Source organism: Andrographis paniculata, unplaced genomic scaffold (genome assembly GCF_009805555.1).
Source record: "Andrographis paniculata isolate CXL003 unplaced genomic scaffold, ASM980555v1 Contig5END, whole genome shotgun sequence".
NCBI classification, from domain to species: Eukaryota; Viridiplantae; Streptophyta; class Magnoliopsida; order Lamiales; family Acanthaceae; genus Andrographis; species Andrographis paniculata.
In genome coordinates, this window is record NW_026137595.1 from 4,431,855 (window position 1) to 4,503,943 (window position 72,089).

Genomic DNA, 72,089 nt, shown 5'->3' on the forward strand with positions numbered 1-72,089 from the left:
GAAGGAAAGGGCAATTTACTATCTCAGTAAAACCCTTACAGGGCCAGAACTGAATTACACTATGCCAGAAAAAATGTGTTATTCATTGGTTTTCGCTTGTACTAAACTCGAGCATTATTTGCTGCCCAGAAGAATTGAGGTCATATCAAAGGTGGATCTCATCAAATTGATTTTACAGAGACCTACTATGAAGGGCAGACTCATGAAGTGGGCCATCAAATTGGCTCCTTTTGATCTCCAACATTCCCCTTTGAAGGCAATCAAGGGACAAACAGTGGCCGACTTCTTGGCAGAATTCTCACAAGTCGGATACTCCTTTTGTGATAGTGTCCGACCACTCAGTTGTTCGTCATATCTGAATAATCTACAGGTCGGATGTGTGCCTTATATAAGTACCAGAACATGGTTGATGTTCTTTGATGGTTCCTCCTCTGGAAACAAATCAGGAGCAGGGGTCTTTTTGCAAGGACCCGATGGTCAAAAGATCAACTTACAACTACGATTGGAAGCCATGACTCATAATTCGGCAGAATATGAAGCTTTAATTTTGGGTTTGGAGGCTTTAATAGCTAGGAAGGTTCAGTCTGTAATCATAAGAGGAGATTCTCAATTAGTAATCAACCAGGTAAACAATCAATATGTTTGCAATTACCCTCATCTTCGCAGATACAGGGACATTGTGGGTCGGTTGCTGACAAAAATCTCAGAAGTAATAATTGCGTTCATTCCAAGGAAAGAAAACCAACGTGCTGATGAGTTGGCTCAAAGGGCCTGTAAAGGAATTCTGGAGGATATGTGTTCGGAGGTCAAGTCGGACATAGAAGGAAAGACAAACCAAATATGTGATCGAATGGTCGGACAAGAGACTGTCGGACAGGATCCCGACTGCGTAGTTACTGTCGGACAGGAGCCCGACGGCGTAGTTACAGTCGGACACAAAGATACCAGTGAAACAGCAACCGATTGGAGAACAGAACTTATCATGTATTTACAAAATCCAGGTGCGAATGTTTCAATTGCGGTACGATTGAAGGCTCTACGTTTTCAATTGATAAATGGAATTTTGTATAAGAGATCATTTGAAGGTTTACTTTTAAAATGTTTGGGGTCTAAAGAAGCTCTAGAGGTAATGACGGAAGTACATGGTGGGATATGTGGAGCTCATCGGGCAGGTCTGAATATGAGATGGGCCATTCATCGTTTGGGTTTTTTCTGGCCAAAGATTTTTGAAGATTGCATACAATTTGCCAAAGGCTGCCAGGAATGTCAGAGACATGGAAATTTAAACCATTTGCCAGTAACCGAATTGCAGTTTTTGGCAAAACCATGGCCTTTTAAATCATGGGCTATGGATATCATTGGTAAGATACATCCTGCTTCATCGAAACACCATTGTTTCATATTGGTCGCGACTGACTACTTCACCAAATGGGTAGAAGCAGTTGCTTTGAAAAATGTGGATCAGAAAGAAGTGATAGACTTTGTTTTGAACCAAATTATTTACAGATATGGTATTCCTCAGTCTATAACAACCGACCAGGGCCTGGTTTTCACAGGGGAAAAGTTCTCTAGTTTCTTGGCAGAATTTGGTGTTCGGTTACACCATTCGTCACCTTATTATCCCCAAGCCAATGGACAAGCGGAAGCAGCAAACAAGATCATTATTGGGATTATAAAGAAAATGGTTGAAGGAAACCCAAGAAAGTGGCATTTGTTATTGTCTCGGGCTTTATGGGCACACAGGAATACCAGAAATACGGCCACAGGGTTCTCACCATACCAACTCACTTTTGGCCAAGATGCTGTTTTACCAGCCGAGATCCGAGTATCGTTTGGCCGAACAGAATTTACTGATGGTGATCTTACAAAAGAATACCAACAGCTTATGTTGCAGCAGTTGGAGGATTTGGATGTTAACCGACTTCATGCAATAGGTCAAAGTGTGAAACAGAGTGAAATCAGAGCAAGGAATTACGGAAAGAAAGTTTTTTACAGGACATTCCAAAAAGGAGATCTAGTCTGGAAGACCATTCTTCCTACATATAAGAAAACTGACCAATTGGGAAAGTGGTCACCGAATTGGGAAGGACCATACATTATTCAAAAATATATTGGGAATGGCGCTTTCATTATTGTAAATCATGAAGGTAAGAGAGTACATGATTGTATTAATGCTAAATATCTGAAGAGGTATTATCCTGCCTTTTCAGATAACAAAACTGCATGAAACAAAATATTATTCAGAACCCATTTATGGGGTTCGAACCTATTTAAAGGTTCATTTCTGTTAGTCATCATGTATTTGTGAGAAATTTTCTGCTTCTGAATCAGAATTTTCATCCCAATGAGTGGATATTAGTTCTGGTTCTTCTTCAATAAGATCTTCCAAATCTGGTCGGTACCTCTCCCATTGGCTTTGCATTTCGTCTAAATCTTGATTGGTACGTGCTTGCATATCTGTTATGGCTTGATGTTCACGGTCAACAATGGTACGCAATCTTGAAAAGACTTTTCGTTGATTGGAAAATATATTATCCCAACCAAGGTCTGGAAGTATGGTTGCTGCGTGATTTTCAATCAATTCCATGTGATGATGGAGGTCAGGAATGTGGCTAAGGATGTCACGAAGAGTTTCATACCCCTCAATGATTTTTTCCATTAGGCGGATGACGCGATGAATTGTTCTTCTACCTCGTTGGGAGAATCGGAATTTGAAGTCTAGTTGCTTGAGTATATGTAACAAGTCTTCTGCATGGCCTCCAACAGGGTGATTACCTACAAAGAAGGGTTGAAGAACACCTTCCCAGTTGCTTGATGGGACATGAGGTCGGTCGTTCGCCATGTTTGTTAACACTTCAAGTGTTTTTGGTTTTCAAAATATGCCTTGGAATTTGGTGTGTTTCTTAATATGTGAGAAACATTGTTCTTTTAAGGGAGGAGTTTGTTTCGGTTCCTCAAAAGTTGGAAATTGGAAGGTGATCCTTGTTTTGAGAGAAGATATATTATTAAGTCAAAGTAGGTTACAAAGGGGGAAGCATTACAAAAGTGCCCCTAAGGCAGTTTTTATATTGGTCCATTTGACCTCATCCTTGGATAGCCTTCTGGTATTAGCAGCCGTCTGATATCTTCTGATAAATTGAGATCGAGCTTGGGTTTTCAGCTCTTGATCCAATTCGGCCTCGTTCTTTGTATACCTCTCAAGCAGACGCTGCTCATTGGCAATTTGATTATCCAGGATGGACTGTTCTTTCCTTAGCTCCTGCAATTCTGCCTCCTTTTTCTGAATGGATTCATCAACTAGAGCCTTCGTGCTAAGGAGACCGCCCAACCTTCCAGTAGTTTGCTGAAGGGATTCTCGGGTCTTGGCCAAAGAATTCTCCAGTGTTGTTTGATCGAAGACAGGCTGGGGCGTTTCGGCTGACAGGAGTCTAATAACTAACACTTCAGTCTTGAGCTCAGTAAGTCTCTCCATCAGCCGATGCAGAATGGGGACAGCTGGCGATTCCGTCGGAGTGTAAAAAAGAAGGCCACCAACCGTCTGAATGAGTTTGTCCAAGAAGTCGGAGCTTAATTCTGGAAGGGGATGGTTAATAGCCTCGGTGAATATAGTTTGGGCCTCCGCTGGAACCGGAACAGTCGATAGGATGGCTAAGTCCGAAGGCCCCTGCAAGCCTTACAGTTTCAATAAGTATCCCAAAGGAGGTGCAAAATTATTCAGATGAAATATATGTTACCTCTGGGCGAACTGATGTCATTGAGGGGGGCAACAATGAGGTCGGTCGAGTAGGGCGGACAGCTGGTATAACAGCAGCCGACTCGTCGGCTGCTGCAAATGGTCGCTGAGGTGCCGACCTGGGTCCCTATGGAAAGTAGTATTTAAAACAGTTAATGTTTTTAAAAAGAAACATTGTGGCATGAATTGGTTTAATCTTACCAAATTCACAGAAGTCTCCGAATCGGACGAAGAAAGTTCTTCTATTTCTGGAGGTTGGGCTGCCACAGGTGGTTCTTCTGCCTGCCACTCGATTGCTGGAAGTAGGGCCACTGCAGCCGGTACCTCAGGAGCAACTGGGACGGCTTCCAGCGCGGCCGCATCTGATTGGATTATTTCGGGATCAGCAGCAGCAGGGATGTTGTCTTGAGGGTCAGCTTCAACAAGGGCAGCCGGTTCTTCTTTCGAAATGGATGAGTCTGATGCCATGTATGGCGGTCGACCCATCTGAGAAGTAGTCCCCTCGCTGTCTGAAGAGACCCCTGCTGCTGATGTGATTGGTGAAGGTGTCTGTGAAAAAGTATGGAAATGTTGTTGTTAAATACACCAAGGATGATCATTAGAATCCTAAGTATTGCAGATGAGAGGACTTACTGGTTCTATAGGCAGTGCTGGTAAAGATTGCCTCCTGGTCGGGTGCCTGGTCCGACCGCTCTTCGGCACAGGAGGAAGAGTTTGCCTCCTTGTCGAGTCCTCCGCCCGACTGCTCATTGGCAAAGTGAGAAGTGGAGTAGGGGTTTGGAGAGGAAGTGCCTCAGACTGGACCAAAGGGACGATTGATCGGTCTGCTGGGGCTGGCGTCGTTTGTGTGGTCGGTGCTACCAAGGTCGGTTCTGGTGAATGACATGAGTGAAATCAAAGTTAAGATATAGTGAAATGGTTCACGGTTTTCGGAAAAATTACCTATTCGGGGTCGGGTCCTTGCTGACGTCCTAGTAGTTCCAGGGTCCGCCAGAGCTTGCTGGTCGGCCCCAGAGGTCGGAGGTGTTTGCAACTGGGATGCTTTCCTTTTCCGCATTGGGACACTAGATCCGACTCCCGGGGCGGCTGTTTGTTGCTGAGTGCTGGTATGTCTAGCTGCCCCTAGAACCAATCCTTGGGGGGGAAGGAGTATGTTCAGCAACCGATCCTCATCAGGGGAAATCAGGGCCCATACAACCGACCACCATTCATTGAATGTATTTACAGTCTCAGGGTTGGAGCGGAAAGGAATATAAGAATTGGAAACTATATACGTGGTGAGCTGGGAGATATAAGAAGGAATTGAATTAGGTAGGACCCGTCGGTCAGGACTTTGAAAAATTATATGAGGACAAGCGACGGGTCCAGGGATACCTTGGCAGCAGCCGAACTGGCGCGCCATGAATTGAGGTTCGTAATTAAAGGTGCAAAAAGTTTTTTGCCCTTTTTTTATCAAGTTTTTTACTGCTAAAAAGTGACCTGGGTTTGAGGGCAACGTCCCAGGCAAAAGGATAAGTGGGATGAGTACAAGGTTCAGGAGTCGGAAGCGGATTTGGTGCCGGAAAAGGCCAAAAGTGGTCAGGAGCATAACCCGCATATATTTTATACATAGAAAATCGAGAGTTACTGCGGGTATCTGTCAAAATTGTGGTTATTATTGGGTCGGAGGATTGGAGTTTATTGCGTCCTGAGCAGAGTCGGTTGAGGGCTAATCCCAAATGTTTTTCGGATGTTGGCATAGTGGGCGGAGATCCTAAGTTGAACGCGTTGGGGAAGTAAAGACGGAACCAAAGTTCTAAAAACCAAAAAGGACCCGACGCAGCAGTGTCTAATTTTCTATTATCATTATCTGTTAAACGAAGGCTAACCCTAGTGAGACCTTCAAACAGATTGGCTAAAAACAGGGTGCCAAGGGAAAAGAACCGACCTGACGCGATATGAATGGCCAGGTCGAGGTGAGAAGAAAGGATGCATTTAGAAGGGGAAACAATGACGTACCTACAAAGCCAAAAGAGAATAAAAGCAGTATGCTCCCGGTCGGTCACTGGGGTCCCTGGAGCCCCTTGCTGGTCGGTCGCAAACTTGGTCCAGCCCCATTCCTTCACGCCTTGTAAAGACCACCCTGGATGGTCTTCTGGTGGCTCCTGCCCATCTAGGGCTCCCATCACAGGGTCTTCACCCACGACTGGGAGATGAGCGATCATCGCCACATCCATAAGAGTCGGCCTAAAGGGGCCCGACGGTAAAAGAAAAGTCCCATTTTCCGCATTCCAGAAGGCCGACATAGCTAGGAGCACCTTCTCGTGCAGATTGATCGGCATGGTGGACAATAAAATCGCTTGGTCGATTTTTTGAGATCGCCATTGGGTCTGGAAGTGTTCTGATACCCGTCGATACCAAGAGCGATAAGGATCTTTTGGGTCTGTGAGATGGGTTTTGATACTGTCTCGAATGCGAACCGCTTGGTAAGTAGGGTTGTTGACAGCCAAGGAATTTCGGGATTCCAAAACTTCCCTCATCCTATTTGAGTCTTCAGGAGTAGTGCAGTAGGGGCGGATGGTCGGAGTTAGTACTTTCGAGGCTGAAAACGGGCCCTCTGGGAGGTTTCCGTCGAAGGGAAGGGCAGGAATGTATCGATTCGCCATGGTTAGAGTGGTTGAGATTGTGATTCACAAAGGCTCGTATTGAAGGAAGGGAAGTTAATCAGGAGTGTTGCAGTAACTGGTGCAGTTGCTAAGAGACTTTTCAAGAGGATTGTGATTTTTGAACTTCCAAACGACGATTGATAAATGGCGTTTGAAAGTCCCTTGGCGGCGGGCAAGTTGTTACGTATGAAATTTAGAAGTAGGTTAAAAAGCCCAAGGTAAAAGAAAAATGGGCCTGGCAATAGGGTTGATTGAACTGGCTGAAGGACACCGTGAGGAAATCAAGGAAAATAGGTTTATTTCTAAGGAAAATACAGGACGGAAAGACCTCAAGTCGGAAGGTCCTCAAGTCGGGAGGTCCTCAAGACGGAAAGTCCTCAGGACGGAAAGACCTCAGGTCGGAAGGTCCTCAGGTCGGGAGGTCCTCAAGACGGAAAGTCCTCAGGACGGAAAGACCTCAGGTCGGAAGGTCCTCAGGTCGGGAGGTCCTCAAGACGGAAAGTCCTCAGGACGGAAAGACCTCAGGTCGGAAGGTCCTCAAGTCGGGAGGTCCTCAAGACGGAAAGTCCTCAGGACGGAAAGACCTCAGGTCGAAAGGTCCTCAAGTCGGGAGGTCCTCAAGACGGAAAGTCCTCAGGACGGAAAGACCTCAGGTCGGAAGGTCCTCAGGTCGGGAGGTCCTCAAGACGGAAAGTCATCAGGTCGGGAAGTCCGCAGGTCGGGAGGTCCTCAGGTCGGACAGGTCGGGAGGTTCTCAGGTCGGAACTCTGCGGCGGGACCAACAAGTCAGATGGTTTGCCAATACGGTTGTAGATTGGCAGTCGGGCCAAAAGGGCGGAAGGTCTGTGGTCGGCTCAAAGAGTGAAATATAGTGACAATTTTGGTCCGCTGAGGACACGTGTCAGCAGGAAAAGGGTTGGAAGACGGTTGGAAAGGAGACGTTGTAACCGTTCGGGCGACGGTTTTTAGTACAATTTCTCAGAGAATATTTAAGGATTTGGATCATCATTTGGCAAGGCATCTTCAATCAACTTCAACAAAGCAAAGTCAGATTTGGGGATCACCACTTTAAATTTCAGTCTTTTATTTTCCAGTTTATTTTCTGTACCATACAGTGTTTAGAGATTCCTCAAAGTGGGTTTCATTCAGCCTTGCCGTTATGCGGAGTGGCTGGCTAACATTGTACCAGTGGTCAAGAAAAATGGTAAGATCAGGATATGCATCGATTTCAGGGATTTGAATCTAGCTACCCCTAAGGACGAATATGTGATGCCTATGGCCGACATGTTGATTGATGCAGCAGCAGGGCATAAAGTCCTTAGTTTGATGGATGGTTATGCAGGTTATAACCAAATATTTCTCGGGAAGTCCGCAGGTCGGGAGGTCCTCAGGTCGGACAGGTCGGGAGGTTCTCAGGTCGGAACTCTGCGGCGGGACCAACAAGTCAGATGGTTTGCCAATACGGTTGTAGATTGGCAGTCGGGCCAAAAGGGCGGAAGGTCTGTGGTCGGCTCAAAGAGTGAAATATAGTGACAATTTTGGTCCGCTGAGGACACGTGTCAGCAGGAAAAGGGTTGGAAGACGGTTGGAAAGGAGACGTTGTAACCGTTCGGGCGACGGTTTTTAGTACAATTTCCCAGAGAATATTTAAGGATTTGGATCATCATTTGGCAAGGCATCTTCAATCAACTTCAACAAAGCAAAGTCAGATTTGGGGATCACCACTTTAAATTTCAGTCTTTTATTTTCCAGTTTATTTTCTGTACCATACAGTGTTTAGAGATTCCTAATCTCAGGCACTAATTAATCAAGTTTAAGGATATTTTCTATATCTTTGAATTTTACTTTATTTTTGTTGAAAAATTACATCAACAAATATATAAACAAAATTAACATTATTTTATTTTGTATATGAAATAACATACTTTTGATACATAAACGGAATTGATAAAATAAATATATTTTGTATATTTTTTTTTGTCTTAGTCAAAGTATTAATTTTATTTTTTAAGTAAATATAAATTTCACTATATATTATAAATATATCATATTTTAAATTTTTACATTTAATATATTTATAATAATTTTACATATCATAAGATTAAAATAGTATTTACATACAAAATTATCATCAACTATAATTAAAATACAATATTAATTAAATTTTGTGCAAAAAATAAATGTATATTTATAAAGTGGATGGGGAGAGTATTTTTTCAAAATAGAAAATATGCTACTCAATATATATTTTCTTCGTCTCAACTGACATTATTACTTTTACCATTTTGTCGTCCCACGAAGAGAGTAGTTACACACTGATATTACGAAAATATTTTTAATTTTTACATAAATTATAAATATATCTGTTAGAGATATTTTCAACAATACAACTTATCGAATTTGGATAATAAATATATACATAAGTTTTTTTAATGTGTTAAAGTAAATAAAACAAACAAGTAAAGGATGATCCCCAAAAGGTGATTCTTAATTTTGACTGATCGAAGGTCTTTTTTCCCTTAATTCCCCTGGATATTAAATATTTCTTGAAAACCGCCCTAAATCGTTAGAAACGTCCTGAACCGTCACCAAATCGGTTACCAAATTTCTATCAGTTAACCCTAGAGATCAATCTCCTGATGACACGTGCCCTTAACCGACTACTGACCGCTTCTGTCGGTTGTGCACTCCAACCGTCCCAATTTCTCACAACAGGTGCGCATTCCCTGCTTATCAAACGAACTCGGTTCAATCCAAACTACAATCAACGCCTTACTCTCTCATAATGGGTGTGCTTTCCTGCCTAGCAACCGAATTCAATCCAATATGTGCTTTCCTGCCTAGCAACTGAATCCGATCCAATCCCAAACTGTAACCGACGCCCTTACCTAAATCCCTAGCCCACCGATGGGCCCACTTTCCTTTTGTTTTGAGCAAAAGCCGTAAATATATATATTTTATACTTAACAATATCATTACATATTTAATTAATTTTATACAAAAGGTATAATGAACAAAAATTTCGAAATTATCTTACATACTTCTATTAAACAATAAAAATAGTATTGATTTTTACTCCCCCCGTTCTAGCTAAATTGTCCTATTTCAGCTTAGGCATTAAGTTTTAGGTATTGTGTAATTAATAAGTAATTAAGAAGTGTATTAGTGAAAATAATTATAATTTAATAAAAATAATTATAGATTAAGATTAAAATAACTAAATAATTTAATTAAAATAAAAAATTATAAATTATGAATTTTAAAACGTGATTAAAGTGTATTTATATTTCTAAAAAAAATTAAAATTATATGAGACATACGAAAATAGAAATATGAAACAATTTAAGTGGGACAAATGGAGTAATTTACTATAAAACTCAAAAGAGTACTCTAGACGACTAGACCCAAACAAAAGAAGCATTATATTTTCTCTTATACTCTTTTCGTCTCATTCGAATAAACTCATTTAGATTTTACAGTAGATTAAAAAATAATAATATTTTATTAGTTAAAAAAAGTCTGTAAGAAGTTTTAATTTTTATTGGTTAACGAAAGTATGTAAGAGATTTTAATATTTTTATTCTATAATTTTATGTATGAAGTAATTGTAAATAATTCAAGTAATAATTAAATATATTTTAATATTAATATATGATTATCTATACTCCCTCAGTCCCAAAATAATAAGGACATTTGAGATGAATACGAAAATGAAAGAATAATAGTATTATATTGACAGTGAATGTAAAAGTGTTTTTAAAAAATTAAAATGCCCCTACATTATGTAATTATTATGAAGAAGTGACGATAGTTTTGTAAAAATGTGGAGAGTTAGTTACCGAAAATAGAAATGAGACTATTGTTTTGCGACAGACAAAAATGACAAATTGAGAATATTGTTTTAGAACGGATGAAATATTACTTTTGGGCGAATAGTGTAGATACAATAATTTAGATTAAATATAATTAATAAGTGTATAAATAAAAATAATTATAAATTATAATTACGAGAACTAAATAGTTTAATTAAGATTAAAATATTATAAATTATAAAATTTAAAATATACTCCATCCGTCCACTTACAATGTTTATATATTTTTATTTTGGGACGTCCAATTACAAAGTTAATATTTCATTAAATACCCTACTTTTTTCCACAAATACTCTTACTTTACATCACATCATTACTTTTACACAAAAAAGTAAGAACAAAAATGTCATTACACTACTTTTAACTACTCACTATAATTAAAATACTATTATTTTTTAAATACCGCGCCAAAAATAAATATAAACATTGTAAGTGGACAGAGGGAGTATAATCATATTTCTTTTTTAGAAAATAAATTATATGAAATATACAAAAATAAAAAATAAAGATAAATGATGTGGAAGGAAAACAAAGTATTACCTTTGTTCGAGTCTAAAGGTCTTATTTACTTTTTACATATTATTATTTGAATATTAATTATTATATCAGAACGTAGTACAAATTAAAAAAAAATTGCAAAAATATTTATATTACTGTCTTATAATATAGTAGAAGAATATTTGTATAAAAAAATTATATAAATATAATAATATTTTTAAATTGTGACCCTTAAAGGCTACCAGAAGAAGTAGTATTTATTTGAAGTAATATTATAAATATTATGGATTTGTTTACTTCTTTTTTGGAAAATAAAATATATGAAATATACAAAAATAAATAAATAAATAAATAAATAAAGTCATATTTATTTGAAATAATATTATAAATATTATGAGTTGTTTAATTGTGAGTTTGTTATCATTATTTTACTATTTTAATTTTTTTTTAAATATGAAATTAAATATTTATTATATTATATTAAAATTTTATTTATATTAAAATAACATATTAATATATATTTATATCATATAAAATAATTATTTAAAAAAAAAAAAAAAAAAAAAAAAAAAAAAAAAAAAGTAAACCCAGCATCATATAATGATTACACGATAAAGCAGATAGATCCATCCGTCCGAGTGACAGCTAAATGAGCGACAAAAACACAAAAGAATCCATCCCAAATGAAATACCAAAAAGCCTGTGGGTCACATGGGACCAAACTGCATGTGATGTCTCTCTATTTGTCTAGATTCCTTGGAGTTTTAGGACAAATAGCTAATTCATTAAATGTGTGTTCGTTCGTAGGATATTGTCAAAATTTTACTAATTATTTATAATTTTTTTTCAAAAAATATTAAATTATTTATTTTTATATTATACTAAAAATTAATTTTATATTCAAAACATCACATCAACGCCTATTTATATCACATCATACAATTATTCAAATTCAAAATTTTTACTATTCAAATTCCAAACCCCGTACAAACACACCCCAAAAGTATTGTAATTTTTATCACGTGGACTTTACGTTTTAAACAAAACAAAATTTTTTCTGTAATAAAATATTTAATTAAATATTATTTTAATATTAAATATAAACTAATTTTTTTCAAACCAAACATGTGTGTTTGTTTGGGAGTTTGAATTTTGAGTTGGAATTTAAATAGTAAAAATTTTGAATTTGAATAGTTGTATGATGTGATATAAATAGGTGTTGATGTAATGTTTTGAATATAAAGTTGATTTTTAGTATAATATAAAAAATAAAAAATAAGTGTTTGATTTGATATTTTTGGGATAAAAAAATGAGATGAATAATGGGTTTAAAATCCAATCCCCAAACAAACACACCTTAAAATAAAAAAATATTACTTCTTTTGTTCATTAAAATTATATAGATATTGTTGCTCAAATATTCTTGGGAAAAAATCAATTTTGTCTTAATATAATCAAAATTTATCAATTTTGGTTTCAATATAAAAGAACTCATCAATTTTAGTCCCAATATAACCAAAATTTATCAATTTTGGTCAAAATATAAAAAAACTCATCAATTTTAGTCTCAATATAAACAATTTCAATCAATTTTGGTCCTATTATAAATAATTTTAATTAATTTTGGTTCCATCGTTAAAAAACTAACGGAAATTGCTGACGTGGACATGACGGAGGTGACGTGGCAGTTGACCTGAAAAGTACACGGCCATGTACAATTATACACGGCCATGTTGTTACATGACCATGTATATTTCAGTGTATAATTATACATGACCATGTTGTTATACGGTCATGTTGTTACACGGTCATGTTGTTACATGACCATATATATTTTAGTGTATAATTATACATGGTCATGTTATTACACGGCAATGTACAATTATACACGACCATGTATATTTCAATGTATAATTATACATGACCATGTTGTTACACGGTCATGTATAATTCTACACGTCCGTGTACCTTTCTGTTTCGGTTTAAAATTTTAATTTTTTGCTATATTTTTTAATTTTTTTTTGAATTTAGAATAGTTGATATAGTTAAAATGGAAAAAAAATCAATAATAATCATAATATAATTAAAATATATCAATTTTAGTTCAAATATAAATATTTATCGAGTATGTTCTTTTGGAGAATTTTGTCTAAAATTCTATTATTTAGAAAAAAATTTCTCTTACAAACATCCAATTAATGTATTGAAATAATAAATTAATTTTTAATACTATTATAATATATAAAAGGTAAAAATTGATCATAACTCCTTGTGGTTTCGAAATTCAGTGTAAAATCCCCCTATACTTTATAAATTGCATGCCACCCCTTATACTTTAAAAAACATTGCATGAAATCCAACCACCATGAAAACTCCATTGTATGATGAGAATGTGATTTCCTATCTGTATGTTTTGCATGACGAGGGGGTTTCATGCAATATTTTCGAAAGTATAAGGAGGCGCCATGCATTTCCTTAAAGTAAAGTGCGGATTTACGCTGAGTTTTAAAATCATAGTGGGGTTTCATGTAATATTTTTTAAAGTATAAGGGGATGTCATACAATTTTTAAAGTAAATGAGAGATTTACGCTGAGTTTCGAAACTAGAAGGGAGTTATGGACAATTTTGCCTTAAAATTAAAAAATAGTTGTGTAATTGGATGTTTATAAGAAATTTTTTTTTATGAAAAATAAAATTTTACACAAAACATTTCAAAAGAATATATCTTATAAATTTTTATATTTGAATTAAAATTGATAACTTTTAATTATATTATAATTACTATTGATTTTGTCGATTTTAACTATATCAACTATTTTAAATACAAAATATTTTTTTTTTAAAAATATAACAAGAAAATAAAATTTTAAATTAAAATAGAAATATACATGGACGTGTATAATTGTACTCGTGTAATAACATGACCATTTATAATTATACACTGAAATATACATGGCCATATAACAACATGGCCGTGTACTTTCCAGGTCAACTGCCACGTCACCTCCGTCATGTCCACGTCAGCAATTTCCGTTAGTTTTTTTAACAGTGGGATCAAAATTGATTAAAATTGATTGAAATTGTTTATATTGGGACTAAAAAATTAATGAGTTTTTATATTAAAATCAAAATTGATAAATTTTAATTATATTGGGACCAAAATTAATTTTTTCCCAATATTTTTTGAAAGTTTATGGAACAAACTATTCCAAAATTGAGTGGAATTTTTGACTTTTTCGAGAAAAGATTCGTACTATTTTTTATCAAAACGAAACAACGAATGAATGAATATTTGAATGGACCAGATATTTTGAAACTAGATTGAAAATATGGATAGAGGATTACGAACAAGAAAAATAAGCAAACAAAGCAATAAAAATAAACCAAAGAAACAGAGGGTTTGTTTCTTTTGTCCCAAACCTCGGTTTTTACTGTTTGGATTATGAATTTTTCAAAAAAAAATGTTTTAATATTAAATTCAAATTAATTTTTTTAAAAATTCATAAAAAAAACATACCCTGAATTTTATTAAAGACGGTAGAACAAAAAAAAAAAAAAAAACAAGAAACATGCAAAAAGTAAATAAAAAGTAAAAAAGAGAGTAAAATTTGAAAAAAGTTCGGCGGAGATGGTAAGCTCCCTTGTTTCGGCATCGCCGCTCCTATTTATTTTGGCAAAAACGTGAATTAATAATCATATCTTATCAACACCAATTCTTACTATTTTTTCTAAACTGGATAATCTTGATTTGATTCCTATTTTGGCTCAAACTGATTCGGTTATCAATTAAAATTATCCCAAAAATTATTTTAAGATAACAAAATGCCCCCACAAACGTCTTGGTAAAAATTCTGGACCATATCGCCTTTGGGATAACAAAATCGTCTTGGTATTGGAAAGCTGGATCGAGGTTATTATTTGAAGCAATGACTTCCAAGCTAGCTTTGGAATGACCATCGTCCCGAAAGCCCTGCCTCGTTCGCCATCCGAGCTGCCTGCCTCCAATGCTGCCGACGTCTTTTCTGAGAGCCTTTTTGCCTGTTGCACTGCATTTTGTAATGGGATGGAACTCCTAACTATGTGGCCGAAAGCTTCGTGTCATTTACAAAAACTATTCCCTTTCTGCTCCCCATATGATGGAAATCTATGCCTCTCTTTCAACCCAAGTTGCTTATCTTTCAATAAATAATAAAAAATTTGTTCCAACGAATGAATATTGTCCCTTCAGATTAGCCTTCTTTTTCCTGAAAGCCTTCAAAGCTGCTCAAGTATATGCTTTGATTCTAAGTGTCAAAGATCCGGATATTCCTGCAATGCAAGCCTCTCTCGTAGGTGGGGTAACATATTATCGATTGCAATCCCCACGATTTACCTTTTTAGAACTCATACTTGATAGCTTCCTTCCGCACGCTTGAAACGTTCAACAAACTGCATTTCAGATACATCAGCCCTCTTCCATATATTTTTAAGGTCTGAAATAGTAATCTCTGGCGACAATGTATAAAATCTCTCATGGAAAGCATTTTCCAACTCAACCTATGAACGGATCGAATTAGGATGCATCGCTGCATACCAGCTGAATGCAGAGCCTGCCAAGGATAGAGAAAATAATTGTAACTAAATCCATCATTATTTCCAAACTCACCACCGCATTGCACGTAAAGCGGCTAAAATGCTCAATCGTTGATTAGGAATCATCGCCGGAAAATAATATAAAATATAAGATATGCGCGTTCCTTGGCAACGGGTGTTCATGATAAAAAAAACAAAAGGACGTCGATAATGCTGCCAAGCAGGTATGCCTCAACTGTCGCACCACTTCATCGAGGGGTTGATAGTCGACTCAAGGAGGATCGGTAGGAGGGTCTGCATGTTGCCCAAACACTGGACGCCCTACAACAAGCCATGGTTGACTTTGGGGAGCTCTCAGAATTTGATTCAGTTGCTATCCGAGTGGTTGTTGTTGCGGATGCATCATCAGTGCCGTTTGCGGATATACCATCCACCGGGCGATTGCAGGCTGCCCCCCGAGCATCCAATTCATGTCATATGGACCAGCCATTGGCGGAATTAATGATCACTGAAATACATTGAAAACGTTGTGGCCTAAGGCGATGCAATAGAGGTTCCTGTTGTAGCCAAGGGAAATGTGTACGTATGAAAATACACCCAAAGGATTATACACCTACCCCTAGCTCTATATGAAGGGAAAAAAGCAGCTGAATACCAAGGAAAATCCATGCCATATTTCGAAAAGTAAGCCGGATACAGTTGAGACTTGAGATGCCCATCCATTCCAATTGGTGGCCGAACTTTGCTTGGGGATCAACTGCTACGGTATACCATGGATATCGTTGCAACAGGCTGAGGTTGTGGATAAGTTGCCATTACTAGCGGCAAGACAGTCTGTTAAGCTGCTGAAATTTTGTAGAATTTGGCCATGTCATCGCTGAAATGAACAAAAGATTTTGCCTCCATTGGACATGTTGTTCTTTGCTCAAGGATGTTTCACTCGCTTCTCTGGAATATTGTCCTACATTATTAAGATCTTGCACATCTTCATCTTGTGAGCACACTGTGACTTGGCCTAAACGGAGTGCTTCATGGATTCCTACCTTTGCTGTCGATGCCGTTTGCTCGCTCTGCACAAATTCAGATTCTGTGGCACAAATAGAAGTCTTTCCTTTCTTCTTTTCCTCATCGCGACATCTAATCATCTCATAAAATACTTCGTTAATTGTAGTGCTTGGTCGTGGAAAGCGGATTGCACTTTCATTCAGATGCTTTCTTGAATACCTGGTGGCGGTGCATACAAATTTTGTCCACCGGCCTCCGAGCTTGGTATGGAAATATTTTTTGGAATCGCCCGGGGATTGATCGCCACCACTTTCATTAGATTATCGGCTATTCTTGGAAGCTATCGGATCGTTTAGTGTGCGACTTTGTAAATTCATGGATGTAGAGTAACATGATATGTCCCATTGGACGTGTCAATATGTTGTCGCTCAATATATTTTTCGATGGATTATCGAAAGCGGACCCGAATTTGGGTGGATTCTCTGGCTTCCTTAACAAAAAATCTGGAACTGTGTTGATGGGAATGAAACAACGAATGAATGACTACTTGAATAGATTGGATGTTTTGAAACTAGATTGATAATGTGGATAGAGGGTTACAAAAAAGAACAATAAGCAAAGAAAGCATTAAAAATAAATCAAAGAAGCTGAATTTTATTAAAGGCCGTGGAAAAGAAAAAGTAACAACAAATAAACAAAAAATAATAAAAATTAAAAGAAAGGTAGTAAAATTTGAAAAACGTTTGTTGGAGATGATCGGCTCCTTCTGCCGCCGCTACGCCTATTTATTTTGGCAAAAATGTGACTTAACAATCATATCTTATCGACACAAATTCTCCCTAATTTTCTCCAATTGGATAATCTTGATCAAAATCTTGATTCGATTCTTATTTTGGCTCAACCGATTATCAATTAAATTTATCCCAAAAATAATCTTGGCATAACAATAGGTTTGGTTGAGCATAAAAAAATACTAAATAATTATGTTTTAATATTGAAATAGAATAAGTAAAATGTAAAGTGATGATATTATAAAAAAATTATTAAAAAAATTGATAAAAAATAATATGGTAAGTAAAAAAAATAGTGACATTATTTATTTGTTAAAATAATGTAGTAAAATTGTAAATAGATAAAATTATTTATTATAAATGAATTGTGCATAAATTTAGTGGATGACAAAAATAAAAATAATGATATAATTTTAATAAATAAAATTATTTACTATAAATGAATTGTGCATAAATTTAATGGATGACTAAAAATAAAAATAATGACATAATTTTGACTAACGAAAAAAGTAAAAAAAAATTAATTAAATTAAAGAAAATAAGTTTTCTTTATATTGGAGAATTCAATAAATAAATTTTCTATTGATGATTTGTGGATATTGTGGTAGAAAGTTAGATTAAATATAAATTATTAAACAAATTTTTAATTTATAATATATATTTTTATCTTTTGTATTTATTTTTAATTATTATTTAGATTTGTCTCGTATAAATAATTTTGATAGTTATTAGTACAAGAAATTAAATTTTAAAGAAAGGTTGAATATCACAAATTACTGATCAATATTAGATTCGACAGACAGATTTCAAGGAAGTTAGTATGAACTGAATACCATGTCAATCATTACTTTAATGTTAGCTCATCCGGAGGACGATTTCATAACGGTTATTAAAATTGATAGCAAACTGCAGATCAACCGAAAACCATACACTTAACCTGCCAATGACCTATTACATGTGTTGTATAAAATAATTCTTATCTAAAACTAATATAACCGATCACGTACGGCTATAAGTACCTAATTTAAATAGGAATGAAAATATCTTCAATCACATGTAATTTATTGGGGAATTATTTGAAAATAATTATTTTAATCTCTTTGCATTTTTTGTCTTAGCTTAGAGAATTTACAACACATCCTGAGAGTAAAACAATGGTTTTAATAGAAAAAGCCATTTATTTGTCATCTCAATCCTACTTGTCCGAGGAAAAAGAAAAAACTGTAATAAAAATGTACGATTACCTTTTTACTGGAGGTCATAAATGAAGAGAGATATGAGAGACAATATGTGTGTATGCAATTTGGTGTGAGAAAAAAAAAAAGATACCTTGAGACGGGCCTCACATGCACATATTAGCTTTTCTGACTTCCTAATTTTTGGCTTCTATAAATGTATTATTGTATTACATATTTGCTGCCTCCTGACACAAAAAGCTTGAACTGTGGTGGGAATCATCATCTCAAAAGACTATTGCTTTTGTTCTAAGTTATTAAAATCAAACTCGTACTGTGACCCGAATTTTACTATTGATGGTTAATTTTTTCTTATTAACAATTTGACGATCACAGTATGAGAAAGTGATATAGCTAATCTCTGTTTCAAAGTATCATCCTTAGATCTACGTTCTGGTTGCATAGTAAAAAAAATTGACCTGGCTAGTTCACAATCGAAATCACAAAGCGTATCAACAGTTGTACTACTTACTATGGAGGTTGCCACAAGTCAACCTCCAGCCGATTGGAAGGAATATATGCAAGTTTGCACCATCAGCAAACTGTGACTTACAAACTATTATGGATAAGCTCATGTTCGCCAATTTGTCAGCATAATCTGCCTTTACACAATCAACACCTCTCCTTTGACTGCATGTGGAAAATGGTGCACTATCTTTTGTTGACAAGAAGGACCATTCCAACGAGCATTCATATCAACAAAAAGTATATGGATGTGACAAACAACCAAGACAATGGAAAAAAAAAATTTGCTATATATCCCAATAATGTACCTTTGGAAAAGACAGACGCAGTATGTTGTACACTGCTGACAACACGGATGAGTAGACACCGAGTCAACATGAAGCCTTGCCTTCGTATGGGTATTAACATTCTCTACCTAGGAACTTTAGAATATCTGATTTCCATATATTCTCATAGGAAGATAATACATTGACGATAGAACATTTGATCCAATTCACAACACAATTGGGTGAATTGGAAAACAACACCTATTTCAAAATGCAAAATGTTCACATTCTCATTGAGAAATATCATTTCTCATGATTTTTAAGCTTACAATCAAGGCAATTTCAGTCTTAGGAGGACATGAAAACTGCATTCCATTCTCAATTTTTAGCTTCATACCCACAATTCTGTTAATCGATTTTGTAATGCCCCGATTTCGAAGTTTATCCGTCCCAAACAAGGTGCAACATTTGCTTTTGGCACGAATTTTTATGTGGATAGTATTAAGTAGGATAATTTAGAAATTAAGTGATGTGATGAAGAGAGAAATATATATTTTATTTTTTTATTTGGATGATGTGAGGAGATAAAATGTGAGGTAGAGATTAAGTATAATTAATTATTTCCTATTTTGAAAATGTTGCAGGGTGTTTGGGACATACCAAAAAAGAAATGTTGCAGGGTGTTTGGGACGGAGAGAGTATTATTATAGAAAAAAAATATTTTTATAATATTTTGGGATCTAGAAATATCTGAAATAAATTTTATTCCTATTTTGTATATTGATTATAATTATAGAAACTCTTAAACAGATAAATATCGATAAGGATAAATATAAAAATATATAATATAATATAATTTAATATAATGTAATAATAATAAGTATAGGATAACGCTGAAGTGATGATGATAATAATAATAATTATAATAATCGATAATATATATATATATATATAGTAAATTAAAGAATCAAACAAACCTTACCAGCGAAGGAAGGCAGAAGAAGAAACGTGAAGGAGAAGAAGGAAGAAAAAGAAAAGAATAAAGAAAAAGATTTAGTCGTTCGATTTCGATTCCGACTTCGGTATTGTATTCCTTGTTATACGTAGAATTTAATTATGGATTTTAATATGAATTTCGATATTGGGAATATTAAATTAGAATTTTTTAAAAAATTCATAACTGGCTATATGGTTATTTAATCGACTAATTTCTTTAGCTAATAGCCAATTCGTAGTCCTAGCATTATATTTTAAGAATTTTGTATCGATCCGAGTCGAATTGAAAACGGCAGTGTACTGCACCTGCCTGTTTATTCATATATTTAAGTATTTTTATTTAATAATCGACCCCGATGTACTGTAACACTTTGACGATAGTGGACGATAGTAGTCAGACAACTAGGTGACTTAGTCGCACGGTCATTCAGAGATTAGACCCATGGTAATTGAGATGTATTTGGTCTAATCATTCGTGTTCGGTGTTGTTCCACTCATTGGACTGATCACTGGTGAGGTCTACCGGTAGTTTAGGATCATATGCCAAACTCCAAACGTGATCCCGTTAGGGTGCGCGAGGAGGACTGGAGTTTCCGGATTTCCCTTGGGTGATTCCAGGTTGCATGGATTCTTCTACATTACACGGGATAGGGCTAGTCAGTGGGGGTCCTATCTTCGCTATTACAGACTATGGGGCGTCTTGTGGTTAATGGCGACAATGTTCGGCTATCCATGTATTGATTGTGGGAGTCGTATAATGGGTATATGGAAGTGACCGGATGATCGTTATATTATTATGGGTTTATCAGGTCCTTCCTTGAGCCGAGGATTTTCCGGCTATTTATTGATGATAGTCTAGTGAGCTTGTTATTACAGAGCCGAGGTTATTTCGACTGCTCACTTAGAAAAATGTAGTGAGCTTATTATTCTGGAGCTGAGGCTATTCCGTCTGCTCATTTTGGCGGATGTATATATATATATATGCATGTGCATTGTTGTTGAGTTTGATATCTTTGTTACATCATTTCACTATTGGCATGACATGACACGTATTTTGTGATTGACGGAAATTAGACTTTATTTTAAAAAGGTATGAAATGACATATTTCACGTTAGTTCTTAAAATGGATTTAATTCTAGACTGCTTTTAAAAAAAATATTTGTTTCAGGTATGCATGGCACCTCCGGGACAGGGGATGTATCGGGATATAGAAAGACGGGCTGAGTGAATGAACTTACATCTATTGTATTATATGTCAATTTTTAACCGAAAAAACCTCTTGTTTAGGATTGTGTTTTGTAAATATTCATAAATCAGATTTTTTATATAATAATGCGCTTTTATGGTTAATTTTAGCCTTAACAGTGTATTGTGGGGCCCGAAGTAGGAGATGACGACCTTATGATGCAGTGTGGCGGTAGCATTTCCAATATGAGCCAATTGGGGGTGTTACAGATTTACTCAAAAAAAAAAAATCCAAAAGAAAGAGCTATGCATTTCATAGAGCATGCTAGGCAATTGGAAGAGTGATGCCCAACTAAGAATTTTGTATTACATATAGCATCATTTTACCTGAACAGATAAAGGAAAGGATCGCTGAAATATCTCTTTGATTGAGATGAAGGCGTCTAGATGCACTATTCCGTGGTGTGGATTGTAGCTTTCTATTTGGAATGAAATGGATGAACTACGTATGAACAGAGGAATAAAGAGAATTTTCTATCTCTTCATATTCATCTAAAGATAACTCTTTCACTACAATAGTTATATGATAGGTAGTTCTTTTTATCTCATAACTATGTCCCCGAGCTCAGGACTTGAATTTCTTCACACTAGTACCCTCGTTAACCTCAACTTTACCAATTAGTAAATTGGTTTATGGATGGAATCAAATATGTAGTATTTACAGACAAAAGTAATGATTTTGTTGAAAAAGACCGAAGTCGCGGTATTTATTTCACTCAAGATTGGGTCGTTCCAACCTAGTTCCAACAGTGCATTTCTCGGACCGAGCAAGCGGATTTTAAATAACGGAAAATCCAATATTTCAAAATAGTATCGAGAATAACCGGAAAAGTGGAAACATGAGAACCGGTAAATACTTCGGCTACAAAAAAGAGCGATGGCCCTTCCACTCGGCACCGTCGAATCACTAAGGCCGACTTTCGTCCCTGCTCGACGGGTGGGTCTTGCAGTCAAGCTCCCTTCTGCCTTTGCACTCGAGGGCAAATCTCCGTCCGGCCCGAGGAAACCTTTGCACGCCTCCGTTACCTTTTGGGTAATTGAAAAAAGTGAAATGACTAATTTAGTGGTCTGTAATATACATGCCCGATTTTAAGAACGGTTAATTGTGCTTGATAAAATAGTTTGGCTCAAGTAGACTCAAACTCTAGTAGATTGTATACACTTTAAAGAGAGAAACTCAATCAGCAAGAAAAACAACAAGATACAAAAGATGACAAGCATTAAGTTGGAGTAGTATTATCCAGACATGTAGAACACCATCAAACTAGAGGAAATGATGGTTGAGCTTGTAAAAAGAAAACCATACGTATGTTTTAAGTTAAAACCCATGCTTGGTATTGAACAAAATAGAGGTCAACCATTATTTGATGTCTTGAAAGTGGACGATATCTTCAATATGTTTCTTTATGACGATCAAATTCATATCCCGAAAGGTCAACAACTTGTTTCATATGTGGAGATCGAGGGTAGGCCATTTTACACATAACAAAATTTATCTTTCCACACTACAAATCAGTGTGTCCATTTCCGCAAAGACGTTCAGAGAGCTATCAAAGGAGGACATTTGAAATATGTCACTTTAGGAATTGAGTAGAAACCATTCCTAAAAGTGACAATACTTACTATTTTGTCTCAAAAGAAAAGAGAGATTCGGGAACAGGATCAAGAAGAAACGTTTTAGGTTAACACCGTAGGAAAAAGGGTGATACATGTCGAGGAAAGAACAATTCCATAATGGAGAACCAACTGATAGGTATAAGATAACCCTACTCCCATAGCAAAAAAAATAGGACATGAATGATGGAACATACCAAGTTGATGTTAGAGACAGGGTGGTTGTGCGAGAAAACTCTATGCGTAAATTTCAACATACCAAATAAGAGAGCGAGAGGTAGAGTTTCAATAGAAAATTGTTATCCACTACTATTGATTTGAGGTTCCAAAATATGAACCAAACCCAAATTCGAAATGTAAAGAAAAAGTATGCGATGTTAGATGGAGGTAAGGCAAAAGCATATGCACAAATTCACTCAGAGTATTGATAGTTCAAAGATCATCAGCCTGAAAACTAAATGGAAAAATATCAGTATAAAATTAGAGTAACATTGGACCAAAGGATATAGTGAAGAACAATAGAATAAAAAAATTGAAGATGAAGAGGGTCGACAGATCAAGAAAATAAGTATAAATTCGGAGGAAAAGGTTCATCAAAGCCAACACTGAAAAAGGACAAATATTTTCGATGAAAATACTGCAATCGAATAAAGATTGACTTTTACATGCAAGAACAAGAAATCCAGAATAAGCCAGAATTTTCTTTCAGCTATTTCTTACTCTCTGAATGCAAGTTTTGTTGAATGAAGATATTTTGAACTATGCAGAAGAAATTTCAAGCAAAAAAGACTTGTCTTTGGATGTGTTGTTAGACTTCAATGATGAAGATTTAGATTTACCTGATCATAATGTATTTATGGCCAATTTTTCAAACCAAAAACCTTTTTGACAAGGCCAAGGAGTCAATGAATCTGAAATTGCATATTAGAATAACATAGGTTCTGACAAGCGAAATATGTATCGGCAAAATTTGCCAAACCCAATGACATTGAAGAGAATAAGCCAGAATAAGCCACCGTGACTTTTTTGAGTATGGACAAAGATCTAGATGTGACTAAGAAGCCTCAAATCACCTTTGTACCTATTTCGAAAGAAGCAACCCCATATCTAAAATCATTATACGTGAGTGCACATATTAAAAACAAACCTATTGACATAATTTTTGTTGATAATAGAGTCTTTTTCAACGTATTACCAATCAAAATCCTCTAGAGGCTTAGGAGAGAAGTGACCGAGTTAACTCAGATTGATATTGAAATGACATGTTTCACTAGAAAACCAACAAAACCAAAAAGAATCGTGGTATCACCTATTAAGGTTGGCCTAAAAACAATTTATACATTGTTTTTTTGGTGAATGCATATACAACATATTCAGTATTGTTGGGAGGATTTGGATACATGCTTCCCTTTTTGTTCCATCTTCACTTTATCAACAACCGATATTTTGTGAAGGAGATTAAGTATTGACCACAGACACCAGTCCTAACCATTTTCGCCCGACTGATGCAATAGAAGAGACAATACTTTACTTCAATCATATCTAAATGATCCAAAAAAGTAGGTAAATGAGTAGCTATGGAAAAGCTGTCAGCACACCGGTTAATGTTATATTCTTTTTATTGAGTAGAACAAAGATTGCTTTCATGGTTGTATGTAGCCAAACTACTACTAGTATTAGTTTCAGTGATTATGTTGGAAACTACTATATATGAATGTAGGGGTGTCAAAATTAAATCTGACCCCAAAAACCGAACCCGTTCGACCTGAAATTTTTCAGGTTCGAGTTTGGATTTTTGGGTTTGTAAAAAATTGGGTCGACCCGAATCCGAAAATAAAAAAAAATCATGTCGTGTTTAGATCGTGTTTCGGGTTGACCTGATAACCTGAAATATAAAAATTAGGTCGGGTTTTTAGGTTTTGTGCTTCGGATTGACCTGAAATTATTTATTATTATTATTTTAATTTAATAAAAACTAAAATAAAAATAATATTTTTAGGTTAGTTTAACTTTTTTAAAGTTTTCTTGTCTGTTTCGTGTCGAGTTTGTTCAAGTTTCGGGTGACCGAGGTAGTGTCTACTCTTTTGACATAGGTTATCCCTATTTCTTTATATAACTTACCTTATCCGTATCTTGTATAAATGGAGTCTTTCCGAGTGTGGATATGTTTTGGCTTGTGTTAGGCCCGATCCGTTAGAGTGTCTATATATAGGGGAGGACCCCTCAATTGTACTTCACTTCACTTTTCAGATAGTTAATATACACTCTACTTTGTCGAGTGCATCTTGTGGTGTTTTTGATTTCTAGCTTAGGGTGGAGTCATGTGCGAGGCTGTACTAGCAAGTTTTTGTGAGTATCAAGGAATTGCTAGGCCAATAGGAGGGTGTTCGAGGTGGAACCATCCGACCCGTTACACAAGGTAGCGGTTTATTGTCGCTTGAACAAAAACACTAGATGGTTAGCTTGATTAAAATATTTTTAGATTGTTTAGCATGAGCTACTTTGAGATTATGGGTTTAGAACCACGCTTTGATTGAACATAAATTGCCAATCAAAGAATGATATAACCCATGTAAAAAAATGCCAAAACGTATTAATCTAGAGCTCAAGGCTACTCAATATAAGGTAATTAATTTTGACTACCAATGAGCACACATGATATCAAATAAGTATTCAAAAAATCTAAAATATGTAGAAACAATGGATCAGTATAATAGGAATTAACAATGAAAAATAGAGTTGAAGTAGAGATAAAAATGCATATAGAGATAGAGAATCAGAAAAAACCAACAACCACTAGTTAACAAAGTTCAAACATTGGTACATTTGATGGACAATCGAGTTATATAAAAGCCGGAGTACTGCCACAAAAATTCATAGAACATATAAGCTATATGTGGTGTGAGAATAAAAAACCTTATAGGTCATGAGGATATAGTCCACTAGATGAACTTAAAAAGAGAGGATCAATGTTAAGAATTTAATTCATACTACAATTGTAAAAGTAAAAACACATACAGTTTGCAGTTTTTGTTAGCAAATGCGAAACCATTAATATACAATTATGGAAAAGTAGAAATTTATTCATCTAATATGACAGAGGATCTAAAATATTAACAACACAAGAATCAACTATAAGCAACACAAATTTTAAAGGAACACACATGAAACCACAATAAACTATCACCAACTCAACAAATATCTACCATAGGAAATAATGCACCCATTTTAAAGGTCAAATGAAGACAAGAGAGTGTTTTTCAGTGTTTCTCAATGCTCATTCATTATATACATATCCAGAACATCAAACAAATATCACAAAGTAACCTGCGAGAAATTAGAAATGAAAAAAAATAAAAGCATTAAACTATAAGCATGCGTAAACAACGTGTAACTGAAGGAATATGTAGTTCGGAGACTAAATTAGGAGTGAACATGACGATAAAAAAGTGAAGCGATTCAAATAATTGTGTGAATATTGTGCACATGTGAGTGAGGGAAAGTATGTGAGGAAGAAGTGAAGTACAATGGTGGAGTGCATTGTGTATGGATGAGAGTGAGTAAATAATAGTATATGCAGCAATGATGGTGTGCACAATGAGTAATGTGATGTGTGTGGAAAAAAAGTTTATGGCGGCGGAACACACGAGAGATATGAGGGTGTGAATAGCGATGATATGATTTAGGATGGAGAAATATACTTATATGTATATATAAGTGGACCAAACTTATTGAATAAATAAGAATGGGCCGGGCCTAAATAAAGATAAAACTTGGACAACCCAAGAGTGAAAAAGAGTCCAAGATCTAACAAATTCTTTTATTTTCATTTTACAATGAGGATGACTACTTGCATATATAGATATATGTATATTTATTTTAATGTTTGGATACTTGTTTGTGCACTTCATAGTACTTTTTTTATTATTAAATTTCTAAAATGAATCATAAATCTCATATATAGATATGACTATTATCAATCAAACTACAACAATTTGGTTACATATGCAATCATTCACCAGTATCACGGTAATGACCACTTGATTTAGTGGCTAATTATGAATACTGGTCAAATCATTACAGATTCTTAGTATCAAATTATGGCGATATGGTTGATCCTACAGTTAATATTCAGTATAATTTCAACTATTACTATTTGCAACCAAATTGTTAAGATTTAGATGTTTGGAAGCTGATGTCGCTACTATGCTTTTCACGTGAGTACAAAATCACAATATGACCATTAACACTAATCATTTTTATGATAGCTATATTTCAAGTATTAATAACATCTTATCTTCTATTCAATATTTTACTATTTTTAAATCAATCCAAAAAAATATCCTTGTTAAAGTCCCTCTGGATAAGAATTCGTCAGCTATCTAAATCTTCAAATGTCTTTTTAATATCCGGATCTACAACCTCTCAGTGAACTGAATGACTTCTGGTATGGAAAAATTGGTGGAAAACAAAGTCGAAAGGTTTATGAATAAATTTCTGAGAATAGGAATGGAACTTGCCTTACGGGTTTGAGTAAATATTGATGTTAGGAAACCCCTCGCTAGAGTCATAGAATTCAAAAAAAATTGGGAGCAGAGCTTTTCTTAAGAATTGCTTATGAATGCCTTCAGAATTTCGGCTATTTTTGTGGGAAATTGGATCACATAGAGGAGCTATGCAGGCAATATTATTCGGAGGCTTCGAAGGTGTCTATGGAGTTCCCATATAGACCATGGTTGAGAGCAAAGGACAAAAGCAGGGTCCCAGGAAGACTTAAACAAAGCTCTTCGTACCACTCCCCATCCATATCTTCTACCTTAGGTAGAGACGCGAAAAAAGATGCTAGTTCAAAAATTAATCCGGGATAAACCTCTAGGATCCTGTCGACTCTAGAATCTCAAAAGAAGATGTAGGGTACTTGACCAATACTCTCCTCTCTCTCCCCCCTGAACAAGTATGTCGTTGGAACAAAATAACCATATAATATTCGTTGAGCAAGGTTTGAGACATGTAGCTTTGGTTGTTTGGGATAAAGAAGAGATCAATATCTGAATTAGAAACACACTTCAGCAAAACATGAAGAAAAGAGGTAAACCCCCAAAGCCCCATTTTCGAACCTGAGCCTTATGACAATATAATTTTTTTTTTAAAAGACCGTAAATGCTCAAATTCAGAACCTGACCCTCCTTTATCACCCAAGGAGTAATTAGAATTCAAAATGGAGGAGAATAACCCTTTCGCAACGGCGGAGGCTGTGATACAACTCCGTTGAGCATTATGAAAATCCTTAGCGGAAGTTGGGGACCCCTTAGACAATTTGAAACCTTGACGAGCTCACTCGTTGCTATAAACCCGAAGTGGTTTTCATTACAGATACTAGACTCAAAGAAGTCAAACTTGATGTTATTAGAGGAAAACAGAGTTGTCCAGGGGTGGCTCAGGATGCTTGTGGGTTATCAGGAGGTCTAGGTTTATGATGGAAACATGACATAAATATGTCTCTCCTTGGTACTCGTCCCCGTTCCATTGGTGTAATTATAGAGATAGGGTCAGATAGAAAGAACATTAGACGTTAGGATTCTACAGTGAACCAAGGTCAGAAGACAAATCTTTGGCGTGGAATTTTCTTCAAAGAATTTCGGACAAGTTTCTGGGCCCTTGGATTATTGTTGGAAATTTCAATAAAATTCTTAACAATGAGAAAAAAATTGGTGGTTGCCTTAGACCTGTTCTCCACATGTAAAACTTTCGAAAAGCTCTTCTCTTCCGAGGCCTTGATGAGATCTCGAGACAAGGTCTAACTCTCACACGGAGTAATATAAAAAATAACTTGGAAAAAATCTACTCTAAATTGGACAAAGCAAGTGGCCAATTCAACCCTCATGGAGCTGTTCTCTTGTGCAAACTCCTACGCTTGAAAGCGAAAACATTTGACCATGATTCAATACTTATATATCTAGTTAAGGCTATGTGAGCAGTAGAAACAACAAAGTGCATAAAATATTTGTATATGAAGCGTCATGGTTGTTACAAGAAAGGTGTAAAGAAACGATTCAAGAGGCCTGAAATTCAGCTAAGTCTTAGGACTCCCGTGAAGCTATGCTTTCTTGCAAAAATTTTATGCTGGATTGGAAGAAAAACCTCCACAAGGATCTCGATCTAGAAATTTCTAAAATCTCGCGAGAACTCTCAAAAGGCCCAAAATCTTAACCCGGATCAGATTTCTTATGAATCGGTTAGGTAGTTATGGGTAGAGCTTGAAAAAATTCTTGATCAGAAATAACTTTTGTTGGAAGCAGAAGGCAAACATCCAATGGCATCTTGAAGGCAACCACAACAAAATGTATTATCATGTGTGCGCCTATGTGAGCTGATTAATTAACATGATCCAAGGTATTGTTAATTCAAACCCAAAATAGGTGGACAAATGGAGAGATATTGCGCAGAAGGCGAAAGATTATTTTAAAAATCTCTTCACGGTGAGTACTCCTGCGGATCATTTGATTGATTTGTTTCTTAAGACAATAAATTCTTTTGTTTTTTATGAGATGAATGAGCGAATAATATCATACTCGGGTGATGAAGTTAAGGAAACACTGTTTGCTATGAGAAGCCTATCTTCTCCAAGGCCAGATGGGTTTTTGCCGGTTTTTTTTTTTCAAGAGCATTGGGACATCATTGGTGAAGATACTCGAGAGAAATTCTCTTTATTCCAAATTCGAATGGTTTGGTGAAATACTTCAATTTTACTTATTTACTGCTCATACCCAAATAAAAAAACCCATTTGATTTATCAAATTATCGTTATATTACGTTATGCAATATCTTTTATAAAATTATATAAAATATGGTGGCAAATAGGCTGAAGGTTGAGTTTAGTAAAATTATCTCACCAGAGCAATCGACATTCTTCAAAGGCTGGAAAATCTCTGATAACATTCTCATAGCTTCTGAAATTCATGTTTCATCCGATAGGATTATTTGGCAGGTGCACTTACACTTGCAGGTACTTTGGCGCTTCGGTATCCTTCTATGAAAATATTGGGATGAAGATCTACATGTAGCAATGAGCCTCGGGTTTTGGTATCATTCGCCAATCCCTCATCCTCCGATCCTTGTGCGGTGGAAGACGCCATTTATGGGATGGTTTAAGCTCAACACAGATGGAGCATCTATCAAAAACCCTGGGCCGGTGGGAATCTCTGGTACAATTCGAGAAGCTGCAGGGTCGGCGGTAGCGGCTTTCCAGATGATCAAGAGAGCGACAAACATTTTTTCTGAGCTTTATGCGATTTGCATGGGAGAGGATCTAACAGTGGATTGAGACCATTTACCGTTGTGGATCGAGATGAACTCCACCACTTGCATCTCCTTGATATCTTCATCGACCGGTCATTAGACACTCCAACCTCTTATTCTTCAGCTTCGTTTGTGGATTCGGGACATCACACAGAGGATTTCACATATTTTCTTAGAGGACAATCGAGTTGCAGACTCATTAGCAGGTATGGAGAGTACACTCCCTGATGCACAGACTCTCCTTCCGGAGGACATCTCCCTGGAGGCCCGAAGGTTTCTTAGAGTGGTAATGAGCAGACTCCCGAGTTTCAGTTCCGGTAGATTTTTCTACTTGGTTGTTTGTTTGTGTTAGCTTTTTGGTTGATACTGCCTAGTCTTATGGTTTGGGACATGGACTGTATTGTAGTTCTTTAGTCAGAACTACGTATGCTTTGATCCCGGTCTTTTGACCGGGTACAAACGCAATAAAAAAAATATGACGGATTTAAATTCTTCCATCCAAAATATTCTCAACAAGTTTTTCGCTGGAGTATAAAGCACCAAGAAAAGCTTCTTGGATTTGGAAGGGGATATGCTCAGGTATAAACATTTTACACAAAGAAGTTCGTTTGAAGTTGAAAATGGAGAATCCTTTAATGTTTGGGAGGACTGATGGATTCCATGACCCTATTTCTTTAAATTCATCTCTCATCCTCTTCCATCCTCAATTCATACGGTGGCATAACTCATTAATTGGGATTTGGGAGAATAAGACCTTAGGATGCTTAAACTCTGCTTCCTAGAGGCTGATATTGAGAAAATTCTTTCTATTCCGCTCTAAAAAACGTTTATGTCAGATACCCTTATTTGGCATTTTGATCCTTGCGGTCATTTCTCGGTTAAAAGTGCGTACCACATTGGTAGAGAGGATCAATATCCGTCATCTTTTTCTTGATCCTTTTGGAAGACACTTTGGAATGTTATGTTAGTCCACGTATTAAGCTTTTTCTATGAAAAATTGTTGCCCAGATCCTACCAGCAACTTGGGCATGTATCAAGTGAAAGATTCAATCATCACCAGAATGTTCGCTTTGCAGATATTTTTTTGAGGACTTACCGCACTCTTTACCTTTCTGCCTACATGCCTCTCTCGTTTGGAAAAAGGCTAGTACATAGATCTAGAAAAAGACTCTCTATGATATTTCTAACACTTAAATTTTGATTCGACTCATCTCTCTCGATAACAAAGATCTTACTCAGAAGGCATCTGCTATTCTACACATTGTCTGGAGTAACATAAACACTTATTTTTTCCCTTGAAGATGTACGATATCAAAGTTGGCTTACGAATAGAGTGATGGTAGCAATAGATCCATCCATTTTGCTCAGGAACGAAAGATAGGGTGCTGATCGAACACTACAAAAAAACTCTTGATTTGCGAGGTAAAAATTCCCTCGCAAATCAAATTATTTCCTTCGCAAAACATGTTAGCGAGGGAAGTTGCGAAGGAATACATGTCATCGCTATACACCTGCTCGCTAATTTGGATCCGAGGAAAAATTCCATCGCAAATGTTTGTGAGGAAATTTAGCGAAACATCGATTCCTTCGCAAATGTTTGCGTAAGAATTTTGCGAAGATATAGTTTTCCCTCACAAATTATTTCGAAATTTGCGATGGAGTTCATTCCTTCGCAAATATCCATCGCAAATTGATTCAAAATTTGCGATGAAGTTCATTCCTTCGCAAATATCCATCGTAAATTGATTCAAAATTTTCAAGGGAATTCATTCCTTCCCAAATATCCATCGCAAATCATTTTACAAATTATCATCACTAGTTCATTTAAAATTCCTATACTTCCAAAATAATTACAAACTAACAATATATTCATTTTAAATTCGTACTCATGTCTCAAGCAAGCACAAACTAACATTATAAGAAATCATTTTAACCATCCAAATAGTAAGTACCATGTAATACAAAATAAACTCCATCTCCAATGTCCTAGTATATCCCGCCCACCTCGAATATCACTCATCCACTTGTTATAGGCCTCTTGTGCCCTAGTATTAAGTTTCTTTAAGACCTTTTCCTTATGAGCCGGATCCCACCTGATGTACTTCTGCATTGATTAGAATACACAATGAATAGTTATGAATTTACTTACGTGATGTAGTAGTCTGTGTATTCTTGGCCGATGTAGCATCTGCAGACGTACCTGCATAATGAATAGTTATGAATTTTATTTATATTTGCACAACTTTAAAGATATTGAAATTGTTATGTCTTTCTTACCTGACCCTTCTCCTACTTGGGTCTCATAAAGTCTCGGCTCATGTTGCTCCTTTTACGTTTCCGCCTGCCACAACAACATTTGTGACCTTGCCAGATGGCGGATGTTCTGGCTTCGTTGTTCTTCATTGGATCCTTGCGACATCTACAATTGAAAGTACATTATCAAAAATCTTAAATATAGTTCGGAATTATGAGAAAATATAAATAAGATTAAATCTTATAAAGTTATAACATAGTCATAAGGCACATCATCTTTGAGAAGATCTTGAAATGTTCTTGTTTGAATGACCTCCTTCTGTTCATTAGATTGAATTTTAGGACCAGAAGGAATCATAGGTTTCTTTGGAGGATCTCCTCGAGATAGAGAAATAGTACAAACCAACAGTGTTGAGTTGTTAACCACACACAAAGCTGAGAAGGAAATAGGAGAGACAGATTTAAAATCCAGAAAAGAATCTCTAGCAATGCTATGCAGAGGTATAGGAGCATACTTTTCAAAAACTGCATTTATAAAAATGTCTGGAGCCTGAAAAAGGGGTCTTGCTTTTCCAGTCTCAACATCTGCTATCCACAATCTTATAGGCTGGCATCCTTCAGTTCAAGGGTTCCCTACAAGTGGGCATGGAAAATAAAGTAAATATGGGAATTTTTCTAAATGAAACATAGTACTTATGTAGGGAAAAATTAAAAATATAAAATAAAATAAATCAGTCATATTCCCACTTAATTTGGCGATATTTGCCCAACCAATTTCAGATAATTTTGTAGGTCATTTGAATAAATAAATAAATTCTTACATCTGCGATATCCTTGGTAATAAAGGGATTTGGCAGCAAAATGAAAGATACGGGTAAGTATTCAATGATCATAAAAAAACAACAAATTGAAAGAAAATACTTCATCAGCTCAAACACCAAAGGCCAGATAGCTACCATCATTTGACCTTACAATAGCAAAAAAAATGAGTTAAAAGGATGATAAAGAGTTGCCCTTTATAGTAAGAATGTTGTACAAAAAATTGTGAAGACTGAATAAAAATTCTGAATTCATACTCCAGGCAAGAAAGGGAAGAACATGTATATAACCCCAACTCATTCTAAGTGTCGTGTCTAAACAGAAGCAGCAGGAAGCTAGACGCAATACATTTTTTTAAAATCATATACCGTTTCCTCATCCACCTAAACAACATATCTAAATGATGGTTCCTACTTCAAATCTAGAACTGGTAACCATCAAATTAAGTTAAATAAGATCAGTAGTACCCCAAATTCGTGGTCTTGTCACATAAAACATAAGCCTAACACTATAAATTCAAACGATTTCTATCAAAGAACTGAACAGCTGATGATAAATTTTCCATTTGACTACAAAGCAAGCTTATCTTTGCTCACACACACACAAAGGATAAACAAACCAGAATTCTGTCTTACCACGAAACAAAATTGATTTTTGCACCACTTGGAAGACCATGTACTTCTTTTTCAGGTCCCAATGTACAGTCCTCCATTATCCGATAGATTCCAATCCCTGTATAATATGACCTGGAAATAAATATTACAAATTATTTCCATCTAAAGACTAGAAGTAGGAAAAATAGATAAAAATACCTAAAGCTCATCACAGTTTTATTGCAGAAAAGAGAACTCCGTGGAACATGAAAAGGTCCAACAGTTATTCTGTTACTCACATTCGAGTCCGGGAATTACATCTGGGATCAATGCGAATTCCAGCAAGCTTCTCCTCAGGCCTTGCCAATTCTTCCAGAGGAGGCAATGATCTCCTTTTTTAGGAAGAGTATTTTATCCCTACCAGGTGAAAATGATAGTGTTGGAAGGGGAGGAGCATCAACAATATTTCTGATCTCTGGTGGAGGAAGTCTATATCCATTTGCCTCTGATAATTCTACAAGGATGTGTGATACAGCAGATGAGAATCAGACATTTAACCTTTAAGATTGATGTGAAAAGTTAAGATTCAAACTGAACACTAGATGCAGATCCTCTTCTTCTTGAATCAGAAAAACAAAGATGAGAATCCTATTGAGTACAACTGTGCAGTACAAACATGAAAGGACCTAGTGATTTGTTGAGTAATGGCAAAGTTATGAGACAATAGTCACCAACTAGCTTCCTCCCCACTAGATGAAACAAAGAGTGAGCGTAAAGTCACCAAAACTAATCCGTTTCGGCAATACAGCTTGTTGAAAAACCAGGGGTGCAACAGGCCGGAAAGATAGTTTCATCAGATGAATGTCATAAAAGTACCTCTTCCACATGAATTATAATAACCTCATATAAATTGATCACAAATTTCAATACGAAGTCTGAATCTTAATCAAAGTGGTTCCCCATAGCTGACGATGTATGTAGGATCTAGAAAGATGAGAAAGAGCAGCTACTCGTCATTAAGAAAATAAACAAACAACAACAACAGAAGAAGAGAAAATAGCAAAAGATCATTTAACAACAGCAACACAAAAGATTTATATCTTCCGATCAAAGCCAAGCACAAAGTCACGCAAACGCTTTGGCGCGACAGGATAAAGGAAAGAGAGGTAGAGAAACAAGCCTCCCTCGAACTTCCCCAACCGCAATCATATTCATACAAAATCCAGATTACAGTGCAGAGTAACAATATCGGAAAACCCCAAGCAGTCGTCAGTATTCCGAAAATGCATTCATACACACACGAAGTCAGGAATCTAGTTTATCCAATAGCTACCTTCATAGTCAACGGTGGATGGTGGAGAAGAATTGGTGGCGCCACCAAAGCTCTCGGTGGCGGCGTTCATGGAAACAGCGCTGCCGAACGTCATCGTCCGCGCCCCAACGGCAACTGATGACTTCGGCTTGAAGAAAAGAGAGGATGGAGGGAGAGTCGATTTTAGTTTTACAGGGGCAGGCAGGCGCACAGTAAAAGAAGAAGAGGAAAGGAGGAGAAGGACGGAGGTTGGAAGAAAAAAGGAAAGAAATGAGAGGAACTGAGGAAGAAGGAAGAGGGAGAACCTGTTTTTGGGTGCTCACTGGCTCAGGCGCGTCCGTGGAGTGTGGATGTGATTAGAGATTTAGGTTAAATTGTGTGTATTTTATTATAATATTATTATATTTATAATTAAAATTTAAAATATAATAATAATAATAATAATATTAATACATATAAATAATTATTAATAATATTGAAAAATAATAATACTTTTAATATTTTTTTATTTATATTTTATATTTTATAATTTTTATATATAATTATATATAATTTAAATTATTTTATTATCTATTACAATATTTTTATAATTTAATTATTTATTATATTTATTATTTTAATTATTTTTATATTGTAAAAATTTAAATAATTATTTATATATATGATTTTTATATAATAAATAAATAATAAATATATCTAAATTAAATTGAAATGAAATTTAATTATTTTTAAATAAAATTCAAATTTTTAGAAAAATAGAAAAGAAAAAATAAAAATATTAAAAATGAGTATATATAAACCGACGGTTCAAACCGTAATCGAAATCATCAAACCGTAATCGAAATCGTCATTCGGAAGATTCGATTTCAATTTGATATTTTGACAAACCGTAGCCGACGGTTTGTAATCGGAATCGGCGGTTTGAACCGTTTGGGCAAATCTAGAAGAAACCATCCTTAGTATTTCATTTGTTATATAAAAATATGTTTATTTTTTTATTTAAAAATATTTATATTTTTTAATAAAAAATTATATTATATTTTATAAATTTTCATAATAATTATTTTGTTATTAATTTAATAAAATCTAAAATTTATTAAGAAAATTAATTTTTTTTACTTTCGATCATTTTTAAAAATAATTTAAAAAATATTATTTATTAATAAAAATACTAATTTGTAATTTTGTGAGGAAATATAATTTTTTCGCAAAATTCTTCGCTAATAGCAAGGAATTTTTATATTCCTTGCAAATTATGTTCGTTAATTACGAATTAATAAATTCCCTTACAAAATTTCTTCGTAAAAACAAAATTCATTGGTATTTGCGAGGGATATAAAATTTCTTACAAAAATCATTCGCTAATATATATTTTTTTTGTAGTGGAACAAGTAGCAAACAACTCATCAACTGGACTCCCCTACCTTCGCATTGAGTTAAAATTAATTTTGATTCAGGTTTCGACATGTCATCCAGAAAGGTGTCGATGGGTATCATTGCCCATAACAACCAAGGTAAATGTTGTGGATGAAGTTATGTTGTCTGTCTAAGTTGGCCTCCCCCTATGTTGGAGAATTGTTGGCGCTCAAGGCCGTATGCAAGCTTGCTCTTGTTAAATCACGGAAGAGTATTATTACTTGAAAGGTGACAATATTCATATCATTCAAAATATTCGTGTGTGGACCAATGGCTCCAAACATGCTGGTTTCCCTTAGAGAAGGATATTATGGCCCTTGCAGCTCAGCTTCCTCGTACCATGTTCATCCATGTCCTTAAGTAGGATTACATCATTGCTCATAATATAGCGAAAAACCAATTGTATCCTATTTTTCATCTTCATATTGATATTTAATTCTTTTGATTAGTTTAGACTCATCCGCTAGTCTAAAAAAATATCAAAAATATAATACTCTAAATTACACTATCAATCACAAAATGAAAAAACAAAATAATTATCTAATGTATTAAAATATGGAATAAAAAAAAATCTTGGCAAAATAGCATAAAACCTCCATGTGGTTTTCCAAATTTGCTGAAAATCCTCTCTGCTTCTAAAACTCAAAAAAACCCACTTGTGATTTGTAAAACCTTGCACGAAAACCCCCCTCCGTTAGGACTTGACGGAAACTATACGTCACGCGCCTCAAATGCGAATATTGGTCCAAAAAGTAATAAATATGTCTTTGAAGTTACTAAAATGACCCTTTGAACTATATTACATGCAAAATTATCTCTTTATTCCTTCGTTCACCTAAGAGTGTATTCTCCTCACCCAAAATCCATTACGGTTCAGATCTTCGACAACATCTTCTCATCACCTTATTTGGAGTTAGGATTCCAAAAGTTGCGGTTACGGAACGGTAGTTTATTTTATTTGGTTGGAGTTGCGCTAATTTCTATTTTTTTTTCAAAAATCTATTTTCTAAAATCGGAGTTGATTTCATCGTTCGTTTTTATCGCTCTGTTAGGATTTCTTGTCTCATTTGATTTTATTTGTCAGTTGTAGATCATTGCGAAGAAAATGGGTTTCCATCAGGGCGTATGGTTACCGATTTTATGCTTTTACCAATTTCATTAGTGTAGCTCTCATGTTTAGGGTTTGGGTCTGTAGATTTAATCTCCGAATTTGATCTCTTTGGGTGGGTAATTGATTTCAGTAATACATTTGGTATATTGAAATCCATATCACTGTAGTTTTATGATTCACGATCGCTAATCTTCAACCGTATTTTTTGGTGGGTAATCGATTTTAGTTATTTTGTGATTAACAATCTCAATCTCTAAAATTTTGTATTTTGATACAAATAATGTTATATGTTTTTCTCCTTTTACAATCATTTTACTATTTACTATTGAATATGATCAGAGATGTCGTTTAACGACTCAAAAACAAAGTCTAGGGGGCGGGGAGATCTTGACCTAAGGTATCGATGCCCACGATGCAAGTGTAGGACCGTTGTAGCAATCTATGTTGTTGGACCAACAAAGGAAACCCAAGGAAAATTATTTTGTAATTTCTGCGTTGGAGCCTGCAATTTTTCCGTTGGCTTGATCCAGTAAGCACCCGCTTTGGGGAGTGGAGCAACGATGGAGATGATGGGAATTAATCGGAGGTTCAATCCACTGCATTTCATGGGGAGCAACTAAAACAAACAAAGGTTGTCGCTGATAAAGTGTCTCAATTGAATGTGGTTGTGGAAGATCTACGCCGTGAAATAGAAGTGTAGCGCACCACATTGAGGTACATCAAGCTTATCATGGTTGGTGTTTTTTCGGTTACTATACTCAAGATCTTGTTTTAAGTAGTTGGTTATATGTTCGATGGTTTGTCCGATCTCGTTTTGTGTTGTAGTAGTAGTAATGAAGAACATAGATGTTTCGATGTTCTGATTTTAGGTTTGGTGTAGGTTTATATAATGGTGTTTTGATTTTTAAATTTGGATGTTTTGTTTTTAGCGTTGGTGTAGGTATGAAGATGGATGTGAAACATTGTTTGATTGTCTCCTTCCGTGGTATAAATATGGGTGTTTTGATATTTTGATTGTAAGTTTGGGTTGGATATTGTGATATTGTAAGGAATTCATCTGGGACCAACATTATACAATTAGCATAATTAAACATTCCAACAAGTAGCACACAACATTGTGCAATTGACAAGAAACAAAACATTCCAATAAGTAGCACTTAGCATTGTACAATTGACAAGAAACAAAACATTTCAACAAGTAGCACTTAGCATTGTGCAATTGACATGAAATAAAACATGCATAACCGTAACCACTGGACCAATCCTTGCCTTCATGTAATAGGCACTCAACATTATGTAAAAAAACAAAACAAAACATGCAATATTAAATGCATTCAACATTTCAATCCCTGCCTTTATACAATTGGCAAAATTATGCAATATGCAATTGGAAAAATTAAACATGTATTATAGTCGCAACGGCATTATAGCATACATTATACAAAACATATAATATCGGCGACCGTTAGGTAATGTAATAGGCAATTATACAAAATGTTCCAATCACTACCACTATCGATGACCGTTGGACATAACAACAACATAACGAACGACATACTAATATATCTGCTACTTATACGAAATGTTCCAATCCCAACCATTAGCCAACACAAAAATATGAGAAATATAGGGCTTCATAAACGGTCACTTAAAGATCCACCCGCCGATGGTGGTCGACGCCCTCCCGGTTTAAACGAAAATCTAACGCTTCGGAGAAGCGAGGATAAAGTTGGACATCGAGATGCTCCACTCCTATACGTTGTCTCGGATGGATCCTATGGATGGACATTTTGTCAAGTTTTCACACACGCATGTATATTTTTCATAAATTAATACAATAGTGTTGATGCCGTACCGATTGGACCTGAGACGATTGTGTCGTTGGTGTCGATTCCGGAGCGGGATGAGAGTTGGAAGCCACCTAACAGGTATGTTGCAATGGTAAAAAATTTATCCACAAAATGAGATCTAAAATAATTGCAGAATAGCCCCGAAGAGTACTTGTTTTGCCTGGGGGCGGTTATCCGACATCGGGCTGGATGGGTCATCATTCGGCGTATTTCCCTAATTTAATGTACATTGCAATGAAATAACAAACACATATTTATGGTGCACTGAAAAAATAGATTCAGGAGAATTCTACCATGTACCTGTTCTGTCTGGTTGCGGCCGTCAGACCTCTTTCCGGATGGGCCCTCATTGGATCGATGCTGCCGTCCAGAAGAGACGTTTCAATTCCAGAAGAGATGTTTATTTTAAATTATATGTTGATGTTGCCCTCCAGAAGAGACGTTTCAATTCCAGAAGAGATGTTTATTTTAAATTATATGTTGATGCTGCCCTCCAGAAGAGACGTTTCAATTATAGTCTCTTAAATCGCGTCTTGAAGTTGTTGTACATGTGCCGGAGACAGAAGCGATGCTCGGCCCCTGTTGCTCGATAAAAAATCGCCTTCACCAAACCCTTTTGTTGTTCAGAGATGAACGCCCACTCCCCTATCCTCGATTCCCCAAGGTTACGCAACAAGTGCTCTAAAAACCAGTCCCACGTTTCTCTACAAACGCAAAGGCAATGGGGTAGTATTCTCATTCGGGTCTCGTCCGATGGCCTCAGAAGCTGCCCTTTGTAGAACCCCTAAAGAAAACACCCGTCCAGCCCAATGAACGTCCGACATCCTGCCTTGAAAGCGTCATTCAATGTAGCTAGACAATAGTACATCTGCTTCGGTACCGGAGGGTTAAGTCCACGATCAACATGCAAACTACAATTGCTTCCCAGGTTGTATTTGCATATGGTAGCACAATAATCATAAAATCTTCTATATTGTTCAGCCTTGCTCCCCTTTATCAACTCCATTGTATACTGCTTAGCTCGGTAAACTTTGTACAAAGTCACCTCAACACGCATATCCCGATGTATCTTCTTTTTTAAAGCAGGTATAGATATGTCTGGATTATCAACAACAATGTCCTTGATTCTTTTTTCGAAGTACTTGTAGTTCGCATGTGCCTTAGACGACTGATGTGCGCAATTATGGACTCCCTTTAATGTTTTAATTTGGAAAATGTCTCCTCCCATGACGCAAGACGCGTGTATCCTCCACTCATACCTCTTTCTGCACACGGCTATCGCCTTCTTTTTTTTCATTCTTTACCAGATTCAAATCCCAACCACGACGGACAGCCCAATCCCGAATAGCATGTCTGTATTTATCTCGGTTGACAAATTTCATCCCAACCTTCAAATCCTGTACAACTAAGTCCAAATCATCATCCCATTCCTTGAACACCGGACCCAATCCCTCATACAATCATGTTGGGCTGCGGAGGAGCCCATTCTCCTAACTCAAGCCATCAGAACACCAACCTTCTGCCTCCGCATTCCCCCCTCCTTCTTGCTCACAGTCCCAAGCCTCCTCATTGTTGCTCACTTGCGAGAGTTCATCCATCTAATATGTTTCATCCTCATAAGCATCTGAGCTAACTTCCCCAACCACGTCCTCGCTCCCCCACTCTCCCCTCTCCGAATTGTCAGTTTCCATTTCACGTGCAACCTCCTTCTGCCACTCTCGATAAATCTGTAGGTCCTCCCAATATTTGTCGGCATCGGTGTTATGAGTATCATCATTGTCTACATAGTTTATGAAATTTTCAGCCATAAATTAGTAAAAATAATTAAGAAAACAATATAAGAATTCATTTGAAGCCCTGGTTGATTTACCGATAGGGTTTGCATACTCCACCTCACTCAAAGCCTGACCTCCCATGCCCACATTGTAATCTGTCTATGGCCCTCCCTCGTAACCCTTATCTACATAGTTTATGAGATTTTTAGCCACATGTCAGTAAAAATAATTTAGAAAAAAATATAATAATTCATGTGAAGCCCTGGCCGATCTTACCTACAAGGCTGGCATACTCTGCCTCGCATCAAGCCTCACCTCCCATGCCCTCATTGTAATCTGTCCACGGCCCTCCCTCATCACCCTTATCTACATAGTCTATGAAATTTTCAGCCACATGTCAGTAAAAGTAATTAAACAAACAATATAAGAATTCATGTGAAGCCTTGGCTGATCTTACCGACAGGGCTTCCATACTCCGCCTCGCACCTCGCGTGACCTCCCATGTCCTCGTTGTAATCTATCCACATTGGTTCCTCAACACCTATGTACTTGAATCCCCTTGGCTTTCCTCGTCATCATCGTCACCATAGCTGTCCGCATCATCATCGCTCTCATCATCATCATCGCTCTCATCGTCATCGCTGCTCTCATCGTCATCATCACCCTCCTCATCATCATCGCTCACCTCTTCCGTTTCTGATCGTGCAATACCTTTCCCTTTAAGATCCATTTGTTCGTCATGCGGATCAAATCTATTTGTTAGGTCCTCAACTCCTTGGTTTTGAAAATTATCATTCATGATCCCACACATATCATCCATGAATATTGCATCGTCATCATCCACATCATCGCCAGTATCCTCACCATCTTCGTCCTGCTCAATCGGCATGAAAGCCGGACCGCTACTTTCCCCTACGTCCTTACACCATTCCAAATAACATACATCCGTCTCTGTGGTCCTTGTGGGACGCCCGTACTGATTGTATACCATCATTGGCAAGCCCTTGTCATTGGCATATATAGAAATTATACTTTTTCCGTAATGGATCTTGAACATTTCTAGAACATCTTTGTCGCATCTAATCATATAAATCGGTCCCCGAAGATTAACACCATGGCCGCTGATAGGGTTCCAGTATGTGAGCTCTACAACCCCTGCTCTTTTGCCTGCGCGGGCATACATATCTAAGAGAGCACTATAATAAATCCGGTCCTTGTCGATACCCGAAAATCGAACTGTCCTACCACCCTTATAACGATGACATGGGCCCTCCCACTCGGTATACCCACCAACCCACATATATAATATATAAATTGTCCATAGAGAGGTAGGGGACCACAACCAGTCAGAATAACTAGCAATCTCCACCAAAACAATATGGAATTTTAGAATGAATCAAGCGCCATCAAAATTGGTAGTTCCTACAAAAGATACAACAAAAAAATTGCATAATAAATAATGGGATAAAGTAACCCAATCCAAAAAGACAAAAAAAACTCATATTTTCAAGAAACCAACGTGTATATACGGTCGATCTCGTGTGGACCCTCGCTAAACCAAAATCGAACTTAACCAGTTGTTTTCGCACAATTTAATGTCTTCTTACTCACAATTCGACAAACATTTGCAAAATTTTACCTATATAGGAAGGACTCCACGAATTCAGCCCTAGTTTTTTTTCCCGGTTTGGCCAAATAAAATTGGACACGAACGAGTGATGGAGGCGGAAGCGGCGGAGAGAGAGATGAAGGTGGAACCGGTGCCGTCGGCGGACAAGACGCTGCAGTCATGATTCGGCTTCAGAGCGGCGGATCGATGGGCGAGAGTGAAATCACGAGAGAGTGAATCTGTTTGCCCTAGTTCCTAACTACAAAATACACAAAAGGACAAACCGGTCCAACAAGAGTTAAATTTTATGTCGTCAGTGCTTTTTGGAAGGGGGAGCGAGTATGCAACGTTTTTACAAACTACAACTGAGTGTTTTGGAGTTTTAGAAACAAATGAAATTTTCAACAATTTTGGAAAACCACAGTAGACTTTGATGCTATTTTGCCAAAAATCTTTGTTAAAATCACGAAAGAGCTTTAAAATAATTGCAAAATTTTACCTATATATGAAGGACTCCACGAATTCAGCCCTAGTTTTTTTTCCCGGTCTGGCCAAATAAAATTGGATACGAACGAGTGATGGAGGCGGAATTGGCGGAGAGAGCGATGAAGGCGAAAGCGGTGGCGTCGGCGGACAAGACGCTGCAGTCGTGATTCGGCTTCAGAGCAGCGGATCGATGGGTGAGAGTGAAATCGCGATAGAGTGAATCTGTTTGCCCTAGTTCCTAACTACAAAATACACTAAAGGACAAAACGGTCCAACAAGAGTTAAATTTAATGTCGTCAGTGCTTTTTGGAAGGAGGAGCGAGTATGCAAGATTTTACAAAACCACAACTAAGTTTTTTGGAATTTTAGAAACAAATAAAATTTTCAACAACTTAGGAAAATCACAATGAAGTTTGAGGCAATTTTGCCAAAAAATCTTTGTTAAAATCCCAAGAGCTTTAAATAATTGTAATTGGGCCGACTCTAAACATAGGGAACCGAAGGCCCATTAAACACCCAAAATCCCAACTGCCTATAATATATTTGAATGTAATCATTCTAAATAAATGGAGTACATTTTTTCATCAGCCATTAGCGTTCATTGGCTCTGCCGTTCGTTTCGTTCCGGAAACCATTTTAGGGCAAGAGTTCATTCAAACCCTAATTTGTAGGTGGTGCCAGCGAAAATGGGGAAGCAACCGGTGAAATTGAAGGCGGTGGTGTATGCTCTGTCGCCATTCCAGCAGAAGGTGATGCCTGGCCTCTGGAAGGACTTTCCGACCAAGATCGCCCACAAGGTCTCCGAGAATTGGATCAGCGCTACTCTGCTGCTCGGTCCGCTCGTCGGCACCTACTCGTAAGCATATCAAATGTGTATTTATTTATTTGTATATATATGAATCTATGATTTCGATCACTGCGATGTTTCGCGGTTTTTATTGGTGTATGCGATTGATCCGATTGTTATTCTGTATTGAGGTGAAGGATATATCTGAGAACTTTTGATCTGGTTTGTTTTACCCCGTAATCGAGTCTTTAGATTCTTATAATTGCTATTCTTAATTAATGGAATAAGAAACGATGAAAAGGCTTCTTCTACAATACTTGGTATCAATCAATGTGGCTAAATTCTGTTAGATACTGATTTATTTCTCAATGAAGACGCTTTTTTTTTTTTTTTTGTGCTCAATCGATCTAGTGTTTGTTTCTTCTAACGATTAGTCATAATCAGTGTTACTAATCCTAATCATTTTAGGAGGAAAGTTACATCAGTAATGATGTAACAACAAGATTGTGATAGTTTGGCGTTATGAAGCTATCAGATTATAGATTGGTGGACGTGCACGAAGAAAATGAATTCAAGAATGTCTACAATTGTAAAATGAAGTAAATAAGTGATCGAATGATCTTTGTTGTAATTGACCTGTGTTTTTCATTACATTGCTATACTAGTATCTATTTGCATGTAAAACAATGTAAAATCCGTCAAAACCGTCTAAACTTTTCCTAAACTACTCTTTAATCGACCAATAAGAATAAATAGACAATTATAGTAAATTAATTAGGCTTCTTTGTTTGTCTGATTTGCAACCTGATGAGAGACGTTCCCGGTGCCTGATGGTAGTTATGCACAATATAATGGGTTTAAATTATGTCCCATGAGAGTCTGACGATGTCATCGTGTTCTATGGCATGTTTTTTGTTAACAATGTTACAGTTATTAAATTTTTACCTAGTAATCGACAGGATTAAACTGTTCTGTTCCTTACTAATCAAGATACATAAATGGGCGGCTATGATTTATTTTCCTTGGAAAATATAAAAAAATGAATGCTTTAATATATTTGACATTGGACAGTCACAAAGGTTCTACCTTTAGAAAACATCCATTTCAAATAAATCTGTGGTTTTAAATAAATGATGGTTTTACATGAAGTTCTAGATTTGCTTTGACTACCTAGTTGCTTAGCGCGGACTTACTTGGAATTATTTTTGTGTATTTTGTGTTGTTTTAAGTCGTTTCTTCATTGTTTTGGGAACTGGAATAACGAGTATGAGATACTTGTTTGGAACCAAAAATGCTAAACTGAAATGAAGTAATGAAAGAACATGCCCGGGTGTAATAAGGTCAGTGTCTATTCTTTATCATAATATATGTCTTGCGAAGTGAAATTTCAATGTGCTTGGATGCGGCAATGGGTTATAGGCATGCACCTGATCAGCATTTTGTTTCTTTTGTTACACACATGTTATTGCACTCTAACTAGATCGTCGTTGTCAGCATTTATTGAGTTCAGTTTTTCTTGTTTACAACTACGTTATAGTATAAGTATTTCACAACACAAATCAGCGAACCCATGCTCACTGACAGACAGAAACATGTCTTATTCTATTGATTTGACATTGGCCCATGTCACAACAGTCAATTTTCTGTCTAATCTGTTATTGGAACAACTAGCCTGATAATTGAATCTTTTGGGGGGGGGGGGGGGGGGGAGGTTTGCAGATACGTGCAGTGGTATCAAGAAAAGGAGAAGATGGAACACAGATACTGAAGTCGATGAATGGGGTAAATTAATTTGTGTTTTGCCTTAAGAAGGAAAGTTCATAGTTTGTGTTTTTGCCTTAGGATCCATGGATTCTGAGTTCTTCCAAGCGTTTCTCTTGGGGAATGGGATTTAATGCATTGCTTGATGTATTATCCTAATAAACATTTCCCATGCTGGTCAACTTTTCAATGAATAATCTTAGTTAGTAGTCAGTCATGTGTAGTGTAGTTTAACTGAATGACTTTATTCTCATCAAATTTAATCAGATCCGTCATTGAAACTGTACATCTTTCCGTGAATTTGTTTACATGTAATTTGCGCGTTCCTCTCTTTTTTTTGGGGGGGGGGGGGCATGTGTTTTAAGTTCTGATATGTTTAAACTTTAAAATGGTGGCTCTTAGGGTGCTGAATTAAAAAGACAAACAACACATAAATTACAAACATAATATAAAAAAATATATAGTTGTTCTGTGTGAATTCATATAATCTGTTGAATTCTTAATATAATGAACACGTGAATTAAAAACAGCCCATAAAGTGTTAAATAAAATCGTATAATTGTGTTGTATGAATGCAGGTAATGTTGAAGTTGATTTCGGCACATTAAGTATGTTTGAGTAACTCGTATAATATTTCTTGTATTTTAGTAAAAAATGTGTAAAATATTTGGTATTTTATTTATTGTGTGAAATCTTCTTGTTGTATTTTCTATTTACAATGTATGTTATATTATTTAACACCTATTTATTCAATAACTAGTCTGAGAAAAGCTAAAGAAGACAGAGACGACTATCTATCCTGCTGCAGTAATTAATAATGCATGCATGGATGCAGTAGTTGTTCTTGAGCTCTCTGCTGTCCAGAAGTACATAACCACCTTAATGAAATGCCTCCTGTCTCACCTCGGTTCGACGCTTGTAGCGTCTCCGCTGATGAAATTGGTCATCCTCAGACAAAAGGCGTTGATGATGACAGAGGCACGCCCCTCTTCCTGGGATCATCTCCAATTGAGGGCCCGGCCAGGTTCACCAACTTCCCCACACACATGGAGTCAGCAGGGTAAGGTCCCCCGGTGACATCAATGATCGGGAGTATCATTCCCGAATGGTATGCAGTGTTCACCTGAAATAAATGTTCGTCAGCCGACCTGAGGTAGATGAGATGGAATCGACTCAAGGAAGAGAGTCAGTGATAGTGGAACGGTCGGTACCCGGACAATGTTTTTGCCATGGAAAATCAGCTGCAATCCAGTTAACAGCTCCAAGAACACAACCCGGAGGCTATAAACCTCGCTCTTGAGGAAATAATCGGGATCCAGATATCCCTGTAAGAAGCAGATGTCAAGTTATAGGATAGTTGGTCTTACGAAAGATATATATATGTTGGAGGAGGTCTAGGTCTAGTTTTGTTACATACAGGGGTTCCCTTCCCTTGACTACGGTAGATACGTGACTGTGTTCTGATCCCTCGAGATCTGGCACCTGAGCAAGTCGGGACAGCCCAAAATCGGCAACCTTGTCTGTGTACTTAGAATCCAGCAATATGTTGGTTGCTTTGATGTCCCGATGGAATATCGGAGGATCAGCTTCCGTGTGAAGGTAGAGAATGCCCCGTGAAGCGATCCTTACTCTCATTGGCATCTTGTACTTCCCTGTAATGTCATTGACATTTTGTGATACCGGAGGACCTTCGAAGAACGGCATGAACTAATGAAGTCGAGATTTACTGGATAGGTGATCCTTCAGTGTTCCGTTGGGCATGAACTCGTAAACCAGCATCTGCATTGTTAAGTTAATGTCGAGATGGCTATCTTTGTGCGCTTAAAATATAGGACATACATGATCATACCTGTTCGCGCTCTTCATCGCGGTATCCGACCAACTAAACCAAGTTTCTGTGATGCAATCTCGACGGCAGTTCGATTTCTGTGAGGAACTCCTTGAAGCGATCCCTCTTTTATGGCCACAGCAGTTCCATCAGCAAGGGTGCCTCTGTAAACCTTCCCGTATCCTCCTTGCCCGACCTGGCTCGAGACATCAAAGTTGCTCGTCGCCAGTGCCATTTCAGCGTAAGTGAAATTCTTAATGCTATCAATTTTGATCGATGCTCTAGATGCTGCCATTGTGTGAAAACAAGGATTGCTTACGTAGTGTGGCGGATAGGCAAAAAGAATGTGCTGAACTTAGCAAGTGAAGTATTTATTATCGAAAGAAAGATGCTAACAGAGGCGCCTTTTCGAAGAATTGTGTTGTTTCTGGAGGCGACGTCTTAGGACAAGAAGCAAGACCATAGCAGATACAGTGAGTGTTGCAGCAGCTAATGTCCTGAGTATAATGCCTGCTAGAGCACCCTTGCTCATACCTGACGATGATCCTGGGGGAAATTCTGTGAAAAGGTAACTATAAACAAGTCAGGACACTCCTCGACGACATAATTGTCGCCCATGTTATGGAAATCGAAACAAGGTGATAAGATTCGGACGCTTGCCTTCATTGTAAGGCTCCGAAAGTGTGAAGTTAAGAAGCTCAAAAGGTCCGAATACTTTGTTGTCATGAATGTTCCATCTGCTAAGCATGCCACGGATTCGTATGACCTTGCTCCGATTGAATATCCTCACGGATTCATCAGCATTGAATGGGAAGATCTTGAGCAACATTCTAAGACGGCTCGGCTCCCCTTCCCATTCAGCCGAGTCGAGGACAAGCTGATACAGATGCAAGCTGAGTCCAGAACTAAGGTACTCCTTGAAATCATCGACATATGGAATAAAATCCGAAAAGCCGGGAATCTTCATGGGTATCCAATGTACAGTGGAGCAGCGAGAATCGTCACAAGATATGGTGGCATGAAGACAAACCCGATGGAAACGTTGGGAGGGATGGCGAGACTGCCTGCCTGAAACATCCATAAAGGAATTGTTCTGGAAATCCCTGCAACATCAAGAAGCGGATATCTATCTTAGATGATCATTTTTCAGTTTGTTGACCAAATGGAGATAGTAAGATCATTTTATTTGTCTTGGCCTTACAGAATGAGGCGCTCGGATGATGCGCAGTCGGGAATAGGTTATTCCCGCGCAAACTGCAGTGTTCCTTAGACTCCTGATACAGCCAGAAGAGTGTGTGGCATTATCTTTGTTAATATGTCCAGAGAGAAAAGATCTTGAATTCTAACATTGCAGGGGTTGTAGGACTTACAGCTTCAGCAGGAGAGGCACGTCAATGTAAGAAGAGGGTATTATATACTCCCGGTGAAGTTGTTGTTATCAAGTTGCCTGGAAAACAGAAGAATGCAGATAATAAAAATGAGACTTTCTGTATACGATTGATTTCCAAACTGCGAATGTGTAATGAACCATATATACAGTATCAGCAGAGACTGCATTTCTGAGAGTTCCGGTGGAACAACTCCGGATAAGTTGTTATTATCCAGCAACCTGAATAAACTTTTTCCTTCAGTAAACAGAACAAGACATTAAGAATGAATGACATCCAAGTCGGGTGGTATATGACCACTGAACGAATTGTTGTTAAAGTGACTGATGATGATATAGCATAGCAAAAAGGTTAGAATCATTAGAAAAATGTCGAGACCAAAACTGCATCACTTTCAAGTGTAGAAATCAGAACAAACAGAAATAGTCAGCAGGTGTGTGTTACAAATGTTTTGCACTGCTCAAGTTGGCAAAGGACAGGGGAATTGGTCCGGATATTCCATTCTGCATTCGGTTTAAATTGGACAGATATCCGAGTTCTTGAGGCGAGGAACCGGTTAGTCGATTTCCACTGAGAAGCCTGCAAGATAGCAGTAAGAATTGCATAATGTTAAAAGAATGCTGAAAGAAGACCAAAGAGGTATTTGTACTCACACAAGTTTCAAAGTTGAAATGCTCGAAACAATTACTAGGAATGCGTCACAACAGAATGCATAGCGATCATACTTTTACTGTAATAGGCCATGCCTCTAAACCACAGGAGGAGAATCACACTATCTGCAAATAAGACAAACGACCAAGTTCTCCTGATAGGTTTCTATCCAGCAACAGCCTCCTGTTGAGAGAAATAAACGAAAACAGACGAGGATCACCATTCATTTGTTGCTCAAAAAAATCATACAATTCTTGAACATTAGCCGTCATCAAGACTGGTGTTATGATAATAGCATATGATATGACCCCCTCTGCGAAGATGGATCGATCAGACTTGACTCGATGGATTGCAATGCACTCAAGTCACTAGAGAAGAATATTCTAAAATCTGACTAATTAAAAAGAAAGGAAAGGAAAGGAACAAATTAAAACAAAAAACGCTGAAGCTTTCATGCTGCTTCTAGTTCTAGTTCTAGTTCTAGTTCTAGTTTGCTAACTTAAACACAAGGCAGATATCAGTTAAGCTTGGTTTCGTTCATTTCCCAATAACCACATTATTAACTTAGAAAGCTGTAATCAGAAGAAGCGTGAAATAGCCCATAGCTGTAAGCCCGGAGATTCGTTTTTTCACACCACCAAGAGATTTTTATAATGTCAGATAAATTGCAGATTGTTGCAATTCTACAAAAAAAACATAATATTTGGAACAACAAGAAACAGAAACAACAGCCGGATGAGTTTTTTCAGAATTGGCAACAGAAACAAACAAGCTAAGCATAAGCAGCAGGTTGCTAACGACGTCGTTTGACTCAGCTTTGCTGATGCCATTTCTTCACTCTTCCGCCGTCATACAATTTGCTAGAAACGATCACACACACACCCAGGAATCTGCCAGGTTGTTATATAAATCCAAACTAGTTGAAGTCAAGATTGAAATAATAAGAATAATATGAGAATTGGAAAGTTTGGTTCTCGCGGTAAGAGTATGTTGAAAGAATTAGTGTTATCGGAGAGATGCAGCAGAAACGGTGATTGAATTTGGTTGGCCATTGTGGGCATTGGATAAATACAGAAATATATTAAGGAGGTCCTCAATTACAATTACAATTACAATTACATCAGCTTAGCTATCTATCTGTTTCACCCCAAACTTGGAATGTTGCCTTGCGTACTCCACTCCAGTCATGGACATAGTCTTCGCATGGCGGCCAATACTCCAGATTTTTGTTACATTATGGATGGGAAACAATAATCACTTTAATTAACGGAAAATAGTTGCAGCCACAGCCAGGAATATTGTATAATAATCGTCGTGTTACACTGCTTTGGCATTTCAAATTACATTTCGGGCAAGTACACCGGAGGATGTGTTTGCTCTATTTTAAACAATTGCCATTTATCATTCACAGATTTTTTTAATATTTATAAAATTATTTAGGTAAAAAATAAAAAGTGCTTCTAATAATATAAAAACAATAAGTTTTAGTTCAATTATAAAAAGATTATCAATTCTCCGTTATAAACAAAAAAAAAATTAATAATTTTTACGAGATTGAGAACATAAATGAAATATAAAAGAAAACAGAGAGAAAGTTGGAGAGAAAATTTATCTGTTTTTATATTTTTTACCAAAAACACTTACCTTTTTAGTTATGAACTAATAACAATTAATTTGTACTATCTCAACAATTTTATGTCACGTCGAAGGTAATTTGTTACACAAAAGACAAAAATGGTGACCCTGCTCCAATTCATAATGCTAGCAACACAACACAAACTCTGGAATTTATTACCCTCCCGCAAAATGTGGTTGGGCTCCGGCAAACACATTTTGAACAATAATTTCTGAAATATTGAACCTGATAAGCCTTTAGTCAATATATTAGCTAATTGCTCTTTCGTCGAAATGTGTTCAACAATCAACATAGTATCCTAAACTTTCTCTCGAACAAAACGTACATCGAGATCAAAATGTTTGATTCGATCATGGTGCGCTGAATTTTTGCTAATCTGAATTGTGCTCCGATTGTCGCATAGAAGCTTTGAAGTCCCAAGAAGAGTGACCTGAAGTTTAGCCAACATATTTTGTATCCACATAACTTCGCATGCACATGCATCTAATGCACGATATTCCACCTTCGTTGAACTCCGAGCTACCGCTGATTGTTTCTTTTTATCTCCAACTGATTAATGAATGTCCCAAGAAAATGCAATATCCTGTAATTGACCGTCGAGTAGCCATGCAAGCAACCCAATCACTGTCCGAATAAGCTGTTATTTCCAATGGTGAGTCATTTCGGAAAAACATACCGTTATTTGGGTCTTTCTTTAAGTAATGTAATACACGTAGTGCAACCCTCATGTGCAAATTTGTCGGGCTATCCATATATTGAGAGAGAACCTGTATCGCATATGTGATATCCACTTGAGTCAAAGTGAGATAGAGTAATTTACCAACAATTTGTCGGTACATGGATGCATCATCCAGCATCGTGGAACTAGCTGCACTGAAGTTGTGTTGAACCTCAATTGGAGTAGCATAAGTCCTCCCTTGAATACATCGATATTCTTGAATGGGATCCATCTTGCATTTCCTTTGGCTTATAAGAATCCCATTTGTTGTATGTGTGAGTTCCATTCCAAGAAATAACCGGGGCCGTCCAAGAAGGTGCATTCAAAATTGCTGTTGCAAAAGATGCATCACTTGTTCCACATTGGACCAGCAGCTACCGCAAAGAATTATATCGTCAACGCACACAAGAAGAACAAAAAATGGACCCCGATCCTTGTGTTGAAAGAAGCACGATGGATTTGCTCATGATTGAGTAAATCCAAGTTGGATGAGGACTTCGGTGAATTTTGCATTCCATTGAAGGGCTTGTTTTAAACCATATAAAGCCCTTTTTCAACCGAAAAACCTGATTTGGAGTAGAAGGAGCACCTGTGAGATGCTGAAAACTTTCTGGAAGCTCTATGTAAACTTCCTTATCTAATTCTCCATTAAGAAATGCATTATGAATATCTAATTGCTCTATCCACAGGATGTGAGAAGCTGCAAGAGCAATCAGAAGACGAACTGTAGTATGAGGAACCACGGGACTGAAAGTCTCATGGTAATCAAAACCCTCACGTTGGTTGTATCATTTGGTAACCGACCGAGCCTTATAACGTTCAAGAGTTCTATCAACTTTAATCTTTACCTTATACACCCATTTACAATCAATTGCCTTTCTCCCGGAAGGTAGAGGAACAACATCCCGAGTATGATTATCAGTAACGGCTTGCAATTCCTCACGCATAGCTTCCACTTATTCTAAATGCTTCATAGCCTCCCCACATGCAGAAGGTTCCAGAAGGTAGGAAGGTGTAACTGGGGGATATCTATCAAAAATGGATTCGGGAGGGAGAATCAAGAATATAGTTTGAGAGGTGTTGTGGCAGGCGTCGAGTTCTGGAAGGTCGATGCAGAGCTGATTCAGGTATTTGGGAAGAATCATAATGGACGTTGTGTGCAGGTGAGGTGGCAGGAGATGTTTGGTTGCCAGTAAGGGTATCAGGGTGAATGGAATTGCCTGTGAAGGTGGAGGCAATTGAGATGGGGAATTGGTGTGGGTGACACAGGCGGTGAGATGGATGGAAGAGTAATGGAAGACTGAATGAATGGGATAGATGTATTTTGATCGACACTTTCAGGACCAGGATTGGATATCGATGGCTGCTCCTGAAAAGGAAACTCGGTCTCATAAAAAATGAAATCACGAGATATGAAAACACAATGATCATCCAAATCATATAGCTTGTAGCCTTTTATCCCAGCAGGATAGCCAATGAAAATACATCTGCTGTCAAATTTTGAACGATGACTGGGTAAGGTGGACGCATAAGACAAACAACCAAACGTACGTAGATGATCATAGTTAGGTGACCTGCGATTTAGGAGTAGATATGGTGTTTGATATTCAAGGACACGAAAAGGCAATCTATTTATGAGCATCTCCCCGAAATTTGATGGGAAGATTTCCTTGAAACAACAAGGCACGAGCTACAGTGAGTAGATGCCCATGTTTACGCTCGACAACTGCATTTTGTTGAGTAGAGACACAAGAACGTTGGTGAATTATCCCCATTTCTTCAAAAAAAGAAGTGAGATTGAATTCAACACTGTTATCTGAACGAATGATTTTGATATGAGAATAAAACTAAGTCATAACAAATCGATGAAATTTTTGAATAAGCAACGCCTTTTCAGATTTTCTATGCATAAGATAAGTCCAATTGAATCGGGAAAAGTCATCGACAATGGTAAGAAAATATTTGTGACCCGCTAAAGACTCTTCATGATACGACCCCCAAATGTCAACATGAACTATATGAAAAGGAATGACAGTATTCTTGACATGAACAAAGAACTTGAGCTGTTTTTGTTTGGCTCGATGACAAGTATCACAGATAGTTAGTTGGCTATCTATGTATAACGCCATTATCTTTCAGATGAGATAGGATCTTTGAAGGGGCATGACCAATGCGAAAATGCCATATGACAGATGAAATAGATTGAGCAAATGGTTGGTGAAGAGAAGAAGATCGATTGCAGTCCTAATGGAGGAGGTACAAGCCATTTACTTGCTTAGAAACTCCAATCGTCATCCACGATGGTGAGGCCTGCAACCAACATTCATTAGAAAAAAAATAAAACGAAATTGTTGTGAAGTAGTGAGCTTACTGACAGACAACAGATTGCAGATGAATCTAAGGACTAAGAGAACTTCAGATAGAGTGATAGTAGAGGTGACAGACACAGAACCAACATGACTGGCTGTGATTCGTGTGCCATTAGGCAATGTGACCAAAAATCCAGTGATTGGCTGGAGATGAGAAAGTAGGGAAATGTTTCCGGATATGTGATCTGTAGCACCGATGTCTACAATCCAACTTGAGGTAAAGGTGGAAGAGATGACAGGGTTTGTAATAGAAAAACATATGGAGAGAGTAGGTTCAGTGTTATTACCAGAAAATGAAGGTATACCACCCCCATAATCTGCCTGCAGGGAGCTCTGTGAAGCATTTTGTCTCTCAGCAGGTTGTGCAAATGCATGATGATCTAAAACTGTAAGGTGCTGCTGTGATGGAGGGTGGAAGGAAACTGATGGCTCAGGTCCTTGTGCATGATGGACGGCCGAGCTGGTGTGCTGTTGGTGAACTTGAAGTCCTTTAGAAATCTAATAAGTCTGTAGCACTTATCTTTAGTATGTCCTTTCTTTCCACAATGAAAACATGTGAGCTCCTTCCTATTTCTTTTCTTTGTTATGGCTACCATAGATGTTGTGTCTTCCCAAGTGAGCTTAGTGTATTGTGGTTGTGACTCTTCCCGATGGACAACATTGTAGGCCTCATCCAATACAGGGAAAGAATTTTGATTGAGTTGTGACCGGATGACAGAATGCCTCTCATGCAGCCCATTCAGAAACTTGAAGGTTAGGTCCTGTTCATGTTGAGCTTGAAATCCTTGAAAACACTCATTGCTACAAAGTTCACATTTGTAGTGTGGTGGTGGGTGATAATACCACAGTTCCTCCCAAATCACCATAAGGTTGGTATAATATTCATACACTAATTTAGAACCTTGTGCCATTGGATAGAGTTCACCCTGCAATTTGCAAATGCGGTTGTCATCGGGAACAGAGAAACGTTTGTGAAGAGCTTTCCAGATTTGGCTTTCTGTTTTCATGTAGAATACAGTAGATGCAAGGCTGGGTGCCATGGAGTTGAAAAGCCAAACGAGAATGAGATTTTTGCACCGAGTCCAAGCATGTCGTGTAGGATGTGTTTGTGCTGGTTCAAGAGTGGTGCCATCCAAGAAACCATCCTTGTTCCGAATTGAAAGAGCTAAAAGAAAAGAATGGCTTCAGGTTGCATAGTTTGCTCCTCTAAGTTCAGGTTGAATGCACACACTTCCATAACTTTCATTTGGATGAATAAAGAAAGATGAGGCAGGATTTTCATCAACGGATCGAGCCATGGCAAGGGCTGGTGATTCTCCTTTGAATTCCATAACCAAAGAGGAGAAAAGAGCATTAAAGCTCTGTGTTGGAACCTAAAATTCGGAGGTTCCAAGACCGTTCGTCGATTTTTTGTTGTAGATTCCGGAAGTACTCCAAAGAGCCTGTCCGTCGTCGGATTTGGGGTGGCTCCTTTGGTGGAGCCTGCACACAGCTTCGAGCCTGAACGAGGCTTTGAGCCTAAATGACCGATTTTGATGGATTTAAACTAACATCTACTAAAACTCGGATAAATTTATTGAAAAACGGATACAAATATGCTAGAAACATAAAGACAAGTAATTCAAATTAAAATGCATAAATGGAAACTAAAAACTACGAAAAGGAAATAGAAAAATATGCGAGTTCATCTTCTTGTGCATGTGTGTGATGTGTTTTTTCCTAGTTTTAATCCTAAGATAGAATAACTGCCTCTTCCCACTAAAATGAGCAGTTCCAATTATTCCTCCACCAGTCTCAACCGCCTGGTAACCTCATTCCATCATCTCCCAACCACCTGGTAACCTTCTGTAAACCACCTAGTAACCTCCTTCCATCAACCACCTGGTAACCTCTTTCCATCAGCTCCCAACCGCTTCCATTGCCTTTGGACCGGGTTCCACTTGCTCCATACTTCTTCCATTGCCTCTAGACTAGATTTGTCGCTTACTCCGACTTGTTTCCATCGTACTTCTAGCCGGTCCATGGGGATGTGAAGCTGTTGCTTTCTATCTTTTGGAGGCAACCTTCCTCTACTTTGTGGAAGCACCGCAGTCCAATGAAGGTATTTGTTTTCAACCTAATGGAATTTCTGACCTTATGGAACCATTGTTCCGAGATGGAGGCGTCATAGTCCAAGGAGTTACTGCCCTAAGGTCCATGGAGGCTGCTGCTTCCGGCCCTGTGGAAGCACCACAATCCAATGGAAGCTGTTGCCTTCGGCTCCGCAGCAGTCTTTGGCTCCGAGGCTTGAAGCTCCATTGCTGTTGAGCGGCTCCGTGGCCAATGAGCTCTGGCTCCACTTTTGTCTTTGAGCCTCTTTCACGTTCAGGTGTTTTTGGACCCAAGTCCAACAATGCCCTCCTCAAAAGGGCTGGGGGATCGCTTCCATTGAGCCAATGTCCTTTTTCTTTGAGCCGTTCGCTTGAATCAACTGTGGTCACTTCTGTCAACTAGGGATCCTCCTCGGCCTTCACTTCTTGAACTTAATTTCCATCCCAAAACATAAACGTTTGATGAAGTATTGAAGGCACACACTTGCATGCATGAATCCAATTCCGTCCCAAGAGAACCGAATAGAATGGCCAACTATCAATCACCATGAAATATGATGATATTTCCTTTGTCCCACCTGCACATTCAAAGTGATCATACCTGCCGGTTTGTAAGAATTTCCCACAACATTGGTAAGCCGTACAAATGTAGAAATCAAATCGTCATTAGTCTTTTCGAACTTCCATAGGGTCTCAATTGGCAACACATTCACAGAAACTCCATTGTCCACCAGAACTTGGTCAAGCGGATAGCCATTCATCGAGACCCGAATGTGTAAAGGCTTGACATTATGGTTTTGGCCAGGCTCGAACCTCTTAAATTCTATTATCGTTGCCACATCATTCCATTTTAAGATAGGCTCTTCGTCAATGACAACTTCCTCTAACTCTTGAAATTCTTCCTGAGCTTTGAATTCTTCCGGAAGCTCCTCCACTTGCTTCTTTTTTGGAAAAAAAACTTTACAGCCTGGTTCCTTAGCGGCTTCACAACCTGTTTTCTTTCTGGATGTGGCTCCCCAACTTGCTTCCTTAATGGTTCCACAACCTGCTTTCTTTCTTGAAGTGGCTCCACAGCCTGCTTCATTTTTGAAAGCAGCTCCATAGCCTACTTTCTCTCTGAAAGCGGCTCCACAACTTGCTTCTTTGGCGGCTCCATGGCCCGCTTTATTTCTGGAAGCGGCTCCACAACTTGCTTCCTTAGCGGCTCCACAGCCTGCTTTCTTTCTGAAAGCGACTCCACAACCTACTTCTTTTTTGAAAGTGGCTCTACAACCTGCTTCATTTATGAAGGTGGCTCCACGGCCTGCTTCCTCGACGGCTCCACGGTCTGCTTTCTTTCTGGAAGCGGCTTCACAACTTGCTTCCTTAGCGGCTCCACAACCTACTTCCTTAGCGGCTCTGTAGCCTACTTTTTTGGTGGCTCCATGGCCTGATTTCTTTCTGGAAGCGGCTCTACAACCTGCTTCCTTTCTTGAAGCGGCTCCACAGCTTGCTTTCTTTCTGAAAGTGGCTCTAGAGCTTACTTCCTTGGCGGCTCCATGGTCTGCTTTCTTTCTGGAAATGGCTCCATAACCTGCTTCATTAGCAGCTCTGACCAACAGCCTGCGGAGGGCTGGAACTACCAATTTGCGGAAGGCTGGAACCAACAACCTGCGGATGGCTGGAGCCAACAGCCTGCGGAGCGCTGGAGCCAACAAGCTGCGGAGGGCTGGAACCCCTTCTCCGTCAGAGTTTTGAAGAGCAGTGCTGAGCCTCCACGAGGGACAAACAAATTTCCAGCATTTGGCATGATCCAGCCAGGGCGATTAAGCGGACAATCTAAGTGGAATGCGCCAACGCCACCATGGGGATATCATGATCCGAACATGGCTAATCTCCAATGGAAGAGGATCATCGAAACACAAGGGCAAGGAGGGCAAATTGCAAAGATGCAATTGCCAACCTTCCATCAGCAGACAACTAGAGTGCAGACGCTGACACCAAATCAATAGAAGGCCAAGCCTCTAATGGACGTTGATATCATCGCAGATTGCATAGGGAGGGCATTTTCAAAAAGTAGGTTTGAATATAAGCTTAGTGCCACTTTGAGCGCGGAAAATTCACCTCCATATGAAAAAGAAGCTGCAGGGGTAGAGACTCCAGTCAAAAAGGAGTCTGCGGAGGCAGAGGTTCCACAAGCCATGGAAGCTCTAGAGCTTGTGGAGGCAAAGACTCCAAAGGTTGTGGAGGCTCCAATTGAAAAGGAGTCTGCGGAGTCAGAGGTTCCAGAAGCCATGGAAGCTCCAGAGCTTGTGGAGGCAGCGACTCCAGAGGCTGTGGAGGCTTCAGTTGAAAAGGAGTCTGTGGAGGCAGAGGTTCCAGAAGCCATGGAAACTCCAGAGGTTATGCAGGCAGAGACTCCAGAGGTTGTGTAGGCTTCAGTCGAAAAGGAGTCTGCAGAGGCAGAGGTTCCAGAAGCCATGGAAGCTTCAAAATTTGCGGAGGCAGAGACTCTAAAGACCGTGGAGACTACTAACGAAAAGGAGGATGTAAGAGCAAAGGCACCATATGAAAAGGACTCTGTAGGGACACAGGCTCCAGAGACCATGAAGGCTCCATACGAAAAGGAGGCTGTATGGGAAGAGACTCCAGAGGCTATGGAGGTTTCATAAGAAATGGAGCCTGCAGGGGTAGAAGCCCTAGCGACTTTAGAAGAAAAGGACTTTGCGGAGGCAGAAGCTTTGACCACAAAATTAGCAAATTCTAAAAGACTTATTTGTGTCCGACATTGAAGCCGACCAAAGGGTTTAATTCCTTTTGCTAATACTATGTCGGCTAAAGGGCTTATGAAAGACAGAATTAGGACCCAGCCGTCAAAACCTTTGGTTCAAGACTGTCTAGGACCGAAGGCACCCGTTAAAAAAGCCGTCTTCACAAGAGTGACATTTGATAAAGTCTCAAGTTCGAATATGGAGAAGGTAAGACAAAGGATGGTCAAGAGGGAGCTTAATGTCGGTGTCACCCAAGTCCGAAAGCCTCAGGATTGGAGAAGAGGAAAGTATACAAATGACCCAAGCCGGAGGCCATCATAGCAGAAGTGAAAGTCACAAATGGGAAACGGATTTGGACTATTACCACGGCTGACCAAATCATCATCATTCCCAAAGGGACACAGAAGCCTCCTATCGTGAAAGAGAATGAAAAATGGATTGTGAATGAGCCGAAGCTTTCCGCTATGGGGGCAATAAGGGGACTCGCCAGGACTCAAAAGAGGCGAGCTCAAAAAAGAAAGTTGGAGGCTCGTATGGAGGAGGAAAGGTTACATGAGCTGTCTCTGAAAGACAAACAGATGGAAGAGCTGCCTCCAAAAAAGAAGCAAGCTATTGAGCCGCTTATAGAAAAAAAGCAGGCTGTAAAGCCGCTAAGGAAGCAACCTGTGGAGCCGCTAAGGAAGCAGATTTTGGAGCCGCTTCTAGAAAGAAAGCAAACCATGGAGCTGCCGAGGAAGCAGGCTATGGAGCCACCTTCAGAAAGGAAGCAGACTATGGAGCCGCTAAGGAAGTAGGTTGTGGAGCCGCTTCCGGAAAGAAAGCAGGCCATGAAGCCGCCAAGGAAGCAAGTTGTGGAGCCGCTTTCAGAGAGAAAGTAGGCTATGGAGCCACTTTCAGAAATGAAGCAGGCTGTGGAGTCACTTCAAGAAAGAAATGAGGCTGTGGAACCACTAAGGAAGTAAGTTGTGGAGCTGCTTTAAGAGAGAAAATAGACTATGGAGCCGCTTTCAGAAATGAAGCACACTGTGGAGCCACTTCAAGAAAGAAAGCAGGCTGTGAAGCCGCTAAGGAATCAGGCTGTGGAGTCTTTTCCAAAAACAAAGCAAGTGGAGAAGCTTCTAGAAGAATTCAAAGCTCTGGAAGAATTTCAAGAGTTAGAGGAAGTTGCCGTTGATGAACAACCTATCTTTAAATGGAATGATGTGGCAAACATGATAGAATTTAAGAGGTCGGGCCTGGCCAAAACAAACATGTCAAGCCTTTGCACATTCGGGTCTCGATGAATGGCTATCTGCTTGACTAAGTTTTTGTGGAAAGCGGAGCTTCTGTGAACGTGTTTCCAATTGAGACCCTACGGAAGTTCGGAAAGACTAGTGACGATTTGATTTCTATATTTGTATGGCTTACCGATTTTGTGTGAAACTCTTACAAATCGGCAGGTACGATCACTTTTAATGTCTAGGCGGGGAGAAAGGAAATATCATCAAATTTCATGTTGATCGATAGTAGGCCATTCTATTCGGCTCTCTTAGGAAGAATTTGGATTCATACATGCGAGTGTGTGCCTTCGACACTCTATCAAAAGTTAATGTTTTGGGATGGAAATGAAGTACAAGAAGTGAAGGCCGAGAAGGATCCCTTTTCAACGGAAGTGACCACAGTTGATTCAAGCAAATGACTTAAAGCAAAAGGACATGTGACATGGTGTCGGGTGACCCGAACCCGAATATCGGCGGACCAATCGCGACTCGTACCCGATCAAAGACATTACTTTGTTTAGAGGTTGTGAGCCGTTGATTTTTAGATTAGATGTATAGATCAGATTAGATTAGGTCTTCTTAGCATATATTCCTTATATTCTACTTGTAAAACATATTCCATACATTTTCAGAAAGTAACTACCACTTTGAAGAAGTTTTCTTCTTTTCGGAGAGATTTCAACCATCCATTGGAGTGATTCCAATCAACCGAGAGGGTTAATTTTTGAGCCTTCAGAATGCAGCTTACGTGAGAGATGGAAGAAGCATTCACAAGCCTCAAACAGTTCGTATGGATTCATGAAGGTGTTTGCTCGAGAGGAGTATTCATCGATTGATTCCAAATTATCCGCCGGTTCGTTTATTCGATTTTGTAGTTGATTCTTCTCTTGAATTGAGACTAGATGTCATGGATTTGACCCTATCCATGTCATAAAAATTTGGTATCAGAGCGGTTATCATACTTGCTTCAAGTTGATCTCAATGTGTTCGATCATATGTCTCAATGCCTTTTTGATCCAATCGTTTTTTATCCGATCCATTGTTTTTTATCCAAGCTGTTTTTTATATCATATTTTGTTTGGAAATCTATAAATTCCAGTCCGTGATGAAGATTTGTTGAATTTTTTTTTTTAATTGGAAATAGTTGATAATTGTTGGAAATGAATGGAAGTTCCAATCCATTGCTAGTTGTCAAATGTGAGTAGTGTTCTTGAATTTGATCTCAAAAACACAATTAGTAGTAATTTTTGGCCAACACTAGCAAGCCTTGTTCGTAGTTTTCTAAGTGTTCTTAGGCCTTGATTAATCAATATAGTTGAATTAGAGTCTAATCGCATCAAGGTGATCAAGGAATTGAGTGATTTGGGGGTGAATCGAGTGAAATTTGTGAGTTTTGTTGGTAGATCGTATTTTGGCTGTAACTTTTGTATACGAACTCCGGTTCTAGATTGTGAGGAGGTTTCGGAATCAGCATCAAATTTTCTATACAGTGAGCATTTCTTTGCAGTGCTTCGATCTCAAAATCGTCAAAAAATTCCTAGAACACAGAGATCGGTTAGTACAAAGTTTTGGGGTTGAACTTTCTGTTTTCTGTTTTGAGCAGTCAGTTTGTTTTATTAACTGCTCTTGATTAGCTGGGATTTTCTGAGTGATTCTTGTTTGTGCTGTTATATAACTCCTTAAATTCGATTGTAAATTTTGGAATCATGACATTTGGACGTGAATAGCCTTCTAAAATTGCGTTTGAAGTTGACTGTTATGCACTGTCCCCTGTTTTGTTAAAAAGTGTAGCAAAATTGCATTGAAAGAGCCAAGATGACAATCCAATTTTGAAAAAGGCATGCTCTAAACATCAAGTAAAAGCCTAGAGCGTAAAAAAAAAAAAACAGAAACAAAAATAAATTGAGCAGCACACCTTAGTATTCTATTACAGTGCATCGATTAATATTCTTGTAGTAGTCATGTTGTATTTTGAGGGTTCCTAGTCCGTGTTGTGGGAGTTGTTTCACCGGGTTTGTCTCTTGAGTGTGTTGAGAGGTTGTTGATGATTCTTATTCACTTGGTGCGTTAGGATTTTGATTTCGACTAGTTGCTTAATTGAGGAAAAGAATTTGTATCGACCTTTATTTGACATTCTGTGCTTATAGTTTGAGGTCGAATCTACTAGTTTTGTTCCCCTAGTTGATGCGTCTATATTTTATGCTTCTCTTGAGTATTGCATTTGAAGGATTCCTACGTTCTGTTTTGGGGCAATTGCGCTCGTTTCTTTCCTTTCATGATCGTGGTTGTTTCTGATTTTTCCTTCTGAGTGTTGTGAGGGAGAGTGAGGATACTAACATTTTGATATACATATATAGTTTGTCTTTTGAGTGCAGGATGGCTTCTTTTGAACAAATGAAGGAACTTTTGGAGTCTAATATGCAGCAATTGGAAGCTAATATGGAGAAAACATTGTCCATGCAACAAAAAGCGATTTGGGATCATGTAGAGTATACCATGAATAAAAAGTTGGATGATATCAATCATAGACTGTCATATTTGGAGAATGCTCGAACAGGGATCCCTTCTGGAGTAGCTGCTGCTGTTCGGAAAAAACAAGCCGCGGCTGAATCTTCACATCACCGCGATTTGAGCCCTTCGATGAGGTCGGTCTCACACCATAGCAACAGTTCGGATTACTTGTTCAATGATCGAACTCATCATCGAAGCAGTGGGTTGGATGATGATCTCTCCACCATTAAGATTAACCTGTCCACTTTTGGAGGATTAGATGGGGCGGAGGAGTTCCTTGATTGGGTAACCAAGTGTGATATGGCATTCGACTGTCACAATTATTCGGAAGGCAAGAAATTCCGCATGGCAATCTGTGAGTTCAGAGATTATGCCTTGACTTGGTGAGAAGGAGAGACGTTATAGGGAGCGACATCGAAGAAATCCAATTGATACTTGGACGAAACTGAAGGAGATCATGAGGAGACGTTTTGTGCCGGATAGTTATGAGCGGGATATGAATATTAAGTTGCAATCCTTGGTGCAAGGTTGGACATTGATGAGAGTGAATCCTTGACAGAGGCTCGATTTATTAAGGGTTTGAGGTGTGAGATAGCTGATACGGTTGAGCTGCACCGTTTTCGTTCTCTTCGGGAAGCTGTGGATTTGGCAATCCACTACAAGAAAAAATTATTTTTGTAACAAAATTTTTTTGTCTCTAAATCTACTTCCGTTACTAATGACATTAGAGACGGAATTAGGAATGGAATTACGTTAGCTACGTGAACTTTTGGGACGAAATTCCGTTACAAATATATTATTTTTTTGTAGTGATCAAACGGGAGGAGCAGCTCAAAGACCAACATCAACCGGGCATTCCTATCAAAGGAAGTTTCCAACCAGCTCTGTAACTTCGTTCGTCTCTTCCACCGGTTCTAAGAGAGTAGTTTCCACAAAGCCTTTTGATAAAAATGTGGATAAAGACAAGGCGAAAATAGTAGACAAAAAGGATGATGCTGCTGTAAGGTTCAAGGGAAAGGAATTGGGGCATAGGAAAGAGAAGATTGTGACGTGTTATAAGTGCCATGGGCAAGGGCACTATGCTGGCCAATGTCCCAATAAGCGGACTGTTATGATTTTAGAGAATGACGAATGGGGTTATGTAGATGATGACGATGGTGATGACGTAGTAGTTGCTGAAGATAATGATGATGTTGTTGTGGAAGTTTGTGATGAGGATCCTTTAAGTTTAGTGGTGATGCGAGCCTTGACATCTCTACCACGTGAAGATGCAAACCGTAGGGAAGACGAACAGTGAGAAAATTTGTTCCATTGTCATTGCAAGGTAGCAGGCGTACCATATCCGTGATAGTTGATTCGGGCAACTGCACTAATGTTGTTAGTTCGTATAAGGTAGAGAAGTTGTGTTTAATACTACCGCTCATCCGAAGCCATATAGTTTACATTGGATGAGTGACGAAGGGGCTGTTCGTGTGGATAAGCAAGCAAGAGTGACGTTTTCCATTGGTGGATTCAGCGATGATGTGTTTTGTGATGTGTGTCCCATGATCGCATGTCATCTTCTCTTGGGACGTTCTTGGCAATTGGATCGGCGTGTCTTGTACAATGGGTATAAAAATCAAATATCCTTTTCTAAGGACGGTAAGAAGCTGAGAATTTTTTCCCTCCCACCCGAGGCCATACGTCATGGTGTTGAATACTTGCTTAGATCTATGCGTGATGTGGTGAAACAAAAGGGGGCTGCCACTACAGTTTCGGCGAAATCTTCGGGGGGAGACGACGGCAAAATATTGCTTAGTCTTAAAGAGTTCAACAAGGAAATTTGCCAAAACAGTAGCCAAGATGAGGGAAGTTACTTTTATATTCTTTTACTAAAAGATATACTTGTGATAGATTTTGATTCATTTGCTCACTTGTCTCCTCCTTTTGTAGACTTGCCAAAGGAGTTTATAATTCACACGGTTCATAAGACCCTTAAGCATTTGCGTGGGCAGCAACAACTCAGTAAGCGTCATGCTCGGTGGGTAAGCTTTATTGAACAATTTCCGTATGTTATTAAGTATAAACAAGGGAAAGAGAATGTAGTTGTTGATGCACTCTCTCGGAGGTATGTTTTACTTAATCATACTCGTGCACATTTGGTTGGATTTGCCCATATCCGTGAGTTGTATGAGCATGATGTAGATTTTGGTGATATATTTAGGAGATGTGAAAAGCATGGTTTTGATGATTATTATATGCATGATGGCTATTTGTTCCGTGGTGATAAGTTGTGCATTCCCATATGTAGCATTAGGGATGTTTTGATTGAGGAGAATCATGGTAGTCATATGCTTGGACATTTTGGAAGACATGCTACTTTTGAAGTTCTTAGTGTTCATTTTTATTGGCCACATATGCGTAAACATGTTGATTCTTTTGTGGATAAGTGTCTTGCTTGTAGAGTGGCAAAGAGTACTTTGAAGCCACATGGTATGTATACTCCTCTTCCCACTCCGGAGGCACCTTGATTGGACATTTCTATGGATTTTATTCTTGGTTTACCTCGGACACCACGTGCTAAAGATTCAATTTTTGTAGTGGTTGATAGGTTTTCCAAAATGACGCACTTTATACCTTGTGCAAAGACAACGGATGCGAGTCATGTGGTGAAGTTGTTCTTCCGGGAGATTGTGAGATTGCATAGGGTTCCAAAAACCATTATTTCGGATCGGGATGTGAAGTTTTTATCCTATTTCTGAAAGACTCTTTGACATGAAATTGGGACGCGCTTACTTTCCTCTACCACATGTCACCCCAAAACGGATGGCCAAACGGAAGCTGTGAATCGCACGTTAGGTAATTTTTTACGTGCTATGGTAAATGATAGTGGGCGGACATGGGATGAATACATTCCTCATGTTGTATTTTCTTATAATAGACATGTTAGCTCTACTACTCATTTGTCTCCATTTGAGGTTGTTTATGGTTTTAACGCCTAAACTCCTACGGATTTACTGCCACTACCTAGTAGGGAGCATCTGAATTTTAGTGGCAGAGATCGTGCTACATCAATTAAGGAGCTGCATGCCAAAGTACGAGAGAATATTGACAAGGCGGCCGCGACATATGCACGATATGCTAATCGAGGAAGGAAGTGTGTGATATTTGAACCCGGCGATTGGGTGTGGGTACACTTGCGTAAAGAACGTTTCCCGGGGCTGCGGCGTGGGAAACTTTCCCCTCATGGAGCTGGACCATATCGTGTATTGGAGCACATTAACGACAATGCCTACCACATTGCACTTCTGGAAGAGTTTGGCATGAACGCGACCTTTAATGTTGCCGACTTGAGTCTATTTGATCATGCCGATGATATTTCTACTGTGGTGGAGCCTAGCCTTGAGGACAACGCAGCCGAAGGGGGAGAGGATGACATGGTATCGGGTGACCCGAACCCGAATATCGGCGGACCAATCGCGACTCGTACCCGATCAAAGATATTACTTTGTTTAGAGGTTATGAGCCGTTGATTTTTAGATTAGATGTATAGACCAGATTAGATTAGGTCTTCTTAGCATATATTCCTTATATTCTACTTGTAAAAAATATTCCATACATTTTCAGAAAGTAACTACCACTTTGAAGAAGTTTCCTTCTTTTCGGAGAGATTCCAACCATCCATTGGAGTGATTCCAATCAACCGAGAGGGTTAATTTTTGAGCCTTCAGAATGCAACTTACGTGAGAGATGGAAGAAGCATTCACAAGCCTCAAACAGTTCGTATGGATTCATGAAGGTATTTGCTTGACAGGAGTATTCGTCGATTGATTCCAAATTATCCGCCGGTTCGTTTATTCAATTTCGTAGTTGATTCTTCTCTTGAATTGAGACTAGATGTCATGGATTTGATCCTATCCATGTCAACATGGGCTCAATCGAAGCAATCACCCAGCCTTTTTGAGGAGAGCATTGTTGGACTTGGATTCAAAAGCATCCCAATGTAAAACAAACTCAAAGATAAAAATGGAGCTAGAACTCCTTGATCATGGAGCCGCCGAACAACAATGGAGCTTCAAGCCTCGGAGCCAAAGATTGCTGCCTCCACAGAGCCGAAGGCAATACTTCCGTTGGACTGTGGTGCTTCCACAGGGCCGAAAGCAGCCGTCTCCATGGATTTTGGGGCAAAAAATCCTTGGACTATGGAGCCTCCATCTTGGAATAATGTTTCCATAAGGTCAGAAATTGCTGTCTCAATTGGGTTGAAAGCAACTACTTCTATTGGACCGCGGTGCTTCTACAAAGCAAAGGAAGATTGCCTCCACAAGATAGAAAACAACAACTTCCACAGATTATGGGACAATTATCTCCATTGGCCCTGGGTTAATAATTCCATACTGAAATTAGTGGAGGGCCTATGCACTTTCATACTTTATTCAAAAAGCTCCACGGAACAAACCAACAAGAGGAAAACCGAAGATTCCATTTAATTCGAGCCTGTTGGGGACACATCCCCGTGGACCGGCTAGGAGTACGATGGAAACAAGTCGGAGTAACCGGAAGATCTGGTCCAGAGGCAATGGAAGAAGTTCAAAGCAAGTAGAACCCGGTCCAGAGGCAATGGAAGCAGTTGGAAGCTGATGGAAGGAGGTTACCAAGTGGTTATGAGCTGATGGAATGAGGTTACCAGAGAACTGATGGAAGGAGGTTACCAGACAGTTGGATGTAGTGGAAGGAGGTTACCAGACATTGGAGGTAGTGGAGGGAGGTTATCAAGTGGTTGAGAGTGGTGGAGGAATAATTGGAACTACTCCTCTTAGGATTAAAACTAGGAAAAAACACATCATACACACGCACAAGAAGATGAACTCGTATATTTCTCTGTTTCTTTTTTCATGTTTTAGTTCCCGTTTATGCATTTTAATTCGAATTACATGCTTTTATGTTTCTAGCATATTTTTATCCTGCTTTCCAGTAGATTTATCCGAGTTTTAGTAGATGTTAGTTTAAATCCATCGAAATTGGTCGTTTAGGCTCGAAGCCTCATTTAAGATCGAAGCTGTGCAGGCTCCACCGAAGGAGCCACCCCAATCCGACAACGGGCAGGCTATTTGGAGTACTTCCAGAACCCATACCGACGAATCGATGAATGGTCTTGGAGCCTCCGAAATTTAGGTTCCAACAAATACATGAATTTTCAAAAAAATAGATAAATTTAAAAATTTACATTTTTTTAATATATAAAAAAATGAGGTTATTTTACTAAAAAGGAAACTAAAATAAATTTAGATGAGAAAAAAAAAAAATTTGAATGATAAAAAGAATATTTTTTTTAATAAAATAATATTTATATGTATTCAAATTTTGTAATTTTTAATAAAATTAATTTATATTACCCCTCCGTCTAAATTCAAGTATTTGTTTTACTATTTTCGTCAATCCTACTTAAAGTACCCATTTTTTATTTTAGTAAAAGTAATTATACACTAATATTCAAATACCTTTAACTTTTACTTAAATTACAAATATATTATTGTATATACAATTACTTTATATATAAAGTCAACGGACAATAATATAAAAAACTCTTATATATTTTCACTAACCAATAAAATACTATTATTTCTTAATCTACAATCAAATTCCAAATTCCAAAGGGATACACTCAAAAGGTACGGAGGGGGTATTATTCTTATTCATGAAAATATATTTGAATATAAATTAACAATAATTGGTACTTTATCTGTCCCACCAAACTTGACATGTTTTTCATTTTAGTCCATCCCGCCAAATTTGACGTATTTTTATTTTTAGTAGATTTAATCTAAAAAAAATATAATTAACAAACTAACATAATTAACTATATTTTCCCAATATATAAAATTAATTTTTTTTAAAAAAAAAACTAAAAATGAAAGAAAAAAATATAATAGTAAATCAAATTCTGACTTTTCATTCCTATTTTTCCACGATTTTCTCCTAAACGACGAAGAAAATTCTAATCGATCTTCTTTCTTTTCTGATACACCCTTCTTCCTCCAAGCCGATTTTCGATGGAGAGATGTCTGTAGCCGCACCGTCGCCACCGCCACCGCCACCGCCACCGCCACCGCCGAAAGTCTCAAAAGAGGTAGGAATAGACTTTGATTTCGAGCTTATGGGTACATATTTTTCTTCGATCGATTCAGTTGAGTTTATTCTCGACACTCTTTTCCTTGATGAATTGGCGGTGGTGGTGCTTGGTGATGACCCATTATCCTTTTCCTGCTATAGGGACTAAAACAACCATTGAAACATAAACCCGTAGTCATGTTGACGGATATGTTTATTTATTTTCTCTAAATTCACCATTGTTGTTCAAACGATTGTTAACTGTATTTGAGGAGTTTCAATTGCTCTATTTTCTTTTCATCTTTACACGGTAAGACACTTAAATTATAAATTTCTACTTACTATTAAATTTTTCGGTATGAGATTTCTAGGTCAATTTATATTGTGTGTTTCCTTTGCTCGACATGATGAATATGCTTGTCACTACTCTTAATTAATGGATATGAGAAATTTATGATGAATATGCCTAAATCACTGTGGTCTAATTTGATACCAATGAGTTGTAAAATAGAAAACTAGTTGTTGTTGCCCTTATATATTGTGCATATGTTGTATTTGTTGTATATGATGAAAATGATATATGCATTTTTATTGGATATGATAGTGCACAAAAAGTTGGTATGGACTATATTGTAATCTGGATGGCAGTAGCTAATCTATAGATAGGAGTTTATCTTCATGTGACAATGATAAACTTTCATAAAATTGAATCTTTATAGTATTAAATTTTGCATTACAAAAGTATAAGTGATATGCATATCCATTCACCATGGAGACACAATATAAAATTTGCAAAAAGTGTATAGGTTATATGGATAGAGCTGTTAAACGAACCGAGCCGTTCGTGAACTTGACTCAGTTCGGCTCGATTCGGCCTGGTTAAAGCTCGTTCGCGAATATTAAAGAACCGAACCGAACAACATAAATAAGTTTGTTTAGTTAATGAACGAGCTCGAGCCTTATTCGCGAACATTTGGTAAACTAATATATATATATTATATGTATATAATTTATATATAAATAAATAAATAAAATAATTTCAAAATTTTATTTTAATTTATAAATAAATTAAAAGTATACATGTCAAAATTTTAAATTAATAATAATTTTAATTCTAAAATAATCCTAAATAATATATATATATATATATAATACTCCCCCACCCCACCGAATTAGTCCAATTTTTCTTTTTTGGTCGTCCCATCAAATTCGTCATATATTTTTTATTGTAATAATTAACTACTAATAATTTCCATTAAAACTTAACTGTATTTTATAACTATTAACACTCATAACTCTATAATTTGTTTGATAGTTAAATTTGAGTTTTAAATAATAAAATTATAATTTGAATAATTATTTGGTATTATATAAATAGATGATAATATAATATTTTGACATTTTAAATTAATTTTTAATGTAATAAAAAAATAGTAAGTAATTAATTTGATATTTTGAAAAGTCAAAATTTATTAATAGTAAACTTTGAATTTAAATTTGATTGCTTCCCAAAAATAAATTTGAATTTTAAAATTTTATAATTATTTGATAATATAAATATATGTTACCATGATCTTTAATTGTTAATGTCAATTTTTGTTTTAACTAAAAAATAAAAATAAAAATTTGATTTTATATTTTATGTGAAAAGTAAAACTTAAATTTGAATTTATTTTCTTTTCCCAGAAAATAAAAATAAAAAATATACTCACCCATCACATTTATTTTCATCTTAATTCTTAGTATAGAAGAAAATCAATCAATATTTTTTGTAGTAAACTGTTCGGAAAATTTTATGTAAGATATTGCTTGAATTAAAACTTTTATAGTTATACTCTATTTTTATTGTTAATTAAATTTATTTATTTATTTATTTTTATTATTATTTTTTTTAACTTATTCTCATTTCTCTTCCGCATCTTCGGCATCTACGGTAGTGATTAGGTGTATTTGGCCACCAAAAGAGATTGGGGTTTAGATCTTGGAAAAAATATAAACAATTTTTATTTATTTATATTATTTAACTGCTTGTATTATTTTATAATTGGTATTATATTTTCTGAAAATTAATTTTAATACATAAAATATTTAATGAAAAACATACCCACACTATAAAAAAAAATGGTCTTTCACCACGGCTTGACGGTTTGTTACAATAACATCGTAACAAATAATGGTTTTTGTTACGACAACTTCCGTGGCCAAAATATATTTTCTTGGTCAACGTTTCAGGTTCTTTAATTACGCAAAATAATTCGTAACAAAAACGAAGTTGTAAGACTTTGTTCATAATAACATTAGTTACGATAGTGCTTCGTAACAAATGGTGTTTAAATTTATTTTTTAAATTTAAAAGATATTTTGGATTTTAAAAAATGTAAATATGCTATAGCGCTTTTGGAAAACTAAGAACGATTTTAGGGCCACACACGCGGGCTTTCTTCTTCCCCTCATCGGTGCCGAATAGATTTCACACTTCGCGAATTTAAGACAGTTAGGGCACAACTTGTTCTTCTCCTTATCGACGCAATTTTTCACTCAGCAGACGCGACGTACTGGGCAAAGGTGGGATCGAGGAGGTTAATCGGCACCGGTGTCCAGGTAATGTTTTTAAGTTATCTCGAGTAGTATGAGGATCGATCCATGGTTCTTCGTCACGTCCTCTGTAATGAGAAATCAAAATAGGGCGTCGTAATATTCTTCTTCTTTCTCAGGTGGTATTGGGAATTGTATGGCTTGTGTGTGATAAACAGAACTTGATTAGTTGGTAGGATAACGTATTCTTGTGT

The 72,089-nt window shown here is 37.5% G+C and overlaps 2 protein-coding genes, 3 long non-coding RNA genes and 1 pseudogene across 14 annotated transcripts; 1 reads left to right on the forward strand and 5 right to left on the reverse strand.

Annotated features, from left to right (window-relative positions):
- Positions 1–32,131: 32,131 nt before the first annotated feature.
- LOC127259159 (uncharacterized) lies at positions 32,132–35,561 on the reverse strand. Of its 6 annotated transcripts, none has more exons than XR_007840443.1 (7): positions 35,237–35,561; positions 34,203–34,417; positions 33,946–34,056; positions 33,007–33,124; positions 32,805–32,926; positions 32,516–32,657; positions 32,132–32,438 (listed from the first exon to the last, which is right to left on the reverse strand). It is a non-coding gene; the product is annotated as an uncharacterized LOC127259159 (long non-coding RNA). The 6 variants fall into 6 exon arrangements; XR_007840442.1 differs by having other exon boundaries at positions 32,763–32,926; XR_007840441.1 differs by having other exon boundaries at positions 32,748–32,926.
- A 3,550-nt stretch (positions 35,562–39,111) lies between these two features.
- Positions 39,112–43,725, reverse strand: LOC127258696 (uncharacterized). The gene is made up of 9 exons (XR_007840346.1): positions 43,476–43,725; positions 43,007–43,235; positions 41,825–42,789; positions 41,644–41,742; positions 41,463–41,552; positions 39,893–41,372; positions 39,744–39,806; positions 39,598–39,663; positions 39,112–39,517 (listed from the first exon to the last, which is right to left on the reverse strand). It is a non-coding gene; the product is annotated as an uncharacterized LOC127258696 (long non-coding RNA).
- Positions 43,726–44,032: 307 nt separating this feature from the next.
- Positions 44,033–48,420, forward strand: LOC127258824 (cytochrome b-c1 complex subunit 8-like). 4 transcript variants are annotated; one of them, XM_051285841.1, is made up of 3 exons: positions 44,033–44,318; positions 45,969–46,031; positions 46,771–48,420. In XM_051285841.1, the coding sequence occupies exons 1-2, from the start codon at positions 44,149–44,151 to the stop codon at positions 46,015–46,017; spliced, it is 219 nt and encodes a 72-aa protein (XP_051141798.1). In that variant the 5' UTR covers positions 44,033–44,148; the 3' UTR covers positions 46,018–46,031; positions 46,771–48,420. The 4 variants fall into 4 exon arrangements, with proteins under 4 accessions (XP_051141798.1, XP_051141795.1, XP_051141797.1 ...); XM_051285838.1 differs by lacking the exon at positions 46,771–48,420 and adding an exon at positions 46,589–46,715 and having other exon boundaries at positions 45,961–46,031; XM_051285840.1 differs by lacking the exon at positions 46,771–48,420 and adding an exon at positions 46,589–46,715.
- LOC127258788 (probable LRR receptor-like serine/threonine-protein kinase At1g06840) lies at positions 47,352–49,140 on the reverse strand (annotated as a pseudogene).
- An 86-nt stretch (positions 49,141–49,226) lies between these two features.
- Positions 49,227–51,120, reverse strand: LOC127258825 (uncharacterized). Of its 2 annotated transcripts, XR_007840366.1 has the most exons (4): positions 49,952–51,120; positions 49,671–49,805; positions 49,376–49,447; positions 49,227–49,285 (listed from the first exon to the last, which is right to left on the reverse strand). It is a non-coding gene; the product is annotated as an uncharacterized LOC127258825 (long non-coding RNA). The 2 variants fall into 2 exon arrangements; XR_007840367.1 differs by having other exon boundaries at positions 49,671–51,120.
- A 691-nt stretch (positions 51,121–51,811) lies between these two features.
- On the reverse strand, positions 51,812–53,178 carry LOC127258789 (uncharacterized). The gene is made up of 4 exons (XM_051285782.1): positions 53,049–53,178; positions 52,798–52,931; positions 52,190–52,280; positions 51,812–52,062 (listed from the first exon to the last, which is right to left on the reverse strand). The coding sequence occupies exons 1-4, from the start codon at positions 53,176–53,178 to the stop codon at positions 51,812–51,814; spliced, it is 606 nt and encodes a 201-aa protein (XP_051141739.1).
- Positions 53,179–72,089: the final 18,911 nt, after the last annotated feature.

Excerpts from the sequence above, each read along its gene's own strand:
- LOC127258824 (XM_051285838.1), top strand. The coding sequence starts at position 44,149 with ATGGGGAAGCAACCGGTGAAATTGAAGGCGGTGGTGTATGCTCTGTCG. Across the intron at positions 44,319-45,960 it reads CCGCTCGTCGGCACCTACTC|GTTTGCAGATACGTGCAGTG; the intron begins GTAAGCATATCA and ends GGGGGGGGGGAG. Across the intron at positions 46,032-46,588 it reads TACTGAAGTCGATGAATGGG|GTAATGTTGAAGTTGATTTC; the intron begins GTAAATTAATTT and ends GTATGAATGCAG.
- LOC127258789 (XM_051285782.1), bottom strand. The coding sequence starts at position 53,178 with ATGCGTGAGGAATTGCAAGCCGTTACTGATAATCATACTCGGGATGTT. Across the intron at positions 52,932-53,048 it reads AGTTGATAGAACTCTTGAAC|CTTCTCACATCCTGTGGATA; the intron begins GTTATAAGGCTC and ends TTGCTCTTGCAG. Across the intron at positions 52,281-52,797 it reads CTCCTTCTACTCCAAATCAG|GTTCTCTCTCAATATATGGA; the intron begins GTTTTTCGGTTG and ends TATGCGATACAG.